The sequence below is a fragment of the Rutilus rutilus genome (genome assembly GCF_951802725.1).
Source record: "Rutilus rutilus genome assembly, chromosome: 9".
NCBI lineage: Eukaryota > Metazoa > Chordata > Actinopteri > Cypriniformes > Leuciscidae > Rutilus > Rutilus rutilus.
In genome coordinates this window covers 18,298,783-18,360,182 of record NC_140223.1, presented here as the reverse complement: position 1 = coordinate 18,360,182, position 61,400 = coordinate 18,298,783, and the positions used below count along the sequence as shown (strand labels likewise).

General features: G+C 38.8%; 3 protein-coding genes across 10 annotated transcripts; all 3 read right to left on the bottom strand.

The window, feature by feature from the left end:
- Positions 1 to 5,815: 5,815 nt before the first annotated feature.
- On the bottom strand, positions 5,816 to 11,506 carry ankk1 (ankyrin repeat and kinase domain containing 1). The gene is made up of 8 exons (XM_084419959.1): positions 11,250 to 11,506; positions 10,706 to 10,985; positions 10,315 to 10,466; positions 10,181 to 10,230; positions 9,827 to 9,982; positions 9,171 to 9,271; positions 7,992 to 8,016; positions 5,816 to 7,875 (listed from the first exon to the last, which is right to left on the bottom strand). Exons 1-8 carry the CDS (start codon positions 11,444 to 11,446, stop codon positions 6,620 to 6,622), a joined length of 2,217 nt encoding a protein of 738 aa, XP_084276085.1. The 5' UTR covers positions 11,447 to 11,506; the 3' UTR covers positions 5,816 to 6,619.
- Positions 11,507 to 13,020: 1,514 nt separating this feature from the next.
- LOC311297456 (tetratricopeptide repeat protein 12-like) lies at positions 13,021 to 34,665 on the bottom strand. Of its 8 annotated transcripts, XM_084419733.1 has the most exons (25): positions 34,539 to 34,665; positions 34,189 to 34,352; positions 33,968 to 33,998; positions 33,667 to 33,744; positions 33,443 to 33,564; positions 33,276 to 33,335; positions 32,302 to 32,373; positions 32,116 to 32,176; positions 31,524 to 31,712; positions 30,056 to 30,125; positions 28,818 to 28,906; positions 28,285 to 28,453; positions 27,542 to 27,631; positions 26,787 to 26,850; positions 25,741 to 25,875; positions 25,401 to 25,493; positions 25,141 to 25,209; positions 24,425 to 24,526; positions 23,712 to 23,811; positions 23,382 to 23,607; positions 22,471 to 22,536; positions 16,016 to 16,249; positions 14,419 to 14,575; positions 13,942 to 14,071; positions 13,036 to 13,846 (listed from the first exon to the last, which is right to left on the bottom strand). In XM_084419733.1, the coding sequence occupies exons 1-25, from the start codon at positions 34,594 to 34,596 to the stop codon at positions 13,701 to 13,703; spliced, it is 2,775 nt and encodes a 924-aa protein (XP_084275859.1). In that variant the 5' UTR covers positions 34,597 to 34,665; the 3' UTR covers positions 13,036 to 13,700. The 8 variants fall into 8 exon arrangements, 5 of the variants coding, with proteins under 5 accessions (XP_084275857.1, XP_084275856.1, XP_084275859.1 ...); XR_014628812.1 differs by lacking the exons at positions 13,036 to 13,846; positions 13,942 to 14,071; positions 14,419 to 14,575 and adding exons at positions 16,747 to 19,939; positions 23,158 to 23,302 and having other exon boundaries at positions 16,140 to 16,249; positions 21,866 to 22,536; XR_014628813.1 differs by lacking the exons at positions 13,036 to 13,846; positions 13,942 to 14,071; positions 14,419 to 14,575 and adding exons at positions 16,747 to 19,939; positions 21,866 to 22,225 and having other exon boundaries at positions 16,140 to 16,249.
- Positions 34,666 to 36,547: 1,882 nt separating this feature from the next.
- On the bottom strand, positions 36,548 to 60,681 carry LOC311297455 (uncharacterized protein; the record flags this gene model as incomplete). Its single annotated transcript, XM_084419729.1, has 32 exons — positions 60,361 to 60,681; positions 59,288 to 59,511; positions 58,894 to 59,049; positions 58,361 to 58,549; positions 55,932 to 56,049; positions 55,733 to 55,843; positions 55,493 to 55,664; positions 55,241 to 55,403; positions 53,818 to 54,006; positions 53,558 to 53,732; positions 51,961 to 52,100; positions 51,375 to 51,676; positions 49,139 to 49,296; positions 48,602 to 48,829; positions 47,739 to 48,074; positions 47,294 to 47,668; positions 46,034 to 46,204; positions 45,803 to 45,960; positions 45,569 to 45,706; positions 45,233 to 45,392; positions 43,907 to 44,040; positions 43,549 to 43,674; positions 41,883 to 42,072; positions 41,739 to 41,804; positions 41,508 to 41,648; positions 41,371 to 41,430; positions 40,034 to 40,150; positions 39,612 to 39,763; positions 37,497 to 37,583; positions 37,082 to 37,228; positions 36,834 to 36,992; positions 36,548 to 36,706 (listed from the first exon to the last, which is right to left on the bottom strand). Exons 1-32 carry the CDS (start codon positions 60,566 to 60,568, stop codon positions 36,548 to 36,550), a joined length of 5,409 nt encoding a protein of 1,802 aa, XP_084275855.1. The 5' UTR covers positions 60,569 to 60,681.
- Positions 60,682 to 61,400: the final 719 nt, after the last annotated feature.

Genomic DNA, 61,400 nt, shown 5'->3' with positions numbered 1-61,400 from the left:
GAAAGTAGGTTAAATGTAATTACTTCAGTAGGGTAGGATGGGAATATGCCCCCTTAAGAATAATGTCCATTTACTTTTAAATTGTAACAAGATATAAGTTTAACTGATGATGCATCAGCCAGTGAGTTCATTGCACAAAATGTGACGTCCCACTACTTTAGTAGTCTATTTTAATGTGTCCACAAATCGTCATTATGAAATAGGGGAAAAAAACGTTGATATTCAGCAATAATACAGTGTCACAAATTTTTAGACACACTAAATCTCACAAATCTTAATATTCAGATAAAATTACAAAAATAAATAGAACTTCTTGTAGCCATTCATTTAATGTGTTGAGTTGTGATTTTGTGCCATGATCTACTCTATCGTCAAGAGGGAAAAAAATTACCATATACCCTTCTCTGCTACAAACTGATTACAATGTTAAAGTCCTATAATAATAGAGTCATTTATAAAATTTGTTTAGAATTATGTATGAATCTTTTTTTTTTTTTTTTTTGATGCACACAGAAATGTGATCATTTTGAGTCGGTACGAGCCGTGGATAAACAAAATTATAAGCACGTCTCAGCTTTCAAATCATGTTAATTTTACCGCAAAAGTCTGACAATAAATGTCGTTTTGAAGCTATGGGCGTGACAGATCGCTATGGAAGCCCCAGTTCGTCACAGAGCCGCATTAATCGATCTCTTACACTTTACTACTAAGTTTCAGCACGAACTTGTCCAGTCAGTGTTTCAACTGTGGAAAAACGTCTCAGGTTACGACTGTAACCTTGGTTCCCTGAGAACAGGGAACGAGACACTGCGTCAAAGCGCTAGGGGAACGCCTCAGCGTGACTGATGACTGAAAACACTGTACAAACACGACAATCGTATTGGCCGGCGTCAGCCATGACGTCATGCTCTAGCGCGACCAGGAAGTATAAAAGGAGGCCTAGAGAACATGTCATCCACTTCTTCGTCTGAAGGGACTGTATAAGCAGACCGGAGGCATGGCGACGAGACGCAGTGTCTCGTTCCCTGTTCTCAGGGAACAAAGGTTACAGTCGTAACCTGAGACGTTCCCTTTCGAAAGGGAACTCGCACTGCGTCAAAGCGCTAGGGGAACGAGATACCCACGCTGCCATGCTGAGGGGATGCTTTAGCAACTATGGCTGTACAAGCACAAACACATTAACTCAAAGTTAAAGCCCCTTATTACACGTCAGGCTAACAGTAGCATTCCTCCTTACGGACACTGCCTGAGCACCAGCTCAAGAGATTGGATACCACAACCCGATTTTGAGAGGGGGGTTCCTTTAAGGGAGTATGGTTCAGAGTCTGCTACTTTCAGAGGGACTGAAGTCAACCCCCATGCCAGGGAGGCTATCACGCTTAATGCTGAAGCCACAAACCTGGTTAGACCAATGGCGACTGAGTCCCGCTGGCCCTGTCTACGCTCCTCAAAATGAGACGGGCCAGGACCCCCAGGCTGTTTGGGTGCGGGCCCAGACCAGCGCGGTATACAGGATCTGTATGCCGCTGAGCGCGCCTTCACCTCCCTGAACTTCCCGACCACCGGCTCAACGGAGGTCCCGAAAAGCTCAGAAGACGAAACTGGGGCATCGAGGAGAAAGGTCTTTTTTTTCTTCCCGATGTCAGCCAAGTTCACCCACAGGTGCCTCTCCGTGGCCACCATGGCCGCCATCGATCGTCCGATCGCAGTAGCTGTCTGTTTGGTGGCCCGGAGAGCCAGGTCTGTGGAGCGGCGCAACTCAGCTACCGCATCAGGGGATAAACCCTGGCCCTGATCCAGGTCCCTCAGCAGGTCAGCCTGGTACGCCTGCAGCACTGCCATCATGTGCAGCGCAGCACCAGCCTGACGAGATGTAGTCTGAAGGGGTCTAGATGGCAGGGTTGGAGCTCTTAGTGTCGATGCCTTCCCCTGCGAGAGATAGCTCGCAAACGTCTCCTCGATGGGAGGCATCGACACATACCCGTGCTCTCGTATTCCCTCCACATTTGAATAGCTGGTCCTCTGGAAGCAGTGAATGCGAGAGGAGTACGGGTTCTTCCATGCCTTCACAACCTCCTTGTGGACACAATCCACACATTCCGCCCCCTCAAGAGCAGAGCGCACGTGCTCTTCACCCAAACAGCGAACACAAAGGTTGTGAGTGTCACCAGGTGTGAGAAATCTCTCAAACGGGTCGGCACACTTCCTAAAGTGTTTGTCTGTATTTGCCATACTCACAGTGTCAGTAAACCAGTCCCTGAAGACGAAAAGAGGATGACATGTTCTCTAGGCCTCCTTTTATACTTCCTGGTCGCGCTAGAGCATGACGTCATGGCTGACGCCGGCCAATACGATTGCCGTGTTTGTACAGTGTTTTCAGTCATCAGTCACGCTGAGGCGTCCCTTTCGAAAGGGAACTTTATTTGTTATTTAAAGTTTGTTTGAGCAAGGTTTAAAAAAAAAAAAAAAAAATCACACAAAAGTTTTGGAATAGATAAAGGTCCATTTCCACCTGCTCTGGATTAAAACAATTACATAGTTCTGGCATGAAATGGTGCAGGCTGATAGGTCTTTAACTTATTAATAGCAATCATGTCGTTAACATATTGGTTGCTGTTGCATCAGCGGGCAATGATCTTGCTTGCTCAAATTCAAATACTTGGCATTGTTTGCTGTCAACGGTCTGTAGCGTGCTTTCAGAACCCCCTTAAAACTTATTTTAAATTACATTAAAAAGTTATGACCGCTAAAATTACACCTGACAGCTAGTGATCATTTCTATTGTGTCTAAAATAGAAAGCTTGATAACTCTTACTGTGCTCCAAACAAGAATTAAACCTTTACATTTCACACAGAATGAGGTATAAAATATTAAGCTTAAACTAAAGCAAACAGTCTGCAGAAAGTACATGGCAATCGCCATGTGAGGGTGATATATGACATTTTAGAAAGACATTTATTTTTGACATTTTGTTTGAAGTTGCATTTAAAATACACACCAGAGAGAGCAAATTAGGTTGGCCATGACACTTCTGACAGTAAGCCAGCCCTCTGGATGTGATAAATGTCAAAAACAATAATTTGATTGTGGCAAATACGGTATGAGCAGCTGATGGACTGACCTGAATGGAAGAATTTTTAGATTTAGAGGAATTCCATCAAATTTTGTATACACTCAGGCAGATGCAACCAGTTCAGAGTGAATTACAATAATTTATTGAATTGATATCAGATCTGGGGGAAAACGTGGATGAAAAGTGATTGTCATTATTTTGTCCAGCATGTGACAAGATCGGTGAAGGACAATTGGTTGTCTAGGGAAAACTCCTTGGTGTTCCAAACATCAGGAAGTGAGTGATTAAGGTTGTGTACAGGAGTCTTGTCAAGGTTCAGTTTAAGGTAAAGAGAAGGCATCCATGTTGTCCATGTCACAATGACAAACTCCCTCTAAAACTCCCATATTATTAAAGGTATAGCAGAGGATTTTCCCGAATTTTAGAAAAGAACTGCCCTCTCCACTTTTTGAAAAAATGCACATGCGCAACACTCTACCTGTTCCCGAGAGGGAACGTGTGCACGAGAGAGCATGCACGAGCTAATCATAGCTTACATTAACTTTTACTAGCAGTGATTTTAAATGGATTTCTCCAAATAGCATGCCAAACTTTACCTGTCAAGTAGAAACTTCGCGACTGAGGCATCAGTGGGAAGCCCAACCTGTGTTTTGAGCGCACGCCATCGTGTGAATCGTGTGCATGAGCACGTACGACGGCCTTACGTAAACATATCACCAGAATGATTGACACTTAGGAGGACCAATAGTCTTGATGATCCACCCGGAAAAAGAAAATCCTCCGCTATACCTTTAACATTGTCATGAAATTTGACATTAACCTCATTCTATCATACTTCAGTGTTAAATAAACAACAGTGCCACAAAATCTGACAATACGCACATCTCTGAGGAATTCTGAATCATATATGCAGAAGCTCTTTATCTTCCGCAAGGCATTCACAAAGCCAGTTTCAATCAACATGACAAATAATCTGTAACCATTATTTCATACTACCACAACATTTGGGAATGAACCCTGCATCAGCATCTTTCACCACTACACTCCCAAAAAGGTGATTCAGAGGTTTTTTGGATGACGGGTGGTATTAGGTAGAAGAAAAAACTTCTTTTAGATCTATCAATAAAAATGTTCTGAACTGCCCGGTTCTTGGCAACAACAAAAAAATCTTTAATATAATATGAAGCAAGTGTATATTTTCCTTTGGCATTGAATTTATTGAAGTTTTCATAAAATAATAAATATAATAGTATTTGTTTGCTTTCCAGTGCCAAATGATTCCTTTCAGTCTTTTGTGAGATTGTCTTTTTTTTAAACAATTCATGACATATTCAGTTTATGCTCACTAAATGAATAATAGTAAATAACTTAAACATATAACGTACATGGACTGAAATCCACAAAACCATAATTAATGGGGTGGCAAAAGACACACTGTAGCAATTATAATGTAAACAAAATAATTATTATGGCAACAGATAATGTGTTGACACTGAGACCTGTCATTCTCTGGAAGTGGGTTTCAGTGCATGCTGGGTGAATAATCAACCGCTCATTAGTAGAGCTGTCTATGTGCTTGCCTGAAGGACCCCAAAAGACTCTTTGAGATGGTACTGTATTTTTCAGCACATTTCTCTGGATGTGCAGTCTTGTGTATAAATGAATTTTGATCAAATTTGCTGTGGAGATTTAAACCTAATCCGCATATGATGCTCTTTGTTGCATTAGCAATAGTCCACAGGGGATATTTTGAGCTTTGGTAATATGAACGTTTTGAAGCTTTGAAGAAAAATGTCCCCGCACAAATTCCTCTCAGGATCAAAACACTAACAACTATTTAATTACATTAAATTGAGTATATCTGACAAGTGTAAAGCACACAGTGGGAAGCCCTCTCTTAATCTGCATTTGTTTTATCCGTGTAAACACACACACACACACACACATACAATACTAAGCAGAATTATTTACAAATTATTATTTTACTCACTTGGAATTCGATACTGTACATAACTTGAAATGATCTTATCCATCCATTTTCAAAACTTATGTAAAATCTCTCTCCAAGAGAAAAACGCCTGACAACATGTTGTTACATAAAAAAGATCATTTATTTTCATATTTCTGCATATCAATGAGGGTTGCATCAATCCATGCTATAGATGTTCTCAAAGCTTTAGTTATTATGCTGACATTAATGAGATAAGTAAAGTGTCATGTACATTACAGTTGAGAGGCTGCAGAGCAAACCACAGCCTGTGATAATAGTCTGTATGTGTTCTGATTCCCTCACAAGGCATTGATGTTTTATTAACATATTCACTAGAGGAAAAGTCAGTTGAAACCAGTTCACACATAATATACATATATTATGTGTGAACTGGTGTCAACTTATGACTGAAATGCACCAATACATTAAAGTAGAAAGTTTTTAGTTTTTTTTGCCCTTTGTATTTAGGACAAAGCTGTCGAACGTGAGCGGAAGCCTTCTGGGAAGTGATAAGCATGTTGTAAAACAGGTTTTTTTTTTGGCTTTTGTCTGTGAATGTAACATGCCATTTGAATGCCACAAATGGTTGTGATTTTTTACCCATAACATTACTGTACACATGTGTATGTTTTACATTGGTGGAATTCAATTCATACTAGCATGAATGCATTGAATGATGATAAATATATGATTACCATGTTGTGGTTGACTTTTTTTTCTCTCTTTTTATTTTATTTTATTTTTATATTACTTATTTTATTCCTCTAATATGATGTGTTTTAAAGTTGAATGGGATATTGAGCACAACAAAAAAAAAAAAAAAGTGTGTAAATAGATTAGATTGTGAAAAAATTTGGGCGTTACACACCAGAATGGAGCCAGACTGAATGTGAGTTTGATAAAGGTATTGCAATCTGGCTTCTAGTTAAAGGGATAGTTCACTCAAAAAATTCTCTCCCTCATGTTACAGTCATGTAATTTGTTTTGTCCATACAATGGAAGTCATTCTTCAAAATATCTTATTTTGTTTTCCGCAGAAGAAAGTAAATCCAACAGGTTTGGAACAACACAAGAGACTGTAAATGATGACAGAATTTCCATTTTTGAGTAAACTATCCCTTTAACATTATTCATTAACCCGTGCAAACGTAAAAGGAAAGGAAAGTAGTTTCAGGGATAGAGCAAGTTATTATGTTTTGATTAAATATTACAAACAAACAACGGATTTTGTAAGAATAAAATGCTCTGATGAATTATTCACTATAAATAAACTGACACAATTATGATTTTGTTGACTTTCACTACATGTTGCTAGTCAAAATCCTTCATTCCTAACACTTCCATTCCCAGAACACACCTGAGCTCCAAACCAAACCCAAACAAAGGCGTTAAATTCTAGAAATCTAAATCAAAACAACAGCGTGAGTGTTTATAAGAACAGGCTTTGCAGGAAGGAAGGAAATCGATAGCAGGAATCAATGCTGGACTCCCTCTAATGGTAGAGTTATCTGTCACTGAACACGGCTCGCTCTCCGCCAGAGTCTCAACCAGTGTGCTAGCTGTCCAGTAGCTCCACAGCTTCTGTATTGTTGCACCGCTGAGCCAAGGTTAAAGCGGTACATCCTTTCGAGTCCTTTATACCCCGCTGTGCATTATTCATCAGCAGGGCTTTGATGATGGGGATGTTGCTGAGCTGGACGGCTAAATGCAATGGAGTTGACTGGCTGTTATTCTGTTCGTTCACATTGGCTTGATGGGATATCAGCTGCAGCACACTAGGGAAGCAGCTACTATTACAGGCTAAGTGGAGGGGCGTCCAGCCGTTATCCTCGGCCAGGTTAGGGTCAGCACCTGCTGTTAGCAGCACCGTCACCACCCCCTCCTGTCCATGATGGCAGGCAAGGTGCAGAGGCGTCCAGCCGTCTTTCCCTTGGACGTTGACTGAGCCATGGTGCTCTTCCAACACAAGGATAGTCTCCGGATGGCCTTTCAAGGCTGCCAGGTGCATGGCTGTCCAATTTTGATAGGTTCTGATGTTGGGGTCGAGTCCGTTACTCAACAGGAGTCTGCAGATACCCGTGTGACCCTTCAGAGCGGCAAAATGAAGGGGACTGTAGCTTTGCTTATCGACTGTTTTCAGATCAGCCCCACTATTAACCAGCAAACGGGCCACCCTGAAGTGCCCCTCATCTGCCGCTAAGTGTAGGGAACTGGACTGAAGGTTATCCTGTTTGTTGACATCAGCTGCCTTTTTGAGCAAGAGCTTGACGATCTCTAAATGGCCGTAAATGCAAGCCACGTGAAGTGGCGTACGGCCAGACTGGTGCTCCTGCTCATCCACGGCATCCAGACGCGGGAACAAGATTCTCACAATGTTCTCGTGGCCATTCTGAGCAGCTAGATGCAGAGGCGTCCAGCCGTCCTTCTCCTTGGCATCGGCTCTCGCCTTATTTTCCAACAAAAGGCGAGCGGCTCTGTCATCGCCAGTCTGCACTGCAAAATGCAGGGCAGTCCACTGGTCGCCATCGCTGAGGTTGACGTCGGCCCCGTGCTCTGTCAGCAAGCTGTAGATGTCGTAAAACTTGCGGAGAACTGCAACAATGAGTGGGGTGTAGCCTTTTACACTCTGGCAGTTCACAGAGGCTCCTAGATCCAGGACCATCCGCACGCTTTCTTTGTCCCCGCTTGCAACGGCGTGATGAAGGAGAGTGTTGTTGTCTCGGAAGAGCGTCGATACATGCTCTTTTCGCAGAACATTCTTAAAGCTCTCAAAGTCTTTTCTTACAAGCAGAGAGTGAATGCTAGAATCATCTGTAATGAATAGGAACAAAATGGGATGGTGGACAGTTTTATATACAGTAAGAGTGTGTTTGTACAGTTTGTGCAGAAAGTAAGAAAGACACTGATTGTGAGAACAAAACACTTGCCTGAAGCGTCAGCTGTTTTCTTTGGCTAATGGAGAGAAAGCAAAATTCAATTCATGTTACATCTATTGTGTGACTAGCAAATATATAGTTGTTGTCATGGATTTCAAAGAAATGTGTGTTTGTGTGTAGTTTTTGTTGTGCTGATCGATATGTAAGTACGTTTACATGCGCAGTTATAATTGAACTACAGTGCTTTCTTTTGCGTACTTGAGCTATAGTCTTTGGGCCAGATTTACTAACAGTTGCGCCTGCGCAAACCCTCTTTTGGCATTAAAAACTACTGTCAGGATTTACTAAAGTCACGCAGTGAAATATTAGCGCTAAAAAGGCGTGGACAGTTATTTTTGCGGCTGACCTTATTGCATATGCATTTGTAAGAGTTTCCCTTTCAGACGCGAAATTTATGGGAGGAGAGTAAATGAATCATGCAAGGTGATTTACTAAGGTTTGCACTAGTCAATTTACTGGTATTTGCACCATTATTTACCGCCCCCAAAAAAGCATGTCTTAAACCAGACTCTAAATTGCGCTGCTCTTGGTAGATTGCATTGGTCATTATGGAAATGATCCGGCTGTGTCTGTGTTCTTTAATTTGCGTTTCGTCAGTAGATCATGCACAGAACTTTCTACTCCCATCAGCGCTGTTTTGGAATTGCACTCTCACACTAATTTGCCCTGTTTAGTAAATCTGGCCCATAATCTCTAAAAAAATTGAAAAGAATGAAAATATACACAACACTAAGGCACACTGACGTACGATTAACGTACGCTGCTATCGCATTATCTAGGTCTGTTAACTGATGTTTGTTATCAGAGAATGCAGGTCGCAGGTTGCAGTCTTGCTAGATAATCTTTATGTATAATACACGTTGTGCATCATTACTGATGTTTGGAGCAAGCATGCAACACTGACGCCAATTGTAGTTCGATTAACGTGAATAAATGCTGAACGAAGCCAAGCTGTAGTCGCATTAGTTCTGTTTGTCCAAGTGTTAGTCCAATTTCAGTCGGACTAATGTGGTTATGACATTTAAAAAAGACTTTAGTACGATTTTTTTTTTAGTTTGGAGTAAAATGTTTTGCATATAAATATTTTGCACTGTTTAATATTACTCATGCTAACACCTCATGTGCTGATGGTGTAGTGTGGTCTAAACATGAACTGGAGGAGTCACTTACGTTCAATACCTGTTCAGGCAGACGCTTTCTTATCTCACCCCCTGAAACCGTCTCTGGTATTTTCAAGACTTCACTGAGGACTTCAGTTACCCGAACGATCTCTGCAGAAAAATGGAGATGATGGAGCTGAATGTCACTTCGGGAAACATTTTTGCTCTTGCCTTTTTTAGGGCTTTTCACACAAGAGTAATCATTTGGGATTTTTTTTTGCAAATGGCCAGCCAATGATTGACAGCCTTTTAGCTACATCTAAATTGGCAGTGTAAAATGCGAGATAAAATTGTAGCGCAGGGGTCATAACTGGTCTAATTACACTGCACTTTTAGTTATCTGATGTACAAGATTAATCATATTTAGCTCATTATACAATACAACAGAAGCTTATTAAACTAATGCTTGAACACAAACATTAGCACTAATTTAATTAGACCTTTTACTGAAGGTGACCTGATGAAGATACAATCGCAGGGAAACAGGGAGGTTGATAAGAGGTGCAACAATGTTGGTTCATTGCTCATTGTTATTTCAGAAGGAATAAGACCAGAGAGACGACCGAGCAAACTTCTACTGAGGCTTCAGGAATGCATTTTGTCTGTTTGTAATCGAGCACTATTCCTCATTAAACAGAAGCAAGAAAAAAAAAGGAGGTTTGTTACCACAGAAAGCAGGTCGCCGGCTGCAGTCTTGGTCCCAGCATTGCTGCATGACACCGATCATGTCCTCGCACTCCGGGGGCTTGACTTCAGGGATCTTCTCTACACCAGGCCTTTTGCCAGATGACACTTTGATTAATATTTCTGTCATAGTCAGACCTGTGGCAAGAAAAATAGAACAAATTGCTTGGAGTGTTATATTAACTCCAAATAATGAGTTTAACAATACAGTCACAGCTTGTGCTTCAAGCAATCTCATAACAAACAGAGTGTAAAAGGCATATGCTATGAATTCAGTACAAAAGTGGCCTGAAACTAATTTGAACTAAAAGTGGCAAAATTAGGAACAATATTTACCTTGATACGCGCGCTGTTGAGTGAGAATTTCCCACATAATAATAGAAATGCTGTGAGAATGGTTAGATGATTATTTCATGGCATATAACTCATTGTCAAATTCATGCACATACCGTAATGTTATGAACTCTCACCTGTACACATCATACTTCGTTTCGGGAGGTTCAGAATTCTGTGTAAAGGTCTCTGGAGGCACATAGTTTATGTTCCCTCGAGCTGTCAGGTGTTCAATAAACTCAGTCTTACTAGAGAACTCCTCCCATTTAATGAGGCCAAAATCTGAAATCTTTAAAGAGAAAATATATAAAACTAAAACTGCAACAACACTATGGGGTTGCATATTTTAACGTAACATATTGCATATATGTAAAGTAACATTAACCAAGAACTATAAAAGCTGTAACTATATATACAACCTTATTTTAAAGAGTTAGCAAAACCACTAGCTCTCTTTCTTGTAGAGTCTATTTTTTTTACCAGAAATTACTTCAGATACATTTTAAAACATGACAGTATCTGACTCACCTTTACGTGAAGATGATCATCAAGAAGAATGTTAGCTGGTTTCAAGTTTAAATGAAGGATGGGCGGTTTCATGCTGTGCAGAAAATTCATGCCCATCGTCATCTCATGGATCATTTGGAATTTCTTGGGCCACATTAAGAAATGACTGCTGAGAAGGTTATCCAAGGATCCCTTTCTCATATATTCCATCACTAAAGCAGGCGGATCTTTGCTTATTCCATAAATGGAGATTAAATAATTGAACTTCATTCTTCCAATTTTGGACATCTCGATCATGTTCCTGTTGGGTCATAAAATGTAAAATAATTGATAATAAAATAATATATGCAAATATTTTATATAAAGAGCAGACAATAAAAATAATAATACAAAATACAAATATAATGAGAACTACAAAAATACAGACAATATATATAGCATACAGTTTTATATATACATATTTAAATTTCAATAAAAATGTCCGTTTATAATACTTTGTCATTATGGTAACTGCCAACTACTTACAAATAACAGTATATTTTTTTCTACTGATGTGTAATTGTACCTGTAATCATCATTGGTTGTTGTCTTAAGGGCACACGTTTCCCGCCAGACTTTAAGCTTCACCTTATAGACTCGACCAAACTTGCGCTCAACCACTTTCTCCCAGTCATTTTCAAAGTCGTCTTTTTTAAAATGAGTAAATCTCTCCAGGCAGCCATCTCTCAAAGAATCCTTTACACTGGAATTATCTTCTGTCATTTTGGTTTCCAGGCTCAGGAAATGAAGACTCTGTCCTTCAACATTTCTTCTTGGCACACAGAAACCAGGTCAAGGAAATGCATATTAAACAAAAAGGACTGCTGGTTTTGGTGGGAGGAGTCAGAGCACTGATTTTTAGAATAGAAATGCAACAAAACCAGTTTTGAATGAGTTGCACAGGTGAGGTTGAGAGATTTATGCGGGACACCTGGATAACTGGATATACCAGCTTCATGTTTTTACAGCAGAGATTGCCTCATATGTTACCGTGTTTGTGGTTTGTTGTTAGGGAAGAAGCTGCATTTTATTTGATTTAATTTAGTGACATATCCAAAGATATTTGATGCTAAATATATAATTGAAGGGTTTTATGATTAATTATCTTGCAGCTCAACACAACTTAAACACAATTTAGTGCAAAAAAATGCATGTCACATTTTCAATATACGTTTTCCCACTGTTCATTAATCTCTCAAGCACTGCCTCTTGAATTTCTTGGCACATTAGCAAAGACCTGTGAAGTGAATGTTATTCTAAGTCAAAGTGTGATGCAAATGAACCTTTAATGACAAATAAAGTAATGATATTAATAACAGTAATTCAAATCAAGCGGCAAGCAGCACTTTTGAACCGAGGGGACGATGCCATGCCTCTTCAGCGTTCTTGTAAGGCTTCGAAGGAGAGACTTGGCATGCAGCCGCTGCGATTCAGGCTTTGTCCTCCACTCGAAGGGACACTTCATCCTTTAAAAGGTGCACAAAGCCAGCCACCATTTCAACATGAATACAGAATCTGTTGATTTTCTTCTTGGGTATATATTGATGCAAGAACCAGATTCACAGTCAAGACATGCCATAATGTTCTGCTTTGAAATAATGCTATGAAGTTGTCTGTAATTTTCAGTGTACAGTGCGCAAAGCAATTGAAACTGTTATAAATTACCTTTTACCACTACAGGTAATGCAATCAATAAGCTAATTACCTTAATTATTGAGGGAGTAATTACGCATTAAACAACCACAAGTGTTTCTAATGGCCTAGTTCTGCACTTTCAAAGATATAATATTGAAGCTTGTTTCTTCCCAGTTCTGTGACATATTCGCTTTGTTTCCTGTTGGGACCGTTTTGATTGTACTTTCAATTACAAGAAGCTATTATGTTTTTTATTAAGTGATCTTCAAAGACAGTAAATCTGATTCGCCCCTAGGTTGTCCCAGCCTAACGGTGGGATTTACATAGAGATGCATCTCAAAGACAATGTCTGCTTGTTACTACTTAATTGCTTCTTTTTTCATCCAACGGCGATTACTTGAGAAGGAAACACATGGAGTGAAATCTAATGAAGCAGATGAACAACATATCTAACTTTTGTGAGCGCTGGGGTAGTGATACATAACGAGAAGCATTCATGTATATCTGCATGTATATCCTGCACATCCTGCATTAAAGAATGGTAAATGTCAAAACAGCTAAGAAAGTAGACAGTGGTAGGATGAACAACCCAACCGAGGGTTAGAGGGACAACTCACCCTCACGTCAATCAAAACCTTTCTTCTGCAGAACACACACGCACATAAAAAAAAGACGATATTTTGAGAATTTTTTATATATATTTTGTTTTTTATCCATACAATGAAAGTCAATGGGTCCAATCCAGTGTAGGACTTGACAGATGTTTATATACATTCTTCAAAATATATTTTGTGTTAAGATGCGGTCAAATTTCAAAGGTCCATTGTCTACTGTCAATAGTGTAGCGATGTATGAAGCACAGCTCACACTGAAGTCTCTTTCAAACCAATCAGCATTCTGTTGGACAATCTGCGTGAGCAACTGGAACCTGTTGCGAAAATTTGTGTGGGGAAAACTTTTGCCCATTCACATGGATTCCAACTGAACTTACTGGATTTCGTCTGAGAAAATTTGCAGAACAAAGGTAAATGTGACTGCACTTTTAAGGTTCTGAAACGACATGATTTAAATAGCTGTGTGACAAAAGTATTCACATTGAAATGGTTACTAGGCTTGAATTTTTAACATCTCTATTGTAATACTCAAAGCTTGACACTATGATGCAGAATAAATGAATATTCAGAAGAACTTTGGGTTACTTTTAACAATGTTAAAAGTTTCAATAGTTTCCCAATCCAACAACTAAACATAATGATGAGCAATTCAAAAACGGTCAAATAATGATTGAGTGCTTGATGCAGATTTTAGTCCGGTTGGCTGGCTTGCAGTGAGCTCTGTTCTGTTAGCATTCACAAAGGCCCCTGGACCAGCAGTAGGCAGACCTTTGCAAACAACGTCTGTTCCCAATCCAGACAAGCAAGAGAGCCAAACACACCAGCAAACAGCCGGCCACTGAGCTGATAATCACCACCATGGCTTCAGTGTCATCTGTACGGCATTAACAAACCAAATCAGACTGAAATATCTTCCCATTAGTTTGTTTTATTACTCCACCAGAACAACTTGGTAACACAGTACGTTACCTGCTGTTTCAGAGGCTGATGAATTGTCTGCTCCTTTCAAAACAGGGCCGAAAGAAATGCGGTTTCCTGTGCTGCTGAAGATGGCCCTCGATTCCTCTCCGAGACGTGCATTTCGACGCTGCACACACTGCTGAGATGTGAAATGGATAACCAATAATGTCATCATCCTGAAAACAAGCCATTATACAACGCAAAAATAAATTCCCTGAACTTCTGCATACTTTAAACTTGTTTACAGACTCGGCGAGTTATTCTGTTTGCCTGTTACGAACTGTCGACCACTTCACTTTCTGTCTTGCAGTGACAGAGTAACAAGCTGCAGAAGATCATTTATTTAGAAACTGCAGATGCTGTCATCAAAAGAGGGAGAGTAATGAAAAGTAGAACATTTTTCAGGAGAAATATTGAGACCTCTTCAACAGTGATAAATGATCCCCAAGTTTTCATCTGTGAGGCCGGGTTCGGGTCGAGACTCACCCTCTCGCACTCAGAATGGTTCTTCAAGCACACACTCAGGTCACAGTGCAGGTAAGCGGTGGAGTAATTGATCATCTGGAAAAGACTGATGGTGAAGCTAGCCCTCTTTGACAGGATGCTAGGAAGCAGTCTAATGCCGTGGGGCTCTATAGGCAGCCTGAGGGAGAACAAATCAAAGAGACGCATTAGCACATTGCATTTCATGGCACGCACATTGCTAAAATAATGAACTTGACGAGTGATGCAAACAGTGGTGAAAGCATGACAATTAAATCTTGTGGAGGGAGCACTGTATGTAGATTTTTGATAGTTCTATGTTCTGATATTCGTCTTATTGATGTTATTGTGAACGATTTCATTCATGCATTCGTCAACATAAAAAAAAAAAAAGAGCTCAAAATCAAAATGTCATAACTGGATCTTGCAGTGAAATGACGTGATGTATGCCGGACTTCTCCAATTATATGATCCTCATAAACCATGCCCCTTCCTGTTAATCGACTGAAAGCTCGCATTTAGACCTGCCTCCATCCAGATCCGATCAACACCCGATGTACAGAATCAAGTTCCCGCCCCCCGCCGGATAAAAATAAACTTCATGCGGAATTGGAAAAAATAAGTTATGTGAACACATAACTTAATTTTTTCAGTTACGCATGAAGGTTATTTATTTAATAATGTTAAGGTGACGGGTTTCCTCACTTTTTTAATTTAAGTCAAATGATCACTTTTTACAGTGTGTCTGCGTCAGTGACTAAGATTCTTGCACTAAGCCTCGCTGTACTGTATGTCAGTGAGAAAACATTACTTGTACTTATGTACCATAAACAGTATATAGTGCAGAGGTATGCAAAATGGGAAGCACTGGCTTCCTCCCTCTGAACCTTTATCAGCTGTTGTTGATGTTCCCTAGGGCAATTTACAATAATGAGTGGTTTATACACTTTTGTTATGTTTTATATACGTACTTTAATTCCTTATCCCCTTAATTTGAGGAAATCCTACCTCCCATGTCTCCCTGATTGAGAGACAATTTTGCTAAACAAAAGCACGTTACTGTACTTCCAAAATATATAATTTTGAAAGAATTTACCTCATAGATTATGCTGTTTTGATACACGACTCTACTGAAAGTACACACTGTGCTGTCTCTGGATATTAGTGTCAGTGTGCTATTGGCAACAGAGCCGAGACACTCACAGAAAGTGAATACTTCACACACCAGTAGGGAAACAGACATCAGCAGTTTACTGTACTGCTCTAACCACACAACTTTCAGCTCGATATAAGTACATGCTTCGCCCAGGATATTTATAGCTTTCCCAAGTTAAACAGTTTGAGGGAATGTTTCTTAGCCAATCGTTATAATGCTGTTCCCCTGTGATAAGGTGACCAGTTAAAACGTAGCTGAGTCTATAAACAGGAACTAATGCTGATGTATTAAACCTTCACATAAAAACGAGGGAGATGGGATCCGTATAATCCAGCCATGCTCGGACCACGTAGCTGATTTGGTACCATAATGTGAAATGTGGCCTGGTTCAAGGGCACCATGTGATTTGAGCTAATCTAAAATAACCTGAGAGGTGCACATTACCTGGAAAAAATGCAGCAGGTGGTGTTAAATTCATCTAGTCTGCCAGTAGGCGAGAGGCAGCAGGATTTTATCTCTAGGTTGACCTGGCTGTTATTTGTTTTGAGGCTGATGACGACACGCAGGTTTCCCAGGGCAGGGATGAGATCTCCGGGCATGATATCTCTCTCCAAGTTCAGACTCATCTCTGCTGTGTAGTTGCCAGTGCCGCAGATATCATCAGAGATTTGTGCCTGACTGGAAGAAAACAATCAGATGGTCAAAATCCAATTGAGTGCAGTAAAAATTAATCATGTTGACTTCAGTTTATCACCATGCTGGCATCTCTATAGATTGCATCTGTACTTGTGGAGCTAAAGTTTATTCTGTATCATTCCATCCACAACAACAGCAGCCATTCTTCTTTGGAAAATGAAAAATAAATAAATAAAACAACTAATGTAATTTTCTAAACAAACAAACAAAAGTAGTTCACCAGATAATACTGATGGAAGTGGGACACTAAAATGACATGCCTTTTTCATTGTCTCATTAATCTCATTAAACAAAATAGTCCAATTAATCAGATAATTTCATATATTTTTATTTTGTTTTTAATTAAATTAAATCAATCAATCAATTAATCAACCAAACTACATACCTATCTATCTGCTTATTGATCTAGCACAGCACAAATGCTACTAAAATTGTTTCTGTTCCATATTAAAAGTGATTGAAGAGTTCTGAGTCATTACCCACTGAGAGAATCGGATGATATAACCGTCCTCTTCCTGTTTATTACAGGTAGGTCTGACACAAACTCAGTAGATCTCCCTGAGTCACTTTCAGCAAATGGTGTGGTGGCATGTGAAATATCTTCACTCCCTCCCCTGGAGGGTAATGAACCATTGGGGAGCAATTGTTTCTCTGTACTTGAGAAACTCAAATCCGTGTGGAGAAGAGGAGAGAACTTTTCCCCAGTAACAGCAGACAACGCAGTCCGCCCAATGTGTTTTTGTACACCATCTGTTGCGCCTAAACTGGACATTTCATCAGATGGAAAGTTCGATTGTGTCGTTTGTGAAAGCTGATTTTCGGTCTGGTCCTCAGTTAAAGTCAAATGCTCTTTATGCAACACATTCTGCATTTGAAAAGGAAACAAAGGAAAAGTTGTTCCATTGGATGATTCGAGGAGTGATGTGTTCAGGGCCCCTTCTGGGAGTGCAGCAGCTGTTGTGTGCCAGCTGATGCCAGAAATTTGGCTGGATGTCGTGTTCTGAGGATGCTCCTTAACATCTGATAAATTTACAAACATATGATGTGATAAAAGTGAATTTTTGTGGTTGTCTTGTCCACTTTTATGCCCTATTGCTGGCCCAATAGACACTGAAGGTGAAGCAGAGAGGGTCAAATGTTGTTTAAACTCTGTAATCAAGTGAACATTGGGGGGAACAGATGTGTGAATTGGGTGAAAAACAATCTTGTGCGGAATTGGCGTCAACAAGGTTTGACTCGTGCCTTCAACTGAACGACTGTTCTGATCATTTGGTTTCAGAGTTGTTGGTTTAACCATATCATCTCTCTTTTTTAAGTATGACTCAATCTGAAGTACAGATTGTGTTTGTGGTGTTTCTGTGAGAAATATCTCTCCAGGGTGAGCTTCAATACGCTGCTGGACTGATGGGATACTGCTAACTGTGTAGCTGCCAAAAAACAGCATTACAGTCCCTCTTGGGATTTTAAGATCTTGTTGTTTGTCGTCTAACGGCAAAGCAATCTTTCCAGTTGTCAACGGGTGATTTAAAAATGCGTCCTTGCTGTTACTTTTCTTAGAGATGGACAAAAGTTTGAAGAGAACTTTGGCATCTGTTGTCACAGTATTTTGTGACTTAATGAAAGGTGTTGGTAGCAGAATGGACTTATTTTGTGAAACTGCACGAGCGAGTTGGGAGATGTTGGCAAAAGACACCCGTGGTTTTAAAAACATACTTGTTGTAATGAAGGTCTTTGTTGTGGATATGTCGCTGTTAGAAAATGGGACCCTAAAATGTGACATCTTTTTGTTGATTGTGGTTGCATTTACTGTTTCGTGTCCTGTGTCCAATGTACTTGAGTTCATGTTTGGCCTCTCGGATATGATGAATGGGACTTTTTGTGACCCACCGTACTGTTGGTTTTGGTTAGTAGATTCGAATTTAGAGAAATTTTCCATATTTGTAAATCTCTTCACAGTTGCAGACGTCAATGAAGGAGGAATCGATTCATGAACTTGAACTGATTCAAAAGGCTTTAATCTCTCTGTGGGGAAAATATTTAGAGGCTGTTGAGGCTGATGATCGTTCACTTTGAAGACATGAAACACATTCTTAAGCTTTGTCAAAGGTGGGAGAGGCACTGCAGTAGATAATTCATCAGACTGACTGAGGGGTTTTGAAGTGTCTTGAGTTGAAATGGTTCGGAGAGCGGCAAGTGAACTTTGAGTCTGTTTCATGAACATTCGCTTATTTGCTATAGTTGCTTCCTCAGCGTTGGCAAATGAGGCAGTACTAACGGCTATCAATTCACCCAGATGAACTGGAAAATGATCCATTCTGTTACGTTTCTCCGTCACAGAGATATTAGATGTTCTGGCTTCTTTGGAACAAAGATCTGACGTTTTGAGTAGAGAAGAGTTTTGAGCGACCAAAGAAAGGTCACTTTTATTCAGGCGATGAATGAAACTGTTTGGTGAGGTTTGGAGCGTTGGTTTAATTTGACGCCCTTTACTTGATTTGGTGTAAACAATTGATTTGCTTTCTAGTCCATCCCTCGCTGAGACAATTCTATGCACGGAGTCAGATATCAACCGCGAGGCCACAAATTGTTTTGTCATGTGCATTTCGCCAGCAGCTGTTTCCATGTTTGAAAAATAATTCGGCGTGGTTGCGTCTGGAAGCTTTGTAGGGGTCAGCTTTGAAGCAGAGAATAAAAAGATTGAGTCTGGGTGCTTTAGTGACACCCCGAAGGGTTTTGGTCCATTGGTGCTGGGATTTTTGCTGCTTTCTATCATTTTATTAACTATTACTTGGCTGGTTGGTTTCACTTGTAATGGAGTATCAAGGATCACTGAACTTGGTGAAAGCAGATTCTTCTGCTCTTTTGGCTCATGCTCAGATCCATTTTTTGGATTTTGACCAAGCTCAGTGGTTAAAAGCCCTAAACCCTGCAAAACTGTAAAATGCATAATGGTCGAATGACTCTTATTTAAAGAAGCCTCTCCAGAACGATTCAGAGGCTTATCAGCTCTAAACGACTCCAGAGTCCAATTTTCATTCTTGTTTTCGCCCTGTCTTTCCACACTCTCGTTTGACTCCCCAAGGTTATCAATTACTGCTGGATCAGAGGCTGATACCATGGGAATGTCATTTGCGGGCGAAGGAGTAATAGACTCCAAGACTCTTTGATTCTTGCTTTCCAGTGAAGCGTGAAAAAAAGCTGAGATCTTTTCGCTGCCTCTGGACAGATGAGCAGCAGGCATCATGGTGTCATTCATCGCTGACTCAAATTCAGCCTCAGCTGAGGGATGAAGCCTTCCCTCATCATTGGAGATCAATGAGAGGTCTCCTTTGAACTGAAACGGCTTCACTGCAGTGCCATCCTTACCCGTGGAATGTGAACCTGTACCATAAGCTAAGACAAAGCTTGGCCCATTTGAGGTAATTGCATCTTTATCAGTGGTTGTGGTTGCATTTACTGTACTTGAGTGCTGCCTCTCATGTGGTGTATGGAACAAATCTGTCCCTGGATAACTGATTACAGGCACAGTCAGGTGAGCAGGGCTTTCGGTGGAAAATTTTCCGCTGATGTCACTGGAGCTGTTTTGCTCTTCCGATGGCATAGTTATTATGAAGGTTGTGCTCTCGGTTTGCAGGGACTGAAAGCCTCGCAGGTCCTCCTCCTTAGCACTCACTGAAAAGTAGCAGAGTTGCAATTTTGCTTGTGAGATGGCTCATAAAATACACATAAATACCTATAGTATAAACAATTCAAGAGGCATTCAAATTTTTACGACCGAATACATGACCGTATCTAATGAATAATTCAGTGTTATTTATTAGACAGAAGTTTTGGGAAATTAAGTGATCTCTGAATAGTTGCAACCGCTGGACAGGAAAACGTAGAAGCTCAGAACTGAACACATAAGAACGGGTCCATAACACTGTATTGAATTGAAACATTTACTTTGAATCTAATCAATAGTGCTCTTATATCGCAATTAAATATATTAGAGAAAATGTTTAATATTTTTTGATACCTAATTGGTGGGTATAATGGGTAAGCATCAAAATTATAATTATATATTTTTAATTATATAAAAATATCAACAACTATATATAAAATTATAAATGACAAAATGTATCATTTAAAAAATAATTTTATGAATACAATTTTATATTTTTTTACATCAAATTTAAACAATTTTTATATATATATATTATTATTATTATTAAAAAAATATATAAAGATTAGTTAATTTTATAGTTTGTAAACTACAGCTATAATATCTTTAATAAATCATGTCTCTAACTTGACATTTACTGTGCTGATCACAGCAGTTATTGAAGACAAACTTAGTGTACATACCTGTGAGTCCAAAAATGAAAAATATGTAACCAATCCCCATGCTTAATCTTCTCTCTTGGTTTCTTTTAAGCTACACATACATACCATTATAATGAAACTACATTGAGATGCACAACACAGGATACTGTCCCAACAGAGCTCACACCACACTCTCTGAAGGAGCCTAATGTGAGCTTTACCTTCCTCTCTTGTCATTTATAAGTAGATTAGATTACTGACACGTGAACAAAAGCAAGCTGAGAAAATGAAACGGATTTCTGCGTCAGTAGAATCCCTCATCATCCTCATCGTGTTTGACTGTGTATAATTTTTCATGCGTGTTGGCTTGCGTGAGCTGCTACGATAAGCTAGTATCCGTGTCATCCATTATCAAACAGATTCAGATAAGACTCAAATAAAGTGTAGAGCAGTGGTTCCCAACCTTTTTTCCAGGAGACCCCTATTTAAACATAAAAAATTTTTAACGATGAGCAAAATCATTTGTTAACTTTTTAAGAAATGCAACAACGGAAACATTAAAGGGTTAGTTCACACAAATTTTTTTTTTTAAATACGTCATAATTCACTCACCCTCATGTCATTCCAAACCTGTAAAACTTTCGTTCATCTTCGGAACACAAATGAAGATATTTTAATGAAATATGAGAGATTTCTGTCCCTCCATTGACAGTACACGCAACTACCATTTTGACTTTTCAAAAAAGTTCATAAAGAGATCGTAAAACTAATCCATATGAATTGAGTTGTTTAGTCCAAATTTTCTGAAGCGATATGGTAGCTTTAAATGATGAACAGATTGAATTTAGAAAACTTTTAAGAAAACCAAAAGGAAGGGGTTTCATTTCATATCAGATTTGGTAATATAGGCACCAAACAGAATTTCCATAAAAAAAGCTGTTTCAGCCAATGGAATGGGGTTGCAAGGACACAATTTTAAGGCCTTCAAAAATAAAACTGGGAACTGGTAAAATACTATTGTAATTATTATTATTAAAATACTAAATACTATACTATTATCTAAAAAATCATTAGTGATAGGAAAAAAAAAAATGTGTTTGAAGTCAATTGTCATCAACGTCGGCATCAGTCATACAGATTTGGAACAACATGAGGAGTAAATGATGACATTATTTAAATTTTTTGGTGAACTACCCCTTTAATTTAATGTAGTTTTTAAAAAACGATGAAAAAATTGCTTACAGCACATTTAAGGATAGTGGTGCACCATCTGAAATATGCTCTGGGACAAACCTTAAGTGCTGAGGTTCCATTTTGCAGTCTGTTAGTCAAATCCTGTCCCGAACCCTGGATTACACTGTCAGACTCATTTCTGCTAAACCTATTTGAATTGTAACAATTTTACTTTTTCTCATTACATCATCAAATGCTTTCTAAAGCTATCAAGTCTGCAAAGATGAGCAGGCATTAACCATAATAATCTTCAAATGCAGTTTTATTAATCTTTTTATTCAACACATGAAAGCTAGCATTAATCCATTTATCAACAAACAGGGAACAAAATGTAATCAAGGCAACACACTTCCCAAGTGAGTCATTTGGGATGAAAGGATATTGAAACGTTTCGAATATCGTCCCGGGGCAACATGTTCTCTACAACAGCAGATAACAGAATCACATGTCAATACGAATTCTCTCTAATTAAAATGAACACATGAAACAGCTGTATAATCAAGATAGGCCTTAAGGCATGACAGTAATTTGTGGCCTCACTTAAGATGAGCATCTTAAGCTGTGAACCAAAGGACAGCATTCATCTGTATGTGTGTGTGCGTTTGCATGCGTGTCCTGAGTTATGGGGTCAATTACTGAGGAACCGAATGTGGGTAGTGGCTCACGTGATCAATCTCGCACAGGAATGAAGGATTTCTAAACCATGCAGCTCCCTGAGTTTCTCTATGTGCCTGAAAAAAAATCAAAACAGAGATTTATCAATTTATTTTTTTTCTCATTTTGACCACACAACGTATTCTGAACAACCAAATACAAAACCAGAGCTAAGAATATGAAATGCAAAAAAGTATGAAAACGTCAGCCAGTTTGCTCTGCATATAAAATAGATTCATCAGTTATGTGTAATATTTTTGGCAGTGTCTGTACCCTCCACTGTTTTCTGTCTAGAATGTCTTTTTTAGGCTGCACTCTCATCTCAAAGGTTTGAAATCTCACTGTAAAGACTCTGAGAAGTTGAAAGCTCATCAAAGTTGAATGCCATAAGATTCTGACTCCTCTTTGAAGGACTGTACTTGTTAGATGCTGATTGGGAGAATAAGACGCCTCAAAAACACTTAACCAACAGAGCTTCTTTTCTCAGGTCTGAGCTCATGAACCCTTCATAAATTAAAGATGACGGAAAAAAACTTGATAGTTCTTTAGGTCAATAAAAGTATAAAGGTGCAATCGGTACATATTTAAAAGAAACTCTCTCTCACATCTGTAAAAGCGCTTGTTAACAGCAGTAAAATGAGACTAGAATATAAACAAATGTCAAATGCAACAAACAAACATGTTTATATGTGACTCACATCAATTAGGATGCCTTTCTTATGCCCTTAAACTGTAGATCTGACATTTTTAATTCATTATTCATTCAGAAAGTTCATCATCTTGTTGAGGTTAATTATTTAGAGGCATTATCTTTTCACCTTGATGTTTCCCAGAGTATCACTGCTGTAAATAAGAACATCAGCATGAATGTTAATCAATATAATGCAGCTGACTGCAAAAGGCAAGTCAGACTTAATTATACCTGGGCTCTATTTTGCACAGCTTCCCAAGGGTGATGGCTGCGTTCTGCCGAACGGCTGCTCTTTTGGCATCTCCAGCGGTGTGGCGTAGCAGCAACGGCACGCAGTCTGTGCCCAGGAGGCCACTGGCAGCTCCATCCACTTCTAAGCAATGCCCCATACACAAAGCTGCGTTCCCCACCACCAACTCATCAGTGCCACCCAGGAGTTTCCTCAAAGTGTGCAGCCCTGAATGAATAAATGTGTGTAGCACACAAAGTCACCGTAAGGCCATGGAGCTTAAGACATCTTATTAAATCCAATCCTCTGCCTCCCTGGCCCTCAGAACTCACGTTTGTCAAGCTTAACCAGCTCCTCACAAGCGTGTGGGATTGAGGCAGTACAGACTGTCAGGGTTTTAATGGAGTATCTGGAGCTCATCTCTCCTCCAACCTGACCGGACAGACACACAAGCAAGTTTCAGGTAAATCTCTACAATTGCCAACGCAAATGTAAAAAAATTAATAAAATACAGCTGGTCACCAGAATACAAAAATGTGTAATGGAGGCAGCCCACAAAGTTAAACTCTTTAACCCTGTTAAGCCTGCTATTTAAAAAAAAAAATTTAAATAAAAAATGTATATTAAAATATGCATTGCATTTAGGTTTCTGTCTTTGTGTTATGCACTTTGAAACATTTATATTGATCTAATTTTAAAAAGGAAACTTTTTATTTTGCTTTGTGGTTATTAAAAAAATTTCAATGTGAGCAAAACCAGATAGACAGAACGACAGACAGACAGACAGAAAGAACGTTAACCAATTATTTAAATTAAATTTGGGTAATTTTGGAAATTTGGCTTTTGGGCTGATTTAAGTCAGTAATTATTTATAATCCACTGGTCCTATGCTGGGCTGAGAAGGTCTTTTCGGTAGTGATTTGCATTGCCAATTTAATGCAAGGGGCATAATCTCTACCATCTCCAATATATTATATCCAATTTCATTTGACTTTATTTCCTTACAGACTCTATTTCAACAACTAAAACCTGATATAGGCTCCACCTTCAGAATCTTCAGCAACTTCTTCACTATTCCATTCCGCACAACTTCCTGAGCGGCATCAGAAGACATCGGGAGGAGAACGCTCAGCAAACCTGCAGCTCTCTGAAGCCGAAGACAAAACAATATGTTTAATACCAGAACTCCCATCATTAGGACAGATAAGACATTTCAACAGGATAAGGCTGTACTCCGATGTATTTTAAGGTGGCTTGACTCAAAAATGCAGTTCAAGCTGTATCACAGCAGTAAAACTCAGTCAAACCCATAATAAACCCTTTCACCTTAACTGTACTCAGAGAAACAGCCTGACTGGAGAGATATGAAGCGCCAAGGCAGCAAAACCCAAGCAAACAACCTGGAACCTGATTTACATAGTCAGAGAAAATAGTCCCCAATAGGGCCTGGGGCTGCTACAGTAATCACTATGTAAATGCTTCCGTGAATGCGAAATCCTTCTCTTGGGGATGTTAGCCATCTAAGGACATCCATATATTTAAACTTCCATTTTTGATCTCGTATAACCCATTTATGTAAATGTTTTGTAGAGATCCTCTAGAGATGCGAATGCGCAGGGTTCCACAACATCCCACATCCAGCAGGATGAACATTTTAATAATTAATGAGCAGAAATCTACAGTTCAAACGTTCTGGCGGCTCCCATCATCAGGGGGTGGGTTGAAGCTCGCTTTGGCCTTGGTAAAACGAATTCAACTCACTGTGATGACGCCTCCAGAGGAATCGCTCAGCAGGTCCAAGCACCTGCTGCTGGCCTGAACAGCGTGCTCCTGTGTGTTGAAAGAGAGCCAAAAAGTATTCTCTCCAATTTTCCATTGCTGTTTCACACATGATTGCAACATATGGAGAGAAAAGGCACTAGAAGAACATTCTGCCTAGCCAAGGCCCTTTGGCTACAAAAGTGCTTGATGTGTTGGATGAGGGCTGGCCAAAAGCCCAGAATATTAAACTTCTGCTTTACCTGGACTACTTGAGAGGGATTTGAGGCTAAGTTGATCATCAAACCCAGGAGGGGATAGAGGACACTTTTACATTCACAGGCGACGCACCGCTCCTGCAACCAAAACAGAGCTTTATCTTGACAGTGCCGGAAATTAAATTCATGTCCTTTTCTCAGTTTTACCGTCTGTGGGAAATAGCGGTTTCACAGCTCATGTAGCAAGATAGCAAAAGGAGCTTAAAAACAAACCCTTTGAATCAAAATTTCCAGTGCAAGACATCATACATAATTCAGCAATGTTCAAGGACAGAGTATTTGGGAGCTTGGTTGTGATGTAAAGGGTTATCATCTCCAAGATTACCATTGCTTGAAGAGAGCATCTCCAAAAATGTTCACGTCCTGCCAGATTTGTATTTATGACATCATCCAGAGCCATGCTCCCGATCACAGAAATCACAGAAGCCAGGATCTTGTCGTCAGCTGTCATGATATTTGACTACATGGGAAAAACAGTATTAGCCAAATTTTGGACAATTTTTATTACGTGCACTAACATTTTTTTGGGAAAGATTAACACTAACATTACTTTTATTCAGGAAGGATCAACACTGGCAGTAAAGAAATGTTTCTTGGTGAAATCAGCATATTAAAATTAAGAAAGAAGAAAGTTTGGTAACATTTTAGTTTAGGGTCCCATTCTCACTACTGACTAGTTGCTTATTAGCATGCATATTACTGAATATTGGCTGTTTATTAGTACTTATAAAGCACATATTAATGCCTTATTCTGCATTACCTTATTCTACATCCCTTAATCCTTCACAATACCTAAAACCTAACAACTAATTATTAATAAGCAGCAGTATTTAGGAGTTTATTGAGGCAAAAGTCATAGTTAGTAGTTAGTTAATAGTGAGAATTGGACCCTAAACTAAAGTGTGACTGAAAGTTTTCAGTATAACAGGATAAGCATTATAAAGTACCTTTATAATAAGACACAAGAAACAGCTCTCATCATACTAGTATTCATATGATGAGCAATAATACTAATCAGTAATTGGATGTCTACATGGACAGTAATCTATGTTGCATATAGCATATTTGCATGCTGCACTGCAGTATGGTAAAATAATATCTTTGTACGTCAGACGGAAGACATTTCAATGCTAAGATGCATAAAGGGTCTTTGACCAATAAGAAAAGGTTTCTTTATTAATTATGTGACTGTATGTTATAACAAGTCCTACAAGGTCTATAGTCATATGTCTTCTAGTTGTAAAGCCAGCAATGAACAATCCAGTGCCAAAATGTCTGATAAATCAGACGATAAAGCATTAGAATATGATATTATGATTTAGAATATTATAATTATTAAGAAGATGATTATAAATGATGCTTCATAATCACCAGCAGATGTTCAAGAGGAAGGGCAAAAGCTGCTGTGAAGATCTCCCTTGACTGAATCTTAAATCTGAAAAAGAGAAACAACAAAAACAGCAACAAATAAGTATTAAATAAAGAAATTAGCTACTTAACAAGAATAAAGCTTAACTGACTAAAATCCTCAGATAACCCTCTTGTTGTAATGCGCAAAGAGCCGTGGGGGCAAAAGATAAAAATGCGTTATAATGTGGTGGGCACTGATCCAAGCAGATCTATGGCTGCAAATCTCACGTTGGTGACGTCCCACGCACAACACGAGACAAGACCAATATGGCTAACCATCCTTATCTAGAAACAAGAGAGCGGCTTGAATTCATTGAACACTTTTCATTGACTATCTATCAAACCATTCTCATTTCCTTTTGTGCATGAGGTGGCTGCTTAATTCCATCTCCTGGTCACCGGGAGCACCTTTCTCTATCTGAGAGTGGTGAATGACTAGAAACGTCACTCTCTCACAGAGATAAATGGAGGGATTTGCGAATGTGATGGATTGTTTTGTCTTAAATGTGTTCACTTTGCGTTCTCAAGGGACCTGGGCTGTTGAGCTGAATGAATTTGAATGTGTCTCGATTTAATATGTGCAAGCGACTATGATGTATGGGAATCTGCTAGACTCTCAGGTGGGTCGTGCCCAAGATTTTGTAAAAAGAGTCAGTTTTCGCGGTTTCTCTCACAGGCATTCATATAGTAAGGGCGGCTAAATTGATTGTGCATACTTATTTTCAGCAGCCAAGTTCTCCAGAACTGTCAGCGCCGACGCGGAGCTCGTATCACGGCAAACACAGCTCATCAGGTTCTTAGCCGTTCTACAGGAGACAGATTGCATTCGTTATGGGCTCATTAAAAGGACTTTAATAAAACATGCTGTATCAGTAGGAGGCATTCTGCATGCTAGCTAATGAGAGGAATCACAGATAGCGTATCAACACCACACTTAAATCTATCTCCTGCTCTGGTTTGTAGAAAAAACAGAAGGTTGGGATGAAATTGACATCACCGATAAGTCAGTAAAAGCAATATATTTATTTATTTTATTTTAAATATAATATGCACTTTTTGATATAATGAATTAATTATGCTGTTTAAATATTCAATTAAGTGACACAAACAATTATTATTCTAACAGAACATAAGAGGAAAAAAACGTTACCTATGTATCAGTATAAACATGGTGTCTTTAAACTAGCACCTAAATGCTCAGTAATTAATGATATGAGATGTATTACTTATTAATCATGTTCTCCGAGAATGTATTTTTATCTTTACCCCTGATCTAAAGCTATTACAGTATTTCTTAGCAGTGTGGCACGCCGATCCATTTTGTTTCACATAATTAGTCCTGTCTAAATGGCTCATTTAACCTTGTATGTGTTATGTTGTAAGTAATTAATTCATGGAACATCATTTTGTAGACTGCAATGCAATGCATTCAATATGACACCAAAAATACTGTACGTACTGGCATAAATTGAGGTTGTCGATGAGCACATCCCTTCCGTGCTGAGTTTGTGAGTACAAGCTGAGCAATTCCAGGCTTTCCCTCTGTATTTCACATTCCGGTGATGCCAACATCTGGACCATGTGTTGTCTAGTAACGGGACACTCCATCAACAGCTGTTGGTTCTGCTCTGGAAGGACCACAATTATGGAGAGGGTTTAATAAAGACAAACGCAAATTTAAATGACCAGTTAATGAGATTACCACTGAAAGGCACAAAGTACTTACTAAAGAGACTTTTAATGCGGGAGGCAATAACAATTTCACTGCTAGCAGGCAAGAACAGGATAAATTGATATTGACTTGAATTCAGACATTTCACAAATCCTCATTACTTTAAAAGTAGGGGGGAAGCAGAACCAGACCATGTGGTGTCGATACATTTTACATTTTCCAGAGAGAGGCCGTTTAAAAGGATAAAAAAAGGAATGTGCAAATGGGATTGCTATTTTTCCCTCAGCAATAGCACCTTTCATTTTCAAGGCTTATCTTACCATTTCCACTGCAAACTGTCCTCCATAGTTTGACTAAGGACTTGCATAGATCCACTGCATATGGATCTTTTGAATTCTGTGAGAGGCAGCTAAAAACAGAAAGGGAAAAACTGTAATACAGTAAACACACTTCAGTCACACACTGTAGACCAAATGGAGTTAAAGGGATAGTTCACCCAAAAAAAAAGCATTCTTTTTGAATGGATGTCCTGTTTCATTGTAAATGCATGGATAAGAACGACACACAAAAAATTGTGTTTCATGGAAGAAGTAGTCATACAAAGTGTCGTTTTTGTTAACTAAAACTAAAACTGAATTGAATCATTGGAGGTCAGCAGCAAAGATATTGGTCAATAAAGTGACATTAAATACATAAAATATATTTGTATTATTCAACACATTTAATTACTGCATGTTTGTGTAATATTCTGAGTTGACATTTCACTGTTTTTGTTCATTTTTAGGAATACTGAATCTGTTTTTGTGCAAGCGAAATAAGTAAATGCATGCTCACATTTAGTCTAGACCTACAATTACTACACCTCTGCACTTACTCCTGATTCCCCTCAACATGGGGACTGAGAGGTGTCAGTCAATAAATGGGAAAACAAAGTAACTAACAAAGAAAATCTAACTCGGATATTTTGTTCTATTTTTTTTACTTTACTCGTTACTTAAAAAAACAAACAATCTGCTTATGTAACTCACGTTACTTGTAATGCGTTACACCCAACACTGGGAACGGCATGAGACTGATGAAATAAATGGCATAATCTTTTTTTTGTGGCTTAACTATCCTAAACTATAGATTAGAGACCACACGTGTGCAAACTATATGAAGCTAACAACAGCGAATCTCCCAAACAAACCAATCAATCATTGTCAAACGGATAAACCCTTTCAATTTCATTCTGGTGTGGAAAGTTAAATTCCAACACAAGACATGATCACACAGCAGAACCAGATTACACATCTGTTGTTTAAATGTATTCAAATCAGTCAATTAATTTGAATAGCATATCTGGTTGGTGCAAGACAACCGATAAGGGGAGAGAAAGCTGCTTGATAAATGATGAAGATGCAAACAATCATATGGCGATTATGCATGCACACTTTATAATACTACAGTAAGTACTATGCACAAATTCAATTTATAGAGAGCTTTACACAGCCATTTTCAAATGTTAAAAGTACATTCTGACCACAAACTGTCAGGTTCGCTTCTTTAGCAACCTTACCTTCTTACAATGTTGTTGCCATTAATGATACTGAAGCCATTGTTTAATCTGAATAATGTCTGCCCAGTACCTGTGAGGGACACCAGATAAGGTCAGTGTTAGTAGGTGTGCAGTGAGAGCCATATATCAACACTAAATCACAGTAGCCAGCCCCAGACACACAATATGCTCCGTTCAAGGGCAAAAGAGCGCACAAGGAGAATAAACAAAAGCTCATCAAGAATAAGAGAGCGCTGCCTTATCTACACAAAAGCAGTGTTCATTCGGAGGAAATACTAGAAATTTGTTCACAAAGAGCCATTCAGGTATCTCACCTGAACAAAACATTGGCACAAAGCTTTCAAACTTGGGAGAACTTTCAAGATTATGCTTCACATTGCGCAGGCCCATATTTTACCCTTGCAGAATACTTCTGACACTTTAAACAGCTTTAAATAGAGTATTTCTGTTGGAAAGGACTGCAGTGTGTAAAGTAGGAAGTTCAATTGAAAGTTTGATTTAGCTTGTAGTTTTTTTAATGTTACCTTGATAAGGCAACTTAATATGAAGTATAACACAAACATGCATGCAGTCCTGAAAAAAATATGATCGTGGTTTCCACAAAAAATGCAGCAGCACAACTCTTTTGAATATTGCTAAATAAAAAATTGTTTCTTGAGCACCAAATCAGCATATTAGAATGATTTCTGAAGGATCATGTGAAACTGAAGACTGGAGTTATGATGCTGAAAATTCAGTTATTTTAAATTGAAATAATATTTCACAAATTGCACTTTTACTGCATTTTTGATGGAATAAATGCGGCTTTGGTGAGCACAAGAGACTTCTTTAAAAAACTTTTCTTTTCTTTTTTTACATTTAAAAACATCTGCTGTTTGGATTGTTTTTGTATAGAAATTGAGTTTCAACTGTAACTTAAATATAATTGAAAAATATTCACTTCAATATTCTCTTCTTTTGTGACAAGTAGCCCTGGTTTCCCTTATATATAGTATATTTTGTCACAATCTAAATATATGATCTGTGCAGTGATATTTTGACACAAGATCAGAACCGAACAGACAAAAACTGACAGGTAATTCACGCGTTCACTAACAAAGTCTAAAAGGCTTGCGCGTGTGCTTGTGATAGGACTGTGTCCGTCCTCTGTGGCTGATCATGAGGATTAGTTTCCTCATCATGAACTGCAAATGAACCACAGAGCAGAATCAATGAGCCCTCCGCACAAAATTCCTCACTACTCTCCTCTCCGTATCGATCCCGAGTGCAAGAAATATCACCCTGGTTGCTGGAACAACACTGGGTAAACCGAAGGCATATTTCAGACAAATCTGAGGTTCAACAATGCCGTAAAAATGAGCTCGTCCTACCAAAAAACTGCTGGAGTTATGTGATAATTAATGAAATAAACAAGAAACAATAGCAGCATCTAATAAAAAAGGACTCTGAATTAATCATGTGAACTTACAGTCTTTAATAGCCTGTGAGAGCAGCTCCAATCCACCACAGTAGTAAAGATTGATCTCATTGGGTCTATCGAGCTTCTTCAGCAGCTCTGATACTGCCGTGGCCTGTCTCGTTCCCGCTTGTAGCTCTTCCCAAGCTGCCTTTTCCTGGAGAGCCGCCTTCTCTTCCAAATCCACTTGTCTCAGATAAGCTATTGCATTTGCAATGTAATGTATTGTGACTGCTCCATGAACATATATCTTTTTTTGCAAATTCATGTGGAAATACTCTATTAAAATGCATAGAACGGAAATCCATAATGCCATTACTCCTCTGGGAAAGTTCAAAATGAATGTAAATGAGCAAACTATAATGTTCTAAAAACTGCTGGTGTAAGCATGTGACGCTTTCTACAAGAAAATGTAGAGAGAGAATTGTGTAAAAACTACAAATGAACGCAGTTTATTCTGGTACAACTGAGAGATACTTGACAGAAGCTACATATTCAGGCAGATGCTAAAAGCTAATAACAACACTAGTCCTACTTCTGCTGCTAAAGAATGGAACTAAAGCCTAAAATATTTACTTTGCCTTGCCTCAGATCTTCATTATACCTTTGACCATGGTCTCCCGCTGTGGCTCTATCTCCAAAATCTTACGATAGCAAATCCTGGACTGAAAGTGAAGCAATAAAAAAAAAAGCATGATAAAAGGACAGGTGTCAAATAAGGTGAGACATATAAGTGTAATCAAGCTTTAGGCTTGAAAGGACAGAAGGACTTCTATTGAACGATACATACCTGTGGGAAATCCTTGAGTGCTAGGTGAGATTTTCCCATGTGTATATATGCTTTAATACACTTCTTATTGCACTGTGAATGAAAGTTTTAAATTTTAATTAGCCACTTCAAAACAACAGAAGATGCATTGAAGTAATAAACTAGAGTCAGTAATGTGACATTTCTGTCCTAGACTATTATTTTATCAAAAAAATAATTAAATACAAATTTAGAGGTGAAAACACTGTTCTATAATGAACATGTCATGAACATGAACATTTCGATATCTTTTAGGAGGCATTAAAAATCTCTTCAAAGTATTTAAATATGTGAAAGAAAACCTTAAGTAGCTTAATCTTTTATTATTTCGTAGAAAAAAAGAGGGAAAAAACACATAAAACAGAAAATGATATCAGAGATGTAGATCTTCATTACTGTGGGACAAGATGCGACCCTCTGAAAAACGTACGAATTTATGATTTGTATTTTAAATACTTTTAAAATTACTTTTAAATAGTGCTGTCAAATCGATTAGTTGCGATTAATCACAACTAACATAAATGTATAAAGTGTATATATGTGTGTGTGTGTGTGTGTATATATATACACATATTTTATATTTATAAACTTTAGTTTAATTAATTGATTAAACATCGCAATTAATCGATTAATCGCAATTAATTGATTTGACAGCACTACTTTTTAATAATTATATGATAAAGATGTGTGCACACACTTTAGAATAAGAATATATAGATATAGCTAGTTCTTACTTAACTTTCTAAAAGTTTTCCAAAAGCAAAGACTATTCGGCACAGCCCAGAAGGAACTTCAACCCAATTTTCTAGTGCTGAGCAACTATCCAGTTCAATAGAAACCGCTCTATGTAGCCTGCTGTTCTCACCAGACAAGGTAGAATGAAAAACTCTCCGCTTCGGCTGACACTGAAAAATGAGGGGTCATTTCTCTGACCTCTTTCCTACTGATTTACTCACCCTCAGAGCCCACTCACAGTCACTTATGGCCTCCTTATATCTCTTCAGCTTGATAAAGGCCTACATAATACATGAATGTGAGACAATAAAATCACAAGAGGAGAAGTCTCACGGGAATATCAGTTATGATACGGCTCATCTGATTATTGTAGAAGAACTTGTAGTACCTGAGCTCTGTTTGTATAGAGAACCTGCATGTCACGCAGCTGCTCCAAGCCTTCGGTATAAAACTTGACAGCCGTTTCGTAGTCACCTTGAGTGAAAGCCTCATTACCCTGCTCCCTTAACGCTGCGGGTCAAACGAGGACACAGGAAATCAAGACGTTGCAAACTAACAGTGCAAAACTGCCCAAAAACAGCCCATTTCACTCTCAGGCTTCAGTATACACACCGTTGGCTTTTTCCTCTTTCATCTTTCTTCTATGACATCTCTCTTCGGCATCTTTCTCTAATGTCCTCAAGAAATTCTCTGACGAATCGAAGGGTACAACAAACCGTTGCAAGATTTATAATAAAAACACAAGAAGTGAAGATGAAGGTAGCAAGTCTGTATTGATTTATGAATCATTTACAAGACTTCAGGGGCAGACATTCAAGTTTTATACCTGAAACCAAATTATTCAACAGAGACAGAGAAGTCTTGTCAACTGTCGAACACAGAACATATAAGAGACTCAAATACACAAACCTACCTGGATTTTGAGTTGATTCATACTGGATGTTCTGAAAAGAAGGGGAAAAGCAGTGTAACTGTAGTTGAAAAAAATACACGTTTTTTTAAATATTAGGTATGAATACAAAGTATGAAATAATTCAATTATTATCTGTAACATGTATTAAAAATGCAATAAAGGGTGTTTTATTGACAGTGTTATATTGTATTACATGTTTAATAAAGATACTGTAAAGTTACCAGGGACACATTTTCAGATGAGGGATGTTTGTTAATAACCGTCTTATTGATTGTGGTTTTACATTGTTCCACCTGCTCCAAAGATGAGATGAATTGATCTGTCTTCGCAAGTGCTTTCTCTTGACACGACACATCGTTGGAATTTAACTCTTTTACTAACTCATCTGCAATCAGATATCAACAAACTTCAATAAAAAAGAGAGAAAGAGATTTAAGAAAGAGTCCCGTCCCATCTACACTAACTTAACGTGACGTTGTATGATTAGCTTAATAGCCTATACATTCCGTTATAACGCAAGAGTCGCGTCGCTATCATCAGTGAAGATAGGTTGTAAACAAACAGCACTTACCTATCTGGTCAACATTTCTCAAAAAGCGTTCGATATCGTCGTTATCTTGCAAAGTCATACTTCAAAACGAGTTCACAAAACAAAAGGAATTTAGTGAAGAGAAGTGAGGCAGTTTTGTTTACGGAAGTGTCCGTAAGCATAGCAACAATAGCCATGTGCAAATGAATAGTTTGTTCCTGCTGGTAGATACTTATAACTACATTACGCGGTCAAAATATCTGTGACGATCTTATATCAATTTAAGCTTTTGTTTTGTTTTGTTAAAACGAATGTTTAGTAACGTGAAAACATCATCCTTTCCCCAGTACAATGACAACCACACACTCATTCTGTCAGAAAACATAAAATGAATATTGAAATATTGATAGCCTACATATAAAGCTCTACTTGATGTTTTAGGGTTTATGGCAGATGAAGGTGCTCCACGTATTCATGAATATAAGCAACGACTGAGGTATAATAAAAAAAAAAAAAGCAGGCATACTTACACAGATAAAAATGTTTTAGTGTGCCTTTCTTTTTCTAGTTGTTACTTTAAAACATACTTTATTGATCCCTAGAGGGACATCCAGTCACAAAATAGCAGATGTATAAAATGTAGATTTAGAAAAACGCCACTATAAATAAATGAAATGCAATCAAACAAGACAAAACATGAGTACAATGACATAAATGCATATAAGTATTTGGTAAACAAGATTGTGAAGCTGCATTCTGAGACATCCAAGAAGTGCTAACGGGCTGTCTTGTACTTTTTATAGAAAACAGAACAAGACAGAAATGGACAATTTGTTGCAGCTATAAACTTTCATCATCATTGCAATTCTGCCCTGAGTATTTTGCAAAGTTAAATCTATTTTAAACTCAAAGCTTAGGCCATTATTTTGCAATATATGCTGCATATATGCTTGTCTTTCTTTTTATTTTAGTCATAATCTAATACTGGTCTCATCTGGTGGGTCATGATGACCCTAAAATTGTTTGCAGGTCTGTTTCGATACGGTCACGGACAGTGGGGAAATGACCGTTCTAAACACAGATAAATTGAATGGAAAAAAATCATATAATTGTGTATAGATCTCCAGAGTTATTAAAGTCATAAATGTAGCCAGGTTTTTTATATTTTCATCTTTAAAAAATTGAAAGGTACATTTATAACACTATTATCTTGGCATTAAATTAAAAAAAAAAATGTTGCTGCGAGGTTGTATTTTAATATTTGATTACACCGGCTGATAGTGTTACTTAAATTTGACATATTTTGTCTTTTCCGACTGCCTTAATTAATACCTATCTATATATATATATTTTATTTTTTTAGATAGGCGTGGAAACACCATTATGGTTGTTTTCTTCTGCTATTGGAACAAATTTATTATAATTATAGATATACTATAAATATAAAGTTATATTTAATATTTGTTACAAATATACTTTATTTTAGCAAATTCACTTTAAATTATTATTTCCTGTATTTTTCCTGTTTATTTTTTCTGAATTTATATGAATTATATTTTATATTTCTATATTATTTCTGAATTTCTTCATAAAAATGTCATGATGATATTCTCATTCAAATACCCCTCTCCCAATTTTTAACAAATTGCATCCTGGTTATCATCAAAGTTTGTGTGTCCAATCAACTATTATTTTGGTGCAAATTTGCATAATTTGGCAGAAGCTAGTCAGATTAGGTAGATGCCAACAATGTCAAATTGTGTAACATTGTCAAGTTGTTGGACCTATGCAATTTATGGTAATATTAACATTAATATTTTCAGATAATTTTTTAGTTAAGGCATGTTTTTCAGTCACAGCTATAGTTGCTAGCTGTGTTGGGTCAACACTAGATGGTCCTGAAGCAAAACAAGGTGCTCGAACTTGGTCCAAGGGCTGTTACTGTACTGTTACGATAAGGCCGTGAGATGTCCTGCAGTATATAACATGCCTTTGAAAGCTGGATTTATCACTGTCAGAAAGACAGTGCTGTTCAAAGTTAAAATGTCAGTTCATGTAGGAGCGGCATCTTGGCTGTCTGGGCCGTCGCTGACTGACGGGTCGGTGTTGATGTGGTTGATCTCCAGGCTCTTAGGAGACTCTCTCAGGAGACTCTCGACCTGGCGGAACACTGAAGCCTCTCTGTATTTGTGCAGATGCCCCAAAACCTCCTGCCCAGAAAACAGCACACAGTCAAGATCAGTCCTATCCTACGGCATCTGCTACATCCCAGTGAATTACTTGGCAACAGCTACTGAGAAAGTAAGGGGCGAATATGGCAAAATAAATAAAACTTACATCCTCTGTGAAAATCCCAGGACTTGGCTTCTGCACTCTTTCCAGCAGAAGACCATCGAGAGCTGCATCTGATGCCAAATCTTTTGTCCTCTCGTCGTCTGGACTATCAGTTTGTCCCAGTCTGGCATGGAACAGCTCACTTAGGCCCACCTGTAAAACCTGTAAATGGGGACAGGACATGAGGTCATTAGCACATTCATTCTTGTTTTCTTCAAGATGTGCTGGTGTGAGGCAATTGCATACGGCACCTTGAAAAAGGCCCTCTGAAAGGCAGGATCACAGTCTGTTCTCATCTGACTGGTGGAAATGTGTGCAGCACAGTGCATGAGCAGCAGAGAAAAGCCACCCACTGACTGCAACCTCCGACGGCGAACAAACAGAGTCCTCTCTTCCTCCTGAAGACATAGGGAGTGCTAAGTGCACAGGGGTTTGTATGACAGAGCTCTAAGTGTGCTTAACATGAATAAATTATAGCTCACTCGGTGACTGACAAATAAGGCAATTTAACCTTACTGCAACCAAACTAGCTGTGAGTGAAACCAATTATATCACAGGGAAAGTGGTGCTAATTATCACTTCTCAAAGTGTGGTATATTATTAATAACTTTCCATATGTTCTATTTTTCGCTGGTTCAATATGTACATGCATAATTTGAGAAATACCTGATAATAGAAAGAGTTGCGGAAAGCATTGTTATTGTAGTTGTTGAAAGGAAGACTAGAAGCCAGTTGAAGTGTTACTGCTGGTATCTAGAATGAAGAAATCAAAGCTGTGAACAAACTATTTCTTTAAGGTATGAAACCACTGCACAATCGTTTAAAAGTTTGACAAAAGTGACACTAAAGGCATTTATACTGTTACAAAAGTTTCAAATAAATGCTGTTCTTTTAAACTTTCTATTAATCAAATAATTCTAAAGAAAAATGTATCTGTTTCCACAAAAATATTAAGCAGCACAACAATTTTCAGCATTGATAATAATAAGAATTGTTTCTTAAGCAGCAAATCAGCATATTCGTATTTCTGAAGGATCATATGACTGAAGACTGGAGTAATGATGTTGAAAATTCAGCTTTGCCATCACATTTTAAAATATATTCAAATAGAAAATTTGATTTGTAATAATAGTACACAATATTACTGTTTTTATTTATTTATGCCTTAGTGGGCATACTAGACTTCATTAAAAAAAAAAACTCTCATTTACATTCATATTAATTCATATTGTTTTGATTATCGCTTTAGAAAAATAAATTCGTAAAATGTCATAACTAACCATCTGGTGACTCAAATGTTTTTTTTGTTTTTTTTTACTGGTTCAGTTAAATGATCTACCTGAACAAATCAAAGATAAGCTGTATGTGCAACCCAACAACGTTAAAACCTACTGTTTTTGTCATGTCACAAAAAAAATGTAAAGGGGGGGTGAAATGCTATTTCATGCATACTGAGTTTTTTACACTGTTAAAGAGTTGGATTCCCATGCTAAACATGGACAAAGTTTCAAAAATTAAGTTGTACGTTTGATGGAGTATTTCTATGCCGAAAATACTCCTTCCGGTTTGTCACAAGTTTCGGAAAGTTTTTTTCGAGTATGGGCCTGTGTGACGTCAGATGGGGCAGGATTTCCTTATAGGGGTCCTAAGGGCGCCACTTCTCCCGGAAGGGCGCGCGCGCACCCGTAGACCAGAGCGAGAGAGCGAAAGCAGTACGCCCATCAAAGCGCTGTGCTCGGTTTTAGGGAAGTATTTGCCGGATTTGCAGATCTAATGCTTAAAGGAGAACTCCGGTCAATTTTAACATTGAGCTAATTTTTTTGTACATTTGGAGTGCTGTCAGTACAGAGAACAACGACAAAAATCGGTGTTACCTACAACGTGTTATCCTCTTTTTAAAATTTGCACCCTGTTGACTTCAATGGGGCAAGTTTTAAACCTGCTTTTAGCCTCTTAACATCCTTGATGTGTCATTACAAGTGCACAGGTCATGTGAGTGATTCCTTCAGAGTGAACATAGTCGATTGTCGAGTTCACGCGCGTGATCATAGGTACTAAACCTATGCGCGTGAACTCGACAATCGACTACTGTGGACTTCGACCGAAAAAAGGATGTAAATACAGGTATGTGCGCTGGCTGAATAAACATCATTTTTTATATATTTCTTTCACATCTACTGCAGTCAGATTCACCCGCGTTCACTCCGAAGGAATCACTCACATGACCTGTGCACTTGTAATGACACATCAAGGATGTTAAGAGAAGTCAACAGGGTGCAAATTTTAAAACGAGGATAACACGGTGTAGGCAACACCGATTTTTGTCGTTGTTCTCTGTACTGACAGCACTCCAAATGTACAAAAAAATGAGCTCAATGTTAAAATTGACCAGAGTTCTCCTTTAAGGATGGAGCAGTCCCAACGATAAAGGTTCACGGTTGTGCGTTGGAACCGCAGGCGGTGAGTAAAACTGCTTCAAATGTCTGTGTGTTGTTAGCTATAGGCGCGTAAGCACCGCCCACACGGCACGCCTCCAGCCGCTCGTTTTTTTCCGGAAAGACTCGGTACAGCCTATATTTCTTTTATAAATATAATAAAACTAAAGACTTTTTGGAGATATGAAGGATGCAATACTACTCTATAGGTACTCAAGATTAACATGAGATTGACTGAAACTGAGTGTTTCACCCCCCCTTTAAGTAAGTAAACATTTTGTTAGTTACTCTATGAGAATCACACATACTGTAAAAGCAAGTGAGAGAAAGACAGACAGATCCAGACCATTTTATATAACTGAAGGTGCTGGAGGAGAAACTGTCCATGCTGGCAGAGCAGAAACTCTCGTGGGTTGAGTGTTTCAGAGCTCACTAGAATCAGCTCTCCTTCGCACTCCCACTGTGCATCCATGAAATCCATGAACGACCGGCCTGCACCTGAATGCATGTACCAACACACACCATTTAATGTGTCACACGTTGATCACTCTGCATCTTTGCAAACTTTAACACAAAATAAAGTTGTTAATTAATTACATTCTCACATCCCTTTAACCTTTAAGAAGATGCTAAAATAAAGCTCAAGTTATATTTCGACTGACATGTTGATGGTTCTCATGGCTTTAAGTCATCTGTTGCTACACTAATGACTTTGCAGTTGTGATGAGTTCAGATTGCACGTTTCAGTGGTGATAATTAGAGCCTGACCCGAGGGCTGGATCTTCAGCAGGCCTCTATCTCTGGCACTATCCCTGAGCTGCTGCTCCACTTCCTTCATCAGCTGGAAGAGAGGAGATAGCGCTACTAGTCTGGACCACTCTTCCCCTGCAACACCGTAAAACAAATACAGAACAGGAAAATAATTACTTTTTGTTTCCCAGGTCACTTTAATACTCTGGATATGACTTGACTCTTACTTTCAGTGTAAGTTTAGGATTTCTTTTTTTGGCCATTTTATTAACTGCAGTCAAAAATGTATATTTAGAGAATTTTGTGGCCAAAAAGTTAGTTGTCTATTGTCAATAGTCTAGCGGATGTACAGAAAGTAAGCTTTCTGTTGGATAACATGGCAAATCCATGTGACTTACTTGAACAAGTTTGAAATCTGCATGGGGAAATCTTTCGCCCTCATACAAAATTGATCTCACCTCACTGCTGGCAAAATAGACTTTTAATAAAACTTGGCTGTCTGTAGCCTGGCTAACGTCAGACCTCGTCTCATTAAGACGTGGTCTGGGAACCACATGTTCATTTTCTTGTATTTGAGGCGTGGTTTACGAATGCCCAGAGCCGTTTATTGGGCGCTACGAATGTCTATCAAATGCGCCTGTACGTAGCTCATAGCCAATCGTTTCAATTATACCAGATGACGTTTGTAGAGCGAAAGAAATTCGACGAGGAAGAAGACGACGGGTCAGAGATTAATGTGTACACGATGGCGTTCAGCGACTAAACTACTTAGAACACTATCTAAGGCTGCATCGAAAGGTAACTTCGCGTCTGCTGCCATGTTGGATCCATAGATATAAACAAACTGCTTCGGTGTGTCGCATAGACGTCGTCATCGTCTTGCTGCTCCCTCCCCGTTCTGTGATTGGTTCCCTTTTTGAGAGGAAAATCTGGTCCATGGTGTCCAGGCTGCCTAGTAAAATCGCGCTAGGCAAACCCAGGCTAGGCAGGCTGTCTTATTTGACATGAAATCAAGCGTAGGGTCAGTTCTGGCAGGTCACGTTAGTCAAGCTCGCATCAGCTGACTCTCAGCTGATCCACGTCTACCTATCACTGTATACATATATAAGCTCATCAGTATTATCAACAGCTATCGCATTTCTCAGGAGCAAATTCCCTCTTTTTTGTGTTGCCTGCCTTAGCAAACACGCTAATAGCCTCAATAACTACTTGGGTCATGTGCTAAAGCAATGTAGCAAATCATGTTTTTGCTTCACTGTTCTCCTCTTGTTGAAACTTGGATTCAAGATCAAGGAAACTTTTCTTAAACACAAACTGCAAGTTTCACTCAAAGTGCTCCAGTAAAACGCTCTGACCTGCTAGCTTTGGGATACTGATGTTTGCGGACAGACCAGGTTCCTGGAGAGATTGGACATCTGAATAAAACAAGAGAGAACATGTCGCGATCTGAAATGAGGATGCCGGTAACATCTCTGACTTAAGACAACCTCACCCTGGCTGCTGTTTAGATGTGTTTTTTCCTGGCTTTTCTGAGTGTAAGATGGGTTTGACAGAGAAAGAGAGGGCACCGTGGCATTCTGTTCACTCGCAGACGGAGTCTTCATTTGATCTTTAAGGGATTGAGTCGAGACACCTGGCGTAGCCGGAGACACAAACACAGCGGTGAAATTCTACAGTATTGACAACCAGAATCTTGCTATTTATTCTGTGTATTCAAATATACCTTTCATAACAGACACAGATTCGGTCCATGCTCTAGAAGCGCTTTCCCGGCCAAACGCCCGTTTCCCTTTTGAGATAGGTTTCACAACTGAGACAAAAACATGATTAACGTTTCTATAATAAAGCATAAATGAGGATATTGTACCAGAGCTCTGTTGTGGCTGTGTGCTGGTAGACTGGCCAAGTGCTTTGCTTTCCTCCAACAGCTGAATAAGTCGTTCAAGCCGAGGAAGGATTTTCTGCTGAGTCATGGCTATTACTTTCAGAGGGTTCCTGACACCCTTGGGCTTCAGCACACCAAAGTCTTTAAACCAGAATGTGCCAGACACCAAAGACTGGAGGAAGAGAATCAATTTAGTATACTGTCAAGGGAAAATATGGAATAAAGTCTCCTAAAGCATTGTCGCTGTTTGGATTTAAATAGGCAAATGCTTAAATGAGCAAACGAGTCTTTGATTGGATCATTATTGCAGTGATTATTATGTTTCTAGAATGTTGTATGTTTGGCAACAGTTCTTCTAACCCTAATTGATGGAGTTTGTTGCTTTTCATTTCTTAAACAACCATGTAGGAAGACACATCATGGCAATATTTCCAGGATGACAATGTCAAGATTGATCAGGCTCAAATTGTGAAAGAATGGTTGACAGGAAGCATGAATAATCATTTTCACACATGAATTGGTACCTCTGAGGCCAGACCTTAAATTCATTGAAAGTCTTTGGGATGTGCTGGAGTAGACTTTACAGAGTGCTTGACTCTTGCATTGCCAGTACAAGACCTTGAACAAAAATCGATGCAACTCTTGATGGAAATAACATCACAACATTTATTTCTATCAAGAGGTGCATCCATTTTTGGTCAATATCTTTCTTTCTTCCAAACCATTCTTTCACAATTTGAGCCTGATGAATCTTGACATTGTCATCCTGGAATATGGCCATGGTGTCTCTTCTTACATGGTGGTTTAAGAAATGAAAAACAACACACTCCATTAATTAGGGTTAGGACTGTTGCCAAACATATACATGCTAGAAACATAATAATCACTGCAATAATGATCCAATCATAGACTCTTAAAGGGTTAGTTCACCCAAAAATGAAAATTCTGTCAGTAATTACTCACCCTCATGTTGTTCCAACCCCGTAAGACCTTCGTTCATCTTCGGAACACAAATTAAGATATTTTTGATTAAATCTGAGAGTTGTCTAACTCCTCCATAGGCTTCTAAGGAACCGAAACTTGCTGGCCCAGAAAATGTATTAAAGACATCGTTAATATAGTCCAAGTGACTCCAGTGGCTCAATCTTAAGTTTATAAAGCGACGAGAATACTTTTTGTGCGCAAAAACAAACAAAAATAACGACTTTATTCCACTTTTCATTTCCTTCTCTCTGGGCCTCGGGTCTTTTTGCGTAGTGTTTAAGCGTAGCGCGTCTGTGTTGCACGTCACCACGTAGGCTCACTATTGGCCGACGCTGGTCATGTGTGATACAGTTCCTTAGAAGCCTATGGAGGAGTTAGACAACTTTAAGATTTAATCAAAAATATCTTAATTTGTGTTCCGAAGATGAACGAAGGTCTTACGGGGTTGGAACAACATGAGGGTGAGTAATTACTGACAGAATTTTCATTTTTGGGTGAACTAACCCTTTAAGCATTTGTCAATTTAAATCCAAACAGCAACTTTTTTTTGGGCCGGGCAATGTATATACAAAACAGCTCTAAGGATAAACCAAGGACATCGCTGCACAATTATCGGTCAGTGCCACGAGCATGCATTACACATCTAGCCTCCGGCACATGTTACCTGCGCGGTGTCAGCACGCAGCTGGCAGACCAGACGAGCACTGTGGAGGGACGAAAGCACAGCGTCCAGCTCTGCTTGTCTCTGCATTAATTGCTCCCACAGTTCCTGCTCCCTCAGTTTCTCACCCTGTGATAGTCACAAGACATCGTGTTATATATCCTAGAGCAGACTCCATTAAACTGGAAAATGGACAGTGCAAAGCCAGAGTATTGGCAATCACACCAATAGACACACAAAGGATGTTAAGCTTCCAATGTATTGATCTGCTCATTCAACTGTTTAACAACGTAGTAATGAGCTCAGCAGATTTTAATGTTTCTGTTTGAGGGTGAGAGTTTCAATGTGAAAACAAGCTGACCAGATGCTGCGTTTCCTGTACTGATAGCTGATCCCGGTCCGTCCGCAATCTCTCCATGGACACACTCACATGGTTCAGCACGGCTTTAAGCTCGGTGTGCCAGTAACACTGCTGCTCCCACTCCTCCTCGTCTCCTTTAAGGAAGAGTTCACACAGAAATGAAACCTTTTATGAAACAAAGCTGCTTTATGAAATAAAATTGAGGGCAATATGGTTTTCCAAAAAATTACAGTGACATATAGCCAACAAACTCTCAAGGCAATTTGTAACTTTTTAACATTTTTGCAAACTGGTGACTTTTTCAATTCTTCTGAAGTCATATGATGGCTTTATGTGAAGGACATTCTAAAAGTTATGTTACTCATCGATCATTTTCTCTTCCAGCGAGTAACTCGAGAACCGCTGCGAACAGATCAACTGAATCAGTGGGTTGAACTTAAAAACCGAATAAGTGAAGGAATCATTCTTTTGAACTGATCTGTGATCCTGATCCTTGTTCAATATTGTGACTGAACAATTTTTTCACAACTGATGAACAAATTATATTGATTTGCTCAAAAATCAGAGTTCGACCTACTGGTTCAATGATTTGATTCTTGAGTTAACTGCTTACTGGAGGGGAAGATTATCAGTGAATAATTACCTAAATCTGGGTATGTTCCTCAAACAAATATACTTTATTGTATGACTTCAGAGGACTTGGAATATAATGCACAGGCAGTTCAGACAACTGTTACATATATTTTGCGCGGGGGGGGGGGGGGGGGGGGAGGAATTAATTTAATTAATTAATTTAATTTTTAAAGGAATTAATGAAATTTTGCATTGACATTTTTTTTTTACAGTGACAGTAAATACATTTATAATGTTTTATAAAAAATTATATTTCTATTTCAAATAAATTATTTTCAACTATTTATCCATCAAACCTAAATTTTTCCCCCACAATTTCCACAAAAAACTGAAGCACAACTGTTTTAAGTTTCTTGAGCACCAAATCAGCATATTAGAATGACTTCTGAAGGATCATGTGACAGACAATGAAGTTGTAATGATGCTGAAAATTCAGCTTTGCAATCACAGAAATAAATTAAATTTTAAAATATAATGAAATTGAAAATAGGTCTTTTAAATTGTATTTCACAATATTAGTGTTTTAATTAGTGTAAATACAGCCTTGGTGAGCATAAGAGACTTCTTAAAAAAAAAAAAAAAAACACTTAAAAAAGACACTTACCGACCAAGAATCGTGAATGCTATTTTTTGAATCTTTAAAGCATGACCGTTAAATGCGCTCACAGTGGGAGTATGAGCGTGAGGACTGACCTCCTGTGAGAGCATGTAACACATGGGCTGGTAGAAGCAGAGATAACTCTGAGTTCTGGAGAGCTTTTCTCTGGGCCTCACACTGAGCGCTTTCCTGAACCTCAGCGGCAGTCTCCCTTAGCTTTTCCCTTAGCTGCCTGTCGGTGTCCATCCAGTCTATCTGTTTCACACACACACACACACGAAAATGCGCAGCATCTCATTTAGGATGCAAGGATGGTGGAAACGCTTTCTATCACTCTGACACTCACAGAAATAAAAACAGACACTTGGTCAAAAGACTTGCATTTTAAATAGGCCACAGAGTGCAGTGCCATTTCTGTGGAGTCAACTCACACAGTCAGGCTCATGTATGGACGTGGATAGATAGCGTTTAACGGCTCTGTCAAAATCTCCCACCATCTCTTCTTCCTTCAGTGTCTGTTCACGCCAGTAATTGCCCCGTGCGCTGCTCTCCTTCTGGAGGGTTTCCACCTGAGGCAAACAAATACATTTTGCAAACATGTAAACACCCCCAAGCCAAATGAGCTTTTATGTGGCTGTGATGTGATTTAGTTCGACTTCGCTCACCATTACACTGTCTGGGTTTTCTACTAAAGTCAGAATCTGGGACACAGTTACAGGAATCACAGTCCGCTTCCAAACATCCAGATTGGCCCCAACAACTGGAGCCAGCACCCCTGTCACTGGGTCCACCGTCTGCGATCCAAAACGTATGGGAACCAGCCCTGAGAGTCGTAATAGGTTAACACCTAGAGATTAATGTAACAGGATTTGGACATTCCTAGTAACCTCCATTACCTTTTCCATCTGAATCCTCCATGGTTCCTGCCAGAGGCACCATGCAGCCTGATACCCAGTCCAACTGAGCTCCGAGAACTGGGACATGCAAACCCGAGCCTCCGGGGTCAGGATACTCCAACCCGGGTAGAGCTGGCAAGGAGAGCTCAATGCCAGGCAGCTTGATCTCCCCTAAAAGAGCAGAAAGGAGGCAAAGTTAAACAATAAAAAAAACGCAGTAGAATTTCTGTTTTAATCAGATTAGTGTAAATGTTAAGCATACAAATAAAATACCAAACATTATATATATTTAAAAAAATATGCAAAAAAATATTTTATAAAAATAACTAAAATGCAAAAATAATAAAAAGTTTAAATTAAAGGTTCAGCTTTTCTATCACAGTAATAAATTACATTATCTTATAAACATTATTAATAACATTATTAGTTATCTATTTTACTGTATGTTTGATCAAATAATTTCTGCCTTGATATTTCTTGAGTAAGAGACTTTTGAATGGTAGTGCATCTCATAATATTAATAACAGTTCTTTACATAACCTCAAGTTAACACCACTGTAATCATAAAAGATCATTCTGAAAGCTCTTACACTGTTTGAATGAGATCCCATCCCATATTAAATGACCTTTCACTAAGCTCTGCCCCCTTAGTTAAGAATGAACTGGAGATGTCTGTGAACAGCATGGTTTTCAGTAACATTTGCACATAAAGTGGTAAAAATGGATTGGATATTATTATTACATGGACTGGAATACATTGTGACATAGCAAAGTGTTTTATTTGCCATTTTACTTTAAAGAAGTAACTTCATTTAAAACTCCAAAGACTGCAACTCAGAATGAAGGAAAACACTTCAGCACACACTCACAGTCAACAGATAAGAAAAAAATTAGAGATTAAAACAGACTGCATTAGTATAAAGGAAGTTACAAATATTTCTAATATTTCTAACATCTTGGTACTGTGAACTCTTTGGACATAACATTCTTGGATAATTTCCACTAAATTGTGTTTAACACTACCCAAATACACAGATCCTCCACAAACGTTAGAAAAGAGTAAACCCTAGTCTGAGATGCAGACAATTTGGTTTATTCATGTTTTTAAGGAGGGGTACGGCGCAGGGTAAATTGATCATGATTTTACAAAAGTATCAACAGTAACCATTTGGCAGAATGGAACATTTTTGTACTGACCTACCCTTTATATTAATATACAGATTTTGCACAGATCTTTTGTAGTAAACAGCTCTAACCCACCCACACTACCACCATTCTCCGCCACACCCCTGGCCTGTTCCTGTACGGCTTCCAGACGACTCAGCATCTGCAACATACAATGTTGGCTGCTTTTCCAGGCCTGTTCCAGCTCAGATGTTCCTGCCGAGAGTCTATCGAGGTCACCTTGTAGATCTGCGGCTGTTGAGCTCCACTCATCACAGCAACCTTGCATGAGCTCTGCCACCCGCAAGCAGGCGCCCAGAGCCTGGCTGTCCAACAGAGCCTGGAAACCCCCAGCATGAGGCACCACCTTCCCTCCTCGCACGCTGCCTCCACCAACCCGCACCATCCGGCCGCTCAAGGGCTCGATGAAGGACTCGCACAGGAGCAGCCCCCCAACTGGAAGTACAGCCCCTGAACAGACACAGTCATCAATCAGGCTGTTTGAACGTGCTGAGATTCTGTCAACATACAGAAAACGGACCTGTGTGGGGATCAAGACTGACCCCCGTGATGAGCACCAGGTTGCCTGTACGTGGGTCCAGCATGGGAGAGCCAATCTGAATGGGCAGCCGCATGCGCGAGATGGGACACATGTGCACGCCACCCAAAGGATAAACCAGTCCTGTTTGCGGATGGATGGTGACTGCCAGAATAGGCACCAGAACACCAGTGTCATAGTCACACATGGGTCCTCCAAGCACCAGCCTTTGGCCTGAACGAAGCCCCCGTAGTTTGGAAGCAGCATGGATTTCAGCATGGCGGGATGGAGGGTAAGGAATGAAAGGCAGCAGGGGTGATTCCCATTTCCCCACCTCACCTAAGAAGAGAAAACCATTGCAGGTGCCTCACCGTAATCTTGATTTAGCAAAAAGCAGTTAAAAAACGTTTTAATCAGATTACTGTAAATGTTAAACTTACAACAACAAAAAAACTATAATATTATAAATAAAAAATTTGAAAATAAAAAGTAAAAAAAAGTAATAACAACTAATGAATAAAATATTTGAAATGTTATATTTATATTACTTCCTTACAATTTTTCTTCATTGCCATCACAACATAACACCTAAAATGACCATAAAAATGACAAGAACAACTCTATGGCTTAAATAACCTAATACACGTTTTATTTAAAACTCAAGTACTTTTGTAAAATAATAAGCATCACATTTTTGCTTTTATGTCCCCTTGTATTTACATTCAAGTGCCTCACTGTCACCTGGTTTCTTTAAAGTAAACAAGTCTAATTTTTAATTAAAAATCAAGTGCTGCTGACTGATCTTAACTTGTACTGAACACAGAATATGTATTTAAACATACTAATAAGCATATTAAGTGACTCACCCACACAAGCATCGGCTGTAAAGACAAGGGTGGAGGAAGCAGGATCAAAGCCCACATTTCCCGCCACAGGCAGTAGTTTGCCGGTCTGGGGGTGCAGGAAGAAGTCTGGGGGCACTGGCATGCTGTGCCCACTGGCCAATAACATATGGGCATTAGAGTTGGGTTGAATGAGGCCTGTGAGGGGGTCTACATGAACGGCATCACAAGCCCTAACAGATCCGTCAGGAGCTGTGGAGGGTAAAGGAGTGCAATCATTCTGTGTTTCCACAGACTTAAATCAATCAGTCAAGCCACATACATGCCAAGTTGAGCCTCAGGGCATATTTGTCAGGATTTGACCTGCAGCCAAACGAGTGCTATGTTGTAAAATACTTCCACCTAGTGGTGTAGCTGACTATTTTCTGTTAAAGTTCCACTAGGGGGCGTGATTGCACAGTCACTGACTGAAAGCATTCTCATCATATACAATAACATTAGGTCTGAATTATATGGTTAATATCTGTAAATTCTCACACAAATGTTTTTAATAGTTCTAACCAATGGCGTCTTCCCTACTGAGGACCGATCCAGTGGCAGGGCATAACAGCTGTGCTCCAGTGCCTTCCTTAAGCACAACCCAGGATCCCAGCCTTTGGCTCTCCACTGATACCATCTCAGTCATCTCATCAGCCAGCACAGCTACCCGCTCCACAACACTGCAATGCACAACATATACCCAAGGAAACTGATGAAGAAAAAATTTAAGTAAGTAATATAAGTATTATTTAAAATATTGTATACACACACACACACACACATTCTTGTACATCTATCTTTATGAGGACATTCATTGACAAAATGCAATCTCTAGCCGCTTACCCTAACCTTACCCATCACAACTAAGTGCCTACCCCGAACCCTGACCCTAACCTACCCTTAACCTAATTATAACCTTATCCCAAAAACCAAGTCTTGACCCTCAAACAGGCCTTTAAAGGGGTCTCAGAAAGTGAGGACCGGCCAAAATGTCCTCACTTTACTCTCTTTGTCCTCACTCCAATGGTCTAAAACTCAAACTGGTCCTCACAACGATAGTACAAGTACACACACACACACATAAATACTATAGTAAAACTATTGCAACATATATAAGCTACCAAAAAATAAATGTAAATACCATAAAGAGATACTATTGTATACCATATATGCAATACTATACTATAATATTTTTTGCAAAAACTAAGGTTAAGGAATGCCAGCACACAGGGATGAGAGGATTTGGGCTTTGAAGTGTCCATGTGATATGTACTGTGAAAACAGAAGGAGGCGCTGAGGGAATTGAAGGGTTATGCAGAGGCTGGGTATCCAGAGGCAAGAAGTCACACAAACCCTGGTTTTGTGGTGGCCTGGCAGTGTCATGCAGTTCATGGATTCAAGGACACCTTGCTGCTGTCTCTGATGCTCATGTTATCTGATGTGCCTCATGAGTTCAACACTGAGGTCATAGACATGAACTGAGGCTAAATGTCTAGTTTCCAGTCCTCTCTATCTTCAATGAAACCTACTTTCTTTTAACTCTCTTCATATCATGATAACGTATAAATCTTACTACAGCCAGGCATATCGGATATAAGACAGCACATTCTAAAATACAGGTCCAATGTCATCACAGTAGTCACTGGACAATCAATCCTAAAGATCAGATCTGAAAAACGATCACAATTGTGTGCAGAAAGTACAAAGCTTTAAGCTTCTCTTTCGCTTTGTGATTATAGATCTGGAAATGTGATAAGAGGGCTGGGACGAGGATGAGACGAAGGGATTCTCCACCATTTATTATGGGGAAATGTTGTTTTTAAGAAACCATTTTACTGTAAGTGCACAGTTGCTTTCGAATTCAAATGACAAAGTAACACAAATTTAACAGATTTATCCGAATTTAATCCCTAAAAGATTTGTCTTGAGAGGGGTCTTCTTGAGATGCCTCCTGTGTGACACAGACAACTGAAAAAAATGACAGAAGAAGTAATACAAGAGTGTACCCCGGCCCGTATGTGAATAGCCCTTTACCTAAGCTGGCTGAACACAATTAGATAATACCAATTTAGGTCAACCAATTACCAAGCAATGCTTAATTTTGTTCAGTCTGTGGTGTAGAAAGGTCGCGTTGGCAATTAAAGAAAAACATGGTCAGGTCAAAGTGTCTGAATCATTTTTGGTCCCAAATTTTATACATTTTACTGGTAGTCCACTATATGAAGAATTTTTGGGTATAATATGTCACAATTTACTTTATTTTGCTATCCTCACTTACATAAATGAACTATAGTGTCCTGCACCCACTAGTAAAAAATATCAAACATTATATCTGGTGTCTGAATCATTTTTGGTTTGACTGTATATTTGATCAAAAATGTATTATATTTCTAAATATTTCTTATTATTACCAATGTTAAAAACAGTTGTGCTGCTTAATATTTTTGTGGAAATCGTGATACACGTTTGAGTAGAAAGATCAAGAGAACATTTATTTGAAATAGAAATCTTTTGTAACATTATAAAAGTCTTGTCAATTTTGATTAATTTTACAAATTCTTGCTCAAAAGTATTAATATCTTACTGATCCCAAACTTTTGGACGGTAGTATATGCCATTTAGTGTGATTATCTAATCATTGGGCCTATATTTTAATCAACTGAAAAGCATTTATGAACCACATTTTTGTTTGAAGAGGTTTTTTTTTTCAAGCAGAGATAAAAACAGACAGATACATATCTGCCTCTCCATGACATACTGTTGCTTGATGTGTTTATCCCAGAGCGAGGTCTGACCCTCAGCCAGCAGTCTAAGAAGCCTGGCGCTCTCCCTCATTCGCGCTCTGAAGGTCTTCTGCATGGCCTGCTGCGCTCTCATCTCCACCTGCAGGATCTGGAGCTGACTGTCCAGTAGCTGTGTCAGCTGATTCCCCAGCGCTCTTCGTCGCAGCGTCTCCTGCTCCACCTGTCTCTCCAAACCTTCAGTTTTCCCTCCAAACATCCTCCAGCCAGGGTGGAGCTCTCTCAACTTCCCCAGCACCCCCTGGTAGAGCTGCTTCACCTAGACAGGGTGCACGTTTCCTTCAATGAAACAAGCTTACAAAGGAACGCTATACTTACAACTCATTTTACAACTCAACCCACACACTTTTCGCCCCAGGGAAGTAACAATTCACTTCTGTATCATAGTATCATACAGAACAGTGAAACAAGAGAGATTGTTAATTGCAACCGAGAATCTCGGTGATGCTATTCAAAATATGTTATAAATATGGCTGAACTTTACGAGGGTGATATTTGAAGCTCTGAGGATGGGAATTAAGACTTGTTCCCATGGAGTCTCACCTCTCCTCTGAGCTGTCCGAGGCGTACTGTGACAGACACGCTGTGCTTGAGCAGGATGTCGTAGAAGGTGCTGGAACTGAAGGCTTCGAGATCCACTTGCTCTTCATAGTCCCAGAACTCATTTGACACCAGAGCCACCGCTGTGGACAATGCGAGCACAATCTGTAGGAATTCTAACTCTGGACGGAGCTGATATAACACCATAGGAAAGCCAAATGTGTCATGCCCAATAAGTCTCTTGACAATTATTGTTTTGAAAGCAAAGAGTAATCTTTGATAACTGTGTACGATGCTGTCTAGTACTTTTAGTGTTTGTCAAACTGAGATGTAGTTCTGCCAAAACAGCAGGGATATGCTAAAAACTTGCACCACAGTCAGTTTACTACTGCAGTCACGAATGTAGCCTGATATCATGGTTATCTTAAGCAGATAAAGAATCTTGTCAATGGATGTTCAAATGCTACTTGGAGCAAATAAAAGAGCTTTTGACATCTTGGGGTAATTGTTTTCTCCTTTATTGTGAAACATATGGGGATTCCTTGTTCAATGGAATGTTCCATGTTCAAAAATCAATATATGTCATGTTTGTTTATTTTCTAACATGGAATCTATAGGAAAAAAAGTGACTTTCATTAATAAAACATTTCCTTTTCCTGGTTGTTGGGCACCCATTACAAATGTCTTTTCTAAATTTCTAAATTTCAAATACAACAATTGTATATTTTATAATATAACATTCATATAAAATGTGGTATTATCTGCTACCAAATTTGCATGTTTGTACTTGGGGGAAAATTTAAATATAACAATTTAAGCAGAATGCATCTAATAATAATACAAATATTTTTTATTTAATTAGAAAATTTCAAATCTATGTTTGGGTAACATTTGACAATGAAGTTCTAAACTACTGATCAAAAATATGGGGTAAGTAAGTTAAAAAAAGAAGAAGAAATTAACACTTTTATTTAGCAAGGATGCATTATATTGATCATAAATTACAGTAAATACATATAGAGTGTTACAAAAATTATATTTCAAATAAATGCTGTTCTTTAAAATTTTCTGTTAATCAATTTTTTATCAGTTTCCACAAAAATGTGAAACAGCACAACTGTTTTTAACATTAATAAGTAATGTTTCTTGAGCAGCAAATCAGCATATTCGAATGATTCTGAAGGATCATGTGACACCAAAGACATTTTAAAATATACAAAAATAGAAAACTGTTCATTTAAATTGAAATAATAATTCACAATATTAATAAACATACCGTATTTTTGATCAAATAAATGCAGCCTTGGTGAGCAAGAGACTACAGAAAAAAATCTGTAGTTTACTTTATGTAAAATGAACAATAACCTAGAGTACAGTTCATTGTTAGTTCCTTATTGTAGTTAGCAATGTTTGTTAGATTATGTGAAGTCTGTAATCTTTCAACTCATAATATGATATTGGCTGTGCATGAGGCATTATGGACAAGGATCCTGGGATGTACAGGCTCAGAGGTGATAGAGGTGACAGGTCTATTTGTGTGAGAATGTGGCATGCGTAGCCCCTGGCTGTACTTAAAAAAGTTGTGTCTATAGTAGGTTACCTCTCTGCACTGAATCCTCTGTCAACCCCACCTGCAGGTTTCGGTGTGTTTTTTTCACAGCCACCACCCTGGAGCCCTTCGATGAATAGTCATCCATGTTGTACCTGAGCTGCAGATGACGGTACCTGGCCTGAGCTGGCAGTTTCTCAGGCCAGCCGTACTCCCTGAACAGGATCTGTGAGGACACAGTGCCCAGTCACTTCAATAAGTCAGGCTTTGTTAACCCCAAAGTTTTTGTTTAAGCCTTCCTTATCACTTACCAATATTGTCACGCACAAGCACAAGACTACAACAGCTCCAGCTAAAAGCCCACCGATCATCGGCCAGTCGGGGCGGAGCAACAGTTGGCGCCTCTGCGCGATGCCCATGCGAGTCAAATGATGTGGGTCAGATGGGAAGAAGGTTCCAGTGTCATAACATTCTCCACCTGTAGGCACTACCCTCACATACTGAAAGGACCAGACAACAACATCTACCAATAAATAGACATGGAGGTTGATTTAGTTTATTACAACCAGGTCTTAAAGGAACCGTATGTAAGATTGTGGCCAAAACTGGTACTGCAACCACTTTCAAATTACTGTAGAGCGGTGTATCCCCTCCCCCTCCCCCCTGACTCGAGGTTGCCAGTTAGGCTGCAGGATCCAGCAGGAACGTAGGCTGCTACAAGGAGCTTCCAATGGCAAGTGACGAGTCCTACACAGTGAGGGTTTTTTCTGTTAATTATGTTTATGCTTCATGAGAGATGTTTTGCGTATTTCGGATTCATAACGAGGTCTTTTAGGTTTCGTAACGTTAGACATTTTTTATCCGACACGTTCGTAGCTGCAGCTGTGGTAACTAGAGCAGAGCTGGCAACCCGGATGCCGAAACACTACTGACTTCGTGATTGGTAGATAGGTGGAGGGAGGCGCATCAGGCCAAAACACAACATGACAACATCAACATCAGTTGAGGGCTGCAACTTCACTTTTAAATGACAATATCCTGGCCGGACTACTGTTGTCAGTGATATAAGTATTTGAAATGAACATGATTTCTTAATGTCTAGTGACATATCAGGGCCATTTTATGATTAATTGAAATACATTTCTTACATACGGTTCCTTTAACTTTTTTGCCCACCAGCTACTGTGGCTAGTGGTTTTCCAAAGTTACTAACCATTTTCACTGGCCACAATTATAGCATCGATACTATGAGGAAAAACTGCCATATAGATATTTTTAATATTATCTCATTATTTGGCAGCAGGTATATTAGGGTGCTGTCACTTTAAGACCTGACGCACGGATAATTGTACTGTTACACATGCGTTTTCTTTCTCAGCATAAATTACTGCGTTTACATGAATACTCGCCAAGACCGGCCTTTTGACATTATTTTGTGTGTTTGACTGGTTAAGCGCTGAGGCAGCTCTATGTGCGTGTGCTATGTGAGCACAAAATCTGCGGGAATAAGTAAAATTATGCGCAAACGTGCAATCCCGCGCTGAAATTCAGTAACTTTGAAATTAGCCCAAGTTAACTGTGATACTAAAATTCACTTGTAGCATTCAAAACAATTGATGTCAGGTTTTTAGCATTTTATTTTTTAAAGTTATTTAGAGTGAATAGTATAGAATTTTAATATTGAATATTTAGTGGTTATCTTATCGGCCACAACATAAAAACAGATCACAATACCATGTGCCTATGTTGGTGGCTGCTGAGTTTGAAGGCATACACCCCAGGCTCATGGAGACTTATGGAGAAAAGGGAGTGGGCAGATCTTGCCAGTTCTTGGTCCTGTGCCAGTAATCTGAAGGGTCCCCAGTCAAACGCAGCATTAGTGTTGTACAAGCTGTCCCTGTGAAAAAAGCAGGATTCCCTCTGTGACAATCTGGGACAGTGAAAATGAATGGGCAGCACATGAATCACATGTCAGCATGTACTTACATATCATACTGAGGGTAGTGCTGCTGGGTCACAGTAAAGAGAAGAATATCCCGAGGATGTAGACATGCTGTTGGGTTCAAGACTCCTCCAGGCCGCATGTCGGATGTACCGAACGCTGATGATTTACTGGACCAGTGAGTGTCCCAATCTTCCTCTTTGTCTTTGATGTTTCCTAACATAACAAATCTCATTAGATGTCCAATATGGTATCTGGAATATACATTTTGATGTATTAAATACCTCTGTCTGTATCTAGGGGCTCAAAATGGCTGTTGGTTTCCTGGCTGTGGGCCAGGATCAACCTCCGGACCTCGACAGGGACAGCATTGAGCAGACCAAAGAAGCCCGTCTCTGCGCAACAGCAAACAAACAGCAGGCTGCTGATAAACCGTGGACACGAAACCCTCTGTACTTCCTGCCCATGTCTCTGGCCACTCACCCCCTGTTTGCACCGTATACACAGGCCTAGAGAAATTGAGCGGCACGTTGCATTCCAAGCTCCCACGGGAGTCCCAGTGCTTCAGGACGGTCTCCAGCACGCCTCCCGACATGCTCACCTTTTAAGAAAACACAAGGATAGTTTAATGGCAAACAGGTCAGAGTGTTATCTTACCGCTGTTTGTGCGGTGCTCTCACTTGTGTATTTAGGGCTGTATTACGCTCTCAATGTCATGTGCAAGTCCCTCACATTGTGTACTGTGTTAAAGTTATCCAGTCATACTGTGTTTCCTTCCTTTTTTGCTGTCAGTCATCCTATGGATTATGATACTTGAATGAATAAAAATACTAGATCAACTTTTCGCTTGTTGTTGAGGATTTGTACAGTCTTATTACATGGCTTGGTTGAATTCCAATGTAGAATGCGGTCTGTTATTTCTTGATAATAGACCGCTGCGAAGTATAACACACCGTTGCCATGAAAAACAGAGCGTTGCTATGGACGCAGGATTCTAACCGTAGAGACGGAACGGACTATTTTCTTTAGCGGAAGCAATACAATCGTTTTAAAATCAATAAACTCCTTTTTAAATCAATATTTTTTGTGTCAAATTATTGATTTACTTGGTGGGTAGCCATGTAATAAGCGGGATAATGTAGAGCGAGGCGGTTGTTATAGCGAATACAACCCCTTCAGGCTGATTCAAGACCCCTCCGCTTCGCGTCGGTGTCCCGATCAGCCTGTCGGGGTTGTATTCGCTATAACAACCGCCTCGCTCTACATTATCCCTTACATATTATACTGTTACAGTATTTTTTATGTTTCCATTGTGTTACTCTTTATAAAAAAGAATCTATATATTTTGATTTATTTTTCTTAGTGATAATTATTACATTTATATTTTAAATTATGTTACTTAATTATTGTTACTTTTTATGAGAAGCAATGTATTAAGTTACTTTTTGTGCTACTTTTTTGTTGTTGTTGTTGCATACGTTTATACCCCGACACAGCAGTGTTGTTGTAAAAGTTACCATGAAATCAAAATGAGCAATTCTTAATTTTTACAGAATGTGTAGTGTTTATTATAAATGATTTATCAATGCACAACATTATTGTTTTAAAAATGAATCTGAATTCATAATCTTTCATCAAAAGCGTTAACCTCCCCTCCCCCTCGAAGCGGTGTAGCCTATGCTCTCTTCAAGACGCATTGGCGGAGAGTGGGACTAAATATTTTCCACAGCTCACTGCAAACTGGCATTCAGATCTGCCTCTATTTAGTTAGCAACGTCCAACTTTCTACAATCCAATCAATTCCTAAAGGACGAAATCGAGTCCTGCCCTACATTTGTTCTTGTTCCAGAAGCTGTTTAACTTGGATAAGCATCACAGTAAATGTAATTATTAAAAATCGTTTACATTTGAAATAAAGCTGAAATAATATGTAAATATTAGATGAAAAATTTACTGGAAAAAATTGGTAAATAAAATAAAAGTACTAAAATTAATAAAACTAAAATGGAAAAAAAGCTAAATAGAAATATTTTGAAAAAAACACAAAAAATAATAAAAGATGCATATCTTTTATATATAAAAATAAATTAAATAAATGAATAAATACAATAATTGTATATAAAATAAAACTAAAATAACACTGCACAGTTTGCATAAAATTATAGAAATTTTACATAGAAATATAGACTTTTTATGCACCAAATCTGTTTTTATACAAAAAAAAAAAACAATTACATTAAACAACCAATCACACTGGAATATTATATTTCTGACAACAACAACAAAAAAAACACAGAAAACAATTTTACTTTGCTGTATTGTTTTTAAACATAAAACTCCTACAATACGTAAATGCATACACCTTAAATATACCCATATTTTAACATGAAAAAGGAAGAGGTTTTCAGTTGTATTTGTCAGTAAATAAAGATATTATGGTGAAAATTTAACAAGTAACATACGATTTTTCTTTTTGAAATTTGTTTTTTTGCATATTGCTTGTAATGTGTTGAGGCCCGTTCCCACCAAGAATGATAAATATAAAGATAACTAACGATAACTATAGCATCCACAACAGCGGACGATATTTCATTCTGTTTATTTATGCGTGCGCTGCAGTTTTGTCGTCTGTCACTTTAAATGCTCAAGTTCTTTACGGGATGGATTCTGATTGGTTCAGCTGGAAAAAATTATTCTGAAAGTGATTCCAACTATATTGTTTCTCTGGGCGAAATCCTAGTTGTGGTGTGGACTCTGATATTCTTTTATATTTATAATGATTTTTAGAACTATATCTTTATCGTTATAGTTATAGTCATTGGTGTGAACAGGCCTTTACCCCCAAGACTAGACACTACTCTCATGTTTTGGGCCTCCTTACTAACACCAAATAACGATGTAGATGACCTGACCTGTTGATTCGACTCGGTGTAGAGCAGGTAAAGGCTTCCAGCGCAAACCAGCTGCAGAACTGGACTCGGGGTGTTCCGGCACCAGCCCACACACTCAACTCTGTCTGACTCAGGCCTGGACAGACCTCTGCACACACACAGACCCAGGGAGCCATCGTAGCCCTCGTATGACTCAGTAGATGGACACACCTGCAAGCAGGTACAACATATGACCTACTTATCAACGGGGTCATTGGGCTGCAAGAGTCCAAGGGTAAGTCACATGTCACGTTCAGTGTGAGGCCCCTTATGTGCATAGTAAGAGTTCATGGAGAAAGGTATTTTACTTTAGAGGCAACTGGTCACCCATTCAACACTAAGAAAACATCCCATATTGGATGCCCTTCATGAGCAAAATAAGCGAGTCGTCACACACCATTCATAACATTTTCACTGCTAATGACCGAATAAGCAAGTATGTCATCATCTTTGTGCAAACAGCATGACTGTAGTACCAATTTCTCAATATTACCTCAGTTTATGTGGACGCTCACCTGCTGGGAGCAATAATGCTTCCATTGCTTGTGGTCTAGACATTCTCCATGCTGGTTACGTGCTCTTCCATCCTTGCAGATGTCATAGACCTTCAACACACAGGCTTCTCCTTTCTGTGTGTATCCCAAACTACAAGGACACTGTCCGTCACTGGCCTACATTCAGGATTGGGAAGATGTCAGCCGTTAGAGACAACAAATCCTGACTCATTTCCCTAGTGGGTAGTAACTGATGAAAAGATCATTCAGCAGTCAGTGAGAGTGGTAACTAGATTCCCACTGGGCTGAAACATGAGCTTCTGTCAGAGCAGAGGTCTGCAGATTGTTTCCCTACAGGGATGCAATTAGCTAGAAATGCTTGGGAACTTATGTAAACAATGCAATAAGTTCTTACCTGGAAGATTTGACCCTCTCGCAGACAAGTACAGCTGTCCTGTCCAGGCAGAGGTTGCTGTGACCATGGCCCACAAGGCAGGCAACTGCTCATGCCTTCTCTAGGTCCATAGTGATGTGGTGGGCAGCTGATACAGCTGTTTATGGTTGTGGCCCAGAAACTTGGTCCAAATGTTCCTCTGGGACAGGGAACTGGACCCTCATCTCCCTCCGGGCAGTAAAAGCCTTCACAGTGCATACAAGTAGAAGGTTCTCCAACAACCAAACTCTTACATTTCATATTTAAGGTTTTCTTCAACTATGTACATTGGAGCCAGTAGACTTCTAGAGTAGACAATGAGTTCCTAAAACACATTTTTCACTCTAACTAGTTTAATTTGTCTTCTGACATTGTCTACCGTGATGGAAATGACGTGTAAAATAATTTGAAATAAAATCACTTATTTGTGAGTATATCAGAGTATTCATGTCATAACTAGTACTGTATCCTAAATAAAAAACTAAATAATATTTGTACACTTTTTTTTTATAATTTCACATTATTACAGCCTGGTTGGAAATGGCTTATAAAAATATTTAAATAAAAGGTGATATTTATCTTGATTTTCTTCATACAGATCTAATATTTCATCTTGGTGAACAATTAAACACACTTTTTAAATAAAAAATAAAAAACATTTCAGGGGAAAAAAGCATTTAAAGTGGAAATAAAGCCACAACTGAGGTGGGACATTTTTTAAATAATTTTAACAATAAATATTGAAATGGTTTATGATTATTTCACTATTTTTATGTCATCGTAATTTCAGTAATAATTTTTATAATGCATTTTTAAAGTTTAACATTGAAAGATTGGGTTTAGAACAAGGATAAAATATTATTATTAATAATAATAATACACATATACATAAATGGTATTTAAAAAGTAGCCAAAACACATTGATCAAAGCATGGTAAAAAAACTTAAGACAGTTAATGTGATGTTCATTAAAATAAATAAATAAATAACCTCTGGGACTAGACACCCACTTGATGAACTTTCACCTCGTCATGTCCCAGAAAAGTGCAAGTTACCTGGTTTGCAGGAAAATCTTTCAGGAAGTCTTAGGTTAATGTTTGATCCATCAGCAAGGCTCAGTCTTAGGGTGAAGAACCAGCAAAGTAGGTAAGGCCAGAAGAGGCAAACCCTGAAAGAGCACATCATTTCATTATGTTGTCCAGGGCTCAGAGACAGCCCGAAGGCATACAGGAAGCTCTTTCCCTGCCATGCTGAATGATTCATGAACCGTCTAGAGATAAAGTATCACACATGCCAATAGGTAGAAAGATGCAACCTGATGCTGCCAGTTTAGATTACAGGCCACTGTGAAACCATGAAACTGATTAATTTTGGCTGTGCTTTAAATGTCTTTCAGCACATCTAAAAAACAATCATTCACAAGTTGCAGGTTTATGAGGAAAAATCCAAGTCCTATCAGACAGTTTCTACTAGTGTGCAATTTCTCGAATAGTTTGGCAGGAGAAGTGAAGATTGCAGGCACTCTGTGTTCAAACAAGCAATGGGTCACTAAAACAACAAACCTTGTTTTTCATTCCTTTGATGCACCCCATAGGCGAGAAGGCCATGGTATGCCTAGTAAACCAATTGCTTTATCTGGGTTAAAGTTGAATCTGCAGGATCCAGAGCCTTATATCACTACACAAGGGAATTCTGTGACTTATTTCTATGTCATTTCTGTTGGAAAGCAAAGTAGGACTCAACACAACTGATAAAACTAAGCCAAATTTCATTCAGGTCAGTTCACTGAGTGAACTTCACAGGCAACATATGTCCTGGGACAGAGTATCAAATATGAATTCCATATCATAATGTTAATATGCGCTTTTGTAATTTAAAAAGAGGTATAGAGGTCATGTATCGAAGTTTTCAACCCTTTTCACTTAAATAAGAGCTGTCCAAATACCTCTGGTTAGTAGTAAACATATACCAGTATTGACCTCGAAAATGACGTCAAAATTGGCCTTGGTGTGACATCACAGTGGCTACTCTGAATCTGCGTTGTTGGAAAAGAGTAGCTTTGAAGAGGCAATCAGCAAAATAGGTTCCTGACGCT

What these genes read in the sequence shown, in the direction of transcription:
- ankk1 (XM_084419959.1), bottom strand. Translation starts at nt 11,446, where the DNA reads ATGACAGAAGATAATTCCAGTGTAAAGGATTCTTTGAGAGATGGCTGC. An exon ending in TCAACAGCGCGCGTATCAAG is followed by an intron (nt 9,983 to 10,180) that starts GTAAATATTGTT and finishes TTCTTGCCACAG; the next exon opens with GTCTGACTATGACAGAAATA. An exon ending in TGCCTGAACAGGTATTGAAC is followed by an intron (nt 8,017 to 9,170) that starts GTAAGTGACTCC and finishes TCTCTCCATTAG; the next exon opens with CCAAAGAAAACAGCTGACGC.
- LOC311297456 (XM_084419730.1), bottom strand. Translation starts at nt 19,868, where the DNA reads ATGCCATCGGAAGAGCAAAACAGCTCCAGTGACATCAGCGGAAAATTT. An exon ending in ACCTGCTGCATTTTTTCCAG is followed by an intron (nt 14,576 to 16,015) that starts GTAATGTGCACC and finishes GTTCTCCCTCAG; the next exon opens with GCTGCCTATAGAGCCCCACG. An exon ending in ATCAGCCTCTGAAACAGCAG is followed by an intron (nt 13,847 to 13,941) that starts GTAACGTACTGT and finishes AATGCCGTACAG; the next exon opens with ATGACACTGAAGCCATGGTG.